The following is a 72089-nucleotide window of genomic DNA, read 5'->3' on the forward strand; positions in this document are numbered from 1 at the left end:
GTTGTTGGGTTCGTTTGTCATTGTAGGGCCTGCCGCAGTGTCGTCCAAGTCTTCATGCTCGTCCGTGTCGCGTGATGAAGAATATGAACTGGCCACCAAGGAAGGAACCTTGGACTTCTTGAATTTCTTCGGTGGAGGAGCTGACCAGTCAAAATCTTCCTTGAAGCCCATTTGCTTTAGATCTTCTTCACCATACAGATGTGATAATATAGCCCAGGTGCGACCGAAGAGTTCATTGAGGTAGTAATGGTTTTTCTTCACTCCATTGTATGTAGCAGTCATGTTGTGAAGAATGGAACCAAACTGACGCTTAACCCATTTGTGGTTTCGATCCACCTTCTGGTGAAGACTAAGAAGCAGCTCACGGTTAGTTATCACACAAGGAGCAGTGGCTTGAGAATTTGACTTGGGTGCATTGGCAGCAGAATCATGAGTGGCAGAGTCATCATTGGTGGAATAAGATGCAGCTTTGCGAAATTGACCGTCCAATGGATAAATACCTTCATCAATAACGGTTGGTGCCTTGCCCTTCTCATCAGCTGAGGAATATGTCTGCTTGAGGACTTCAATCGGGGGCAAGTAGCTGAGGTGATTATGCAAATCAGCTTTGTAGTTGAGTGAAGACCTTGTTCTGCTCATAATCCAAGGAGCATAAGGCTTCAGCTCAAACGGAGAGAGTGCAACATTTGCCAGAGTCCTCATGAAGAAATCATGATAATGGACAGGAATGCCATGTATGATGTTGAACAGCAGATTCTTCATGATGTCAATGACTTCTTCATCATTTGAGTCATGGCCTTTGATTGGACTCATAGTCTTCGTCAAAATGTGATAGACTGTTCTTGGCACATATAGCAATTCCCTCACGAGGAATTTTGTCCTTGGGGCTTGACCGGGCTTCAGAGGCTTCATGAGCACTTGCATGTAGTGAGCAGTAAGCTCAGGTTCTTGGTACAGGAAACGAGCTCCTTCATGTGGTGGACTGATGGGCAGGACGTGAAGCAATTCAGAGGCCGGTGCCTTATAGTGAGTATTTTTGGTCATCCAGTCCAACACCCAAGAGTTCATATCATCAGCATCATCTGTGATGTGCAGGGTTGCGTAGAACTGAAGAATGAGCTCTTCATTCCAATCAACTATGTCTGTGCAGAAATTGAGGAGGCCTGCATCATGAAGCACACTCAGGACAGGTGAGAAGCATGGCAGTGATTCCATGTCCACATGAGGAATATGCTCATGGTCGAAGATTTTGTCCTTATTGAAGAGCAGTGAAGAATAGAAATTGGCCTGGCTGGCAGTCCAGAAGCGCTTTCTTCTAAGATGAGCAGAATCATAGGGATTATAGTCAGTGAAGAATACGTGCTCGCCAAAGAAATCTTCAGCACTAAATTTCTATTTTTTCGAGAAGGGATCCTTTGGCTTGGGCTGAGGAGTATCAGTTAACTGCATCACCACCTCAGGAATCGCAATCTCAGGATCAACAGGCTGAGGAATTTCAGGCTCTTCCTCAGCTGCAGCCTGGGTCTTCAATTCTTCAATAACATTTTTTTCAGCACTAGTGGCTGGAATTTCTTCATGGACAAAGGGGGTTGCATGAGGTTCTTCAGATCCCATTTGTACTTCAGTAGCAATAGGGGACTAAGGAATTTGCCGGAGTGGTGTGAACAGTGGCGAGTTGGGGTGCTGACTTTCCCAAAAGTCATCATTCAGCACGGGTGTGGTACAGCCAATGTCCACATCTTCATCTTCCATTTCTTCAATGCCGGCCTCTTCAGCAGTAAACTGAGGCATGGGCGAGGAAACAACTGGTGTTGAAGGGATTGCATCCACTTCAATTTCTTCATCCAACTGTTCTGACGAAGCAGCAGAGGGAATCTCTTCATCTGATTCACTTGGAATCACATAATCTTCATCAAAAGGAACAAGGTCCTTTGATGGCATTGATGAAATAGGAACAACATCAATGGGATTTGCAAACGAGCTTGTCAAAGGCTTCATCTTCTTCGGAGCTGAAGAATCAGATGAAGTTGATGCCTTCCTTTTCTTCACAGCTGCATGCTCTGCAGCCTTGGTCTTCTTCACATCTGATGCCGATAGAAGGATCGGAGTTGGTTGAATTTCTTAAGGCACAACTGATGCAGTTGCCCTGACCTCTTCATTTTCTTCAGGCGCACCACTAGTGGATGCCCTGGCATTTTCTTCAGCGGCTGGAATGCAGTCATCAGCCCTGGTACTCTCATTTTCTTCAGCAGCCTGATTGTAATCAGCGGTGCTGGCATGTTCTTCAGTAGGCTGTGCAGATGGTTCAGCCTGAGGAATTTCTTGTTGTGTTGGGGCTGCAACATTGGAAGTGAACTTTTCAGACAACTTCACAAACCTGACTTTGGCTCCAAGCCAGTCAGCATAGTAGCGATCAAATTCATCACTTAGTTGCTTGATCTCAGCTTGTAAGGCAACTAGTTGATCAGGGGAAAGCTTCAGAACGTTTTCCTTCAGAAAGCGCTCTTTCTTCACTATCCTGCCTTGTTCATATTTTCATTTTTCTTCTTCAATGAAGGCAGTCAAAACATGACTTTGACCAGGAGTGAGTTTCATCTCCGGAAAAGGTGTGTTTGGGTCCTTGTGCCATAGATCGATGAAATCTAGGATCAACTTCGGATACAGTATCATTGGCACATTGCTGCCTTTGGCTCTAGAGGCCTTGACCTGCCTGTCTCTGATGATTTCAGCAAGTTCTTCATCATCAGCCTCGTCATCATCAAATGGCTCTTGAAAGGCGACCTGCTTCTTGTGAGGACTTGGTCGAGAGCTCGTCCAACAGTGGCCTTTTTCTTCAGTAGTAAAGGACCTATTGAGGAATTTGGGGCAGCAGAGGAACTTGCAGAAGCTCCTGAGGCAATAGAAATGCCTGTAGTCTTTTGGCACGTGGCGAGATGCATAGGTGCAGAGGATTTTGTTGGAGCAGCTGAGGACTTTGTCGGAGGAGCTGAGGATTTTGGAGGAGCATGAGCAGCTTGAGGAATTGGCCGTGAGGGCATTGAAGGATCTAGCCGTGAGGGCATTGCTGAGGAACTTGGCCGTGAGGGCATTGAGGGTGAAGCACTTGGCTTGTGAGCAGGCTTCTTTGCCATTGCCTTCTTTGGCTTGCTTGCAAAAGCCTCAGCAGTGGTAGCAGCAGCAGCAGAATCTTCATTGAATTTCCTCACTACTGCTTTTTCTTGTTTGGCCAATTTGGCCTGGCGCTTGGCCCATTCATCAGGATAGTCCTCACCACGCTTGAGGCTGGTGGGATCAGCTTCTTGGCCAGGTGCCAATGGAGGTCTTGGGCATGGAGGATTAAGAGCAAATTTCTTCATATACTTGAGAGTAACATATCTGTACTCCCCCCATTCCCGTGCCCATCTCCTCTCAATCTTCTGAATGCGCACTTTGCGCTATTGTTTATCTTCCTCAGGGGGTGTGTAGTACCCATCATAAATGTCCTCAGGGATCTCAAAAGCAGTATTGACCTCAGGCCTCTTTCCACCCTTCTATGGCTTCTTACCGTCAGCCATTTTCTTCAGCTGAGGAATTTGAACAATGGAATTCTCTGAAGATGTATGTAACTTTTCTTCAAGGAATGCTACAAATGAGTTAAGTTGATGAGAACCTAGTGATTCAGCAGCGGACATGTGTACCTATGAATAGAGTATAGTTGCGAGGAATTTGGAGAGGTCATATGCGTTCTCAGAAGTTTACAAAAAGAACAAGTTTGAGGAATTTGACGAGATGAGTCTTGAGGAATTTCGCTAAGCGTTCTTTGTCTTAGGTTCCAGAGTTGTATAGATCGAAGATCCACACAATTGAGGAATCTTGAAGAAAATGTAGCTTAGAGAAACAGATCAAGAACAGATGACATGTGAGGTGTTTAGTGTGTGAAGAATTTGAAGAATAAACACCTTTAAAGATTTTGAAGAAAATGTTTGAATCAAAGAGGGCAATAAAAGTAACTTCTAATAACCCCGGACGAAGAACTCGGCGAACTGAGAGGTGTAGATGTGAAGTTCGTCACCTCAGATCTTCCACGCCCTAACTCGGCAGAGGAAGATAGCTACAGCAGCGGCGGAGTGAAGAAATCCGTAGCCGGCGTGAGTACAACGGCGACGAGGTCGAGGCAGTGAAGCTCTTCCTCACCGGCGATGATGAAGTAGCGGCAGCGCTAGGGTTTGAGAAGCTCGAGCGGGAGAGAGATCGAGTGGAGTAAAAGTGAAGTGAGGAAGGAGAGGGTATATATAGACATGGTGAAAAACTGTTCGCCTAAAGAATTTGGACGAACGTGCCCCTGACCCTTCTCATTCGCTTGACATGTGTCACCCACGTACTGAGAGGTGGCGATCGTGTGAGATCGTGGGTGAATAGATAAGTATTATTGTGGGATGCGGAATAGTTTGAGCGGCAAAGCCGAAAATTTAGATTAGATAAGTTTAAAGTTCCATTCGCAAATTCTTCAGCTGATAAGGACACAGTGAAGATTTTGAACGAGATTCAAATAGAACGCACATGAAGAATTTGTGAATAGATTGAGTTGAGTTTAGCATAGAGGGGAAAGGGTCCGATCACATTCACTTAGCATAAAAAGCAACTTGAAGAAATATCAATAAGTGAATGCTGTAGAGGACATAAACTCATATATAGCCAATGAAGAAAAACAACGGAAACAGTGAAGAGAATGCAAAGTTGAAGAATTTGAACAACTGAGGAATTTCAAACTGAAGAAAAACTCAAATTGAAGATTTTCAACTTTTGGTGGTGGCGTGACCCACCATATAAGAATGATGATTTCAGACACCGCGTACAATTATCGTAGGGTTCTGAGAATCAAATTCTTCGTTAATTTCTTCACACTGAGAGTGTTAGTCTTCATTGATTGAAAAAACATTTCTTCATGTGTTGCACATCTAAGTCATCAATTTTGGATAAGTGTTAGGATGAGTGTCCTTTTCAAAGAACATTCGAAGATTTTAAGATATTTAGCTGACACCACAACTTGATAAATCTTTTCTCATCCAAGGGCTTTGTGAAGATATCGGCTACCTGTTCTTCAGTCCGTACATGCTCAATAGAGATGTCGCCCTTCCAAACATGATCACGAAGAAAATGATGACGAATTTGAATGGGCTTAGTCTTCGAGTGCTGAACTGGGTTGTGAGCAATCTTGATGGCACTCTCATTGTCACACTAGAGAGGCACATTCCTCACGTTGACGCTGTAGTCCTTGAGAGTTTGCTTCATCCACAACAATTGAGCACAGCAAGAACCAGCAGCAATGTACTCAGCTTCAGCAGTAGACAGTGATACACAGTTCTGTTTCTTCGAGGACCAACATACTAAGGATCGTCCGAGGAAATTTCATGTGCCAGATGTTGACTTGCGGTCCACACGATCACCAGCATAGTCAGAGTCTAAATATCTAATGAGATCAAAAGCCGAGCCCTTGGGGTACCGTTGAGGATATAGCTACTGGTGTAACCCGCCTGAGATGGGCCGGGTCACGTTGCGACAGCTCTTCATTCAGAAGCCCGAGGATAGGTTAAAGATGGCGGTTTAGTAATAGGTCTAAAGCCCAGAGGTGACTTAAGGCCCGTAGTGATAAACCGCCATTGTGGCATGACTTGTAGTGTAAGGCTAGAATAGTTAAGAGTCCAAGCCGGACATAGTTTATGAGCCGGCCGAAACTCAGAGAGCCGCGGGGCGTTAACCTTTCTATATAAAGGGACGACCCGGCGGCGGTTCAGGACAAGTAAGATCAGATCGATAGCCAGACAGAGCGGTTTAGCTCCTGGTCATCGAAACCCTAAGTAATTCCACCTCAACTGGAGTAGGCTTTTACCTTCAACATAAGGGGCCGAACCAGTATAATCCTTCTGTCCTTTGTCCCATTTAACCCCTTTAAGATTCCTAGCTGCGATGGCTCCACGACTAAGTCCTTGCACGAGGACATCTGCCATGACAATTCCACGACAGTTGGCGCCCACCGTGGGGCCAGCGCATGGTGGATTTGAGTTCTTGAAGGGCAGCTTCGAAGGGCTCAAGGGATACGCTGTGGGCCAGATGACCAAGACTCGTCGCGGCAAGCTCTACATCGACGACGCAGGCTGGGGCCCCGATGCCGGCTCAATTGAGTACGGGTAATGGGTCCCCTTAGGCGGAATCAACGTTTTCATTGGCTAGATTGGCGAGCCGGGCCCTGAGCCGGACACCTGCGCTGACCCCGTCGAGACAGCTCAGCGTGCAAGACCCGCCCGGGCTCTGTCGGCCTTGAAGCGTGCTTTCATGGGATGTGTCCATGGAGAACTTTCTGAAGGATCTGGATCTGGCGAGGAGAAGGCCACCCGCTCTGACGATGAGTCGTCCACAGGTGAGACCGACTCATTATATCAACTTCAAGATGGCAGGCTCAGGGGTTGTTCCGATGGCGACAGTATTCCGAACCCCTTTGAGCCGCCAAGCCGGGTTGGAATCTTCATGGCCGGCACACAACCTGTCCAAAACTCCGCCGCTGGGGCAGGAAGCCCTGTACACTCACCGGCTCAGGTGCAGATGGATCTCACGGACAAGATGACGGCCCTGTTAACCGCTACGATCGTCCCAGCGGATCAAGCTCGACATGATGCGAAGGTGGCACAGTTAAAGCTGGATATAGCAAGGGCCAAGGAAGATCTGGCAGCGGAAGGGATCAGGATGGCTGCAGAGCGGGCGGCTCTCGACACCCAGACTCAGCTGATTCAGGCACAGTCTTTCCGGCTCACGATGGATCAGAACACATCCAATGAAATCATGAGAAGGAGGCATCAAAAGGCTCACTCTCGACTCCCTCCGGTTTACGACCCTCGAAACCTCTTCAACACGCCTGGTGCAGGGCCCAGTGACCCGCCGGAAATCATGGCACCCGGGGCTGGAATGCTGGTTCAGCCGCAAGTGATGGGGCCTCCCCGCGTGAACACTACCCAGCCTCAATACATGCCAATACCACTGGGTCATTATGCCAACCCGTTGGAAAACATGATCGCTGCGGCGGCGCGACTGGCGGCTCTCCCAGTCGAGGGCGACTCTCCGACGGTCGTGGAAACCCGCCGGGTCAGAGAACTTCTTCAGACGGCTCTGGCGCAACAGGAGGCATATTCATATAGCCGGGACAGGACTCATTCAACCCCTCGTACAAACCGGAGCCCGAGTTATAGCAGACACATGGTTTTAGCGACCGGCTCAAGCAACGTCCAGCTCCATGACTTGCCAACTAGCGATGGCCTGGCACATAATGGAGCCTTTAATGCGGTGGATACGGATAGAGCGCGCCATGAAGCTGAACAGGCGGCTCAGCTGACAGCTTACCAGCCCCTCCCGGCTTATCCGACGGCTTCTATCGAGGCGGGCGTACCTACGAGGACCGGGGGTGTCCCTTGTCTGGTGCCTGCTCTCCGTAATGAATGTCTGCCCAAGGATTTCAAAGGACCTAGGAAGGTACCTAATTACACGGCTGATTTACAACCCGGGGCATGGATCGAGAGCTACGAGATGGCTATGGAGTTGCTGGAGGTCAGCGAAGCGGCAATGGCCAAATACTTCACCATGATGTTGGATGGGACTGCCCGCACTTGGTTGAAAGGACTGCCGCCTAATTCCATCGGGTCATGGGCAGAGCTAAAAGCCCGGTTCATCCAAAACTTCAAAGATACATGTAGGCAATCTATGTCAGTTGTGGATTTGACTAACTGCAAGCAGCAAGAGGGCGAGTCTACAACCCATTGGGTTCGCCGGGTCAAAGAGATAATACATTCGTCTGATAAGATGGATGCCGGCTCTGCAGTCTTAATGTTAGAATAAAATTGTCGTTTTGCGCCCCTGAAGATGAAGCTCGGGCGGCTCAAGCGTGATTGCAATGATATGGGTACGCTGATGGCGGCTCTGGTCAAGTACGCCGACTCTGATAGTACCAAGGATCCCGTGTCTGACGATGAAAGGACAGGGAAGGGAAAGAAGAATGGCAACAACAAGGGCCCTCAGCATAACCCGGCGAACCAGGGAGGTAACAAACGTAAGGCTGATGGCAGTATGGAGTTTGTGGCCAACACCAATGCGTAGGGTAACAACCACCAACGTAAGGGGAGACCACCTCCCCGAGCTGGCGGGTCAGGTCCGACGCTGGAGCAATCGTTGAATGAGCCCTGTCGAAGGCATGGCTCTAGGGAGAAGCCGGCCACTCATCTGTGGAAAGACTGCGCAATCATGAAAGCCTTCAAAAATTCCAACGCTTTTAATGGCAACAATGGGCAGGGCGGCGGCTCAGGCGCCGGCGGCTTTCATGGCCCGGGTGGCGGCTCTAATTCAAATTCTCAGAATTTTCAAGGGGGTTTTAATCAGCAATCTGGCTAGGGTAATCAGCAGGAGCAGCAGGGGGGATACCAGACCAATCCAAAGCAGCTCAATGGTGGACAGTATCATGTGTTTACTACCAGTCAGTGCAAGCGAGACCAGATGCTTCATAAGAGGGCTGTAAATGCTGTTGAGCCGGCAGTTCCACGCTATTTAAGATGGTCTGAGCAGCCTATTGTATGGAGTAGGGAAGATCACCCTCCCAGGGTTGATAATCCAGGTCACCTGGCCTTGGTGGTGGCTCCTCAGGTTGGGGGGGGTATAAATTCACTAAAGTGCTCATGGACGGAGGCAGTAGCATCAACATCTTGTATTATGAAACCTTCCGTCGTATGGGGTTGACCGATAAAAACCTCAGCCAATCCAACACTGTTTTCCATGGGGTGGTTCCCGGTAAGTCGGCGTATCCAGTTGGTAAGATCGAGCTGGAAGTAGCCTTTGGAGATGAGTACAACTACAGGGCGGAAAAACTAACTTTTGAGGTGGTTAAAATAAGAAGCCCGTACCATGCTTTATTTGGGCGGCCGGCTTACGCCAAGTTCATGGCACGGCCGTGTTACGTGTATTTGCAGGTCAAGATGCCGGGTCACAATGGGACCATTACGGTTCATGGCAGCCGAAAGATAGCCTTGGAGTGTGAGGAAGGTGACGTTGCTTACGCTGAATCTGTTTGTGCAACAGAGGAGTTGAAGTTTTACAAGGATAATGTTGACCCGGCAGATATGACGTCTTTGAAAAAGCCAACCACGAAGCATGAGCCGGTAATGAAATTTAAGTCGGTCGATGAGACTAGACTTGTTGACTTTGTTCCAGGTGACTCATCTAAGCAGTTCAGCATCAGTGCCAATCTGGATCCGAAATAGGAAGGCGCGCTCATCGAGTTCATCCGTGAGAACAGGGACATCTTTGCATGGAAACCTTCTGACATGCCAGGTGTACCAAGAGAACTCGCTGAGCACACTCTCAATATTGATCCGAAATTTAAGCCAGTCAGGCAATTCCTCCGGTGGTTTAATGAGGAGAGGCGGAAAGCCATTGGTGAGGAGATAGCCCGGCTCTTGGCGGCCGGGTTTATCGTTGAAGTCTTTCATCCAGAATGGTTAGCTAACCCGGTGCTCGTGCTCAAGAAGAATGGCACCTGGCGTATGTGTGTGGACAATACAGATTTAAACAAGGCTTGTCTGGCTGATCCTTTTGCTCTCCCCCGTATTGATCAGATTATTGATGCTACGGCAAGTTGTGAGCGTTTATGTTTTTTGGATGCTTACTTTGGATACCATCAGATCAAAATGGCAGTTAAGGACCAAGAGAAAATGGCGTTCATCACTCCCTTTGGAGCCTTCTGTTATGTGTCTATGCCTTTTGGGCTCAATAGTGCACAAGCGACTTACCAGCGTTGCGTGCAGAATTGTCTTCATAATCAGATTGGGCGCAACATTAATGCTTATGTGGATGATATCGGGGTCAAATCCAGAGAGAAGGAGACCTTAATAGATGATCTGAGAGAGACCTTTGATAATATCCGGGTCTACAAGATGATGCTTAACCCGACCAAGTGTGTTTTTGGTGTTCCTGCAGGCAAGCTCTTGTGATTTCTGGTTTCTCACCGAGGCATTAAAGCTAACCCGGAGAAGATCAAGGCAATCACCTCTCTGGCTAAGCCGACATGCATAAATGACGTCCAGCGTCTGGCGGGTCGCATCGCTGCTTTGAGTCGGTTTATAAGCCGGTTGGGTGAAAAGGCCATGCCATTATATCAGATGATGAAGAAAACAGATGACTTTGTCTGGAATGATGCTGCTAATGCTGCTTTTGAGGATTTGAAAAGACAGCCAGCTGAGCCACCAGTCCTTGCTTCTCCTGTCGATAAGGAGCCTTTATTGTTGTATGTAGCCGCTAACACACGAGCCGTCAGTGTGGCTGTGGTGGTGGAGCGTAAGGAAGCGGGTAAGGAGCATCCGGTTCAGCGGCCGGTTTAATACGTCAGCGAAGTACTCATTGAGTCCAAGCAACGGTATCCACATTGGCAGAAGCTTGTTTATGGGGTGTTAATGGCAAGCCGGAAGCTTAAGCATTATTTCCAGGGTCACCCTATCACTGTGGTTAGTTCTGTTCCCCTAGGAGATATCATCCAAAACAGAGAAGCCACAAGAAGAGTTGCTAAGTGGGCTATAGAACTTGGGCCTCATGGTCTAAAGTACGTACCAGACACTGCTATCAAATCTCAAGCATTGGTGGATTTCATCAACGATTGGACAGAGCTGCAGGTGCCTGAAGAGAAACCGGATAATACATACTGGACTATTCACTTCGATGGATCCAGGCAATTGGAGGGCTCGGGGGCTGGAGTTGTGCTAGCTTCCCCTCGAGGTGACAAGTTTTGTTATGTACTACGGTTGATGTTTCCCTGTACTAACAATGCAGCTGAGTACGAGGCCCTGCTCCATGGTCTTAGGATGGCTAAGGAGATGAGCTTAAGCCGGGTAAGGTGCTTTGGCGACTCAAATTTAGTGGCCCAACAAGTATCAGGCAAGTGGGATTCCAAGGACCCCCTCATGGCGGCTTATCGCCGCAAAGTTGATGCCATTGTTGGACATTTTCAGGCTTACCAAGTAGAGCACATCGATCGCAGAAAGAATGAGGCGACTGATGCATTAAGCCGACTGGGCTCTCAGCGAAAGCCGGTGCCGCCTAATACTTTCTTGGATATTCTGCATAACCCTTCAGTCAAGATGCCTACAGAGGAAGACTTGGCTGTTCCTGACCCAGAAGCACAGTTGGTGGCGGCTCTCCACGTTATCCCAGATTGGACAGTGCCATACTTGGCTTACATGACCCGGGGAGAATTGCCTGAGGATGTAACTTTGGCCAGACAAATAACCCGGCGGTCTAAGTCAATGATACTTATCTATGGCGAGTTGCATCATCGCAGTGTCACTGGAGCTTTTCAGCGTTGTGTTTCCTCTGAGGAAGGTCAAGAAATTTTACGTGAGATTCACGAGGGTGATTGTGGCCATCATGCCAGCTCAAAATCCCTTGTGTCTAAGGCTTTTCGTCATGGTTTTTATTGGCTGACGGCTCATGCTGATGCAGAGGACTTGGTTAGTAAATGTGACGGTTGTCAGAAATTCTCAAGACGGGCTCACGTGCCAGCTCAAGAGTTGAGGATGATTCCAATCACTTGGCCGTTTGCAGTCTGGGGGCTTGATATGGTTGGGCCTTTCAAAAGGTCCAAGGATAAGAAGACCCACCTCTTGGTGGCGGTTGACAAGTTCACAAAGTGGGTAGAGGCAGAGCCAGTTAGTAAGTGTGACGCAGCCACGACGGTCCAGTTCATGAAAAAGGTGATATTTCGCTCTGGTTTTCCACACAGCATTATAACTGACAATGGTACCAATCTATCTAAAGGCGCCATGGAGGAATTTTGTCAACGAGAGCATATTCGGCTTGATGTTTCATCCATGGCTCACCCTCAATCCAATGGTCAAGCTGAGAGAGCCAATCAGGAAATCTTGAAGGGCATCAAGCCCCGGCTTTTGGTCCCTTTGAAACGGACGCCGGGTTGTTGGGTGGAGGAGTTACCCTCTGTATTATGGAGCATCAATACTACTCCTAACAGGTCTACGGGTTACACGCCTTTCTTCATGGTTTACGGAGCTGAGGCGGTCCTCCCTAGCGACATCCGTCATGATTCGCCTCGAGTGGCGGCTTATGTTGAGGCGGATAATGAGCAAGCACGTCAAGATGCTCTTGACTCGTTGGACGAACAACATGACATAGCAGAAGCTCACTCGGCGATTTACCAACAAGACCTGCGCCACTATCACAGCCGCCAGGTTAAGTCCAGGGTCTTTCAGGAAGGTGATTTGGTGCTCCGGCTCATCCAGGATCAAACAGACGCACACAAGTTATCCCCGCCTTGGGAAGGGCCCTTTGTGGTCAGCAAGAACTTGCACAATGGGTCATATTACCTTATCGATGTTCGGGAGCAAAAAGATTCACGTAAGTCAGAGGAGGAGACCCGCCGGCCGTGGAACATAGCTCAGCTTCGGCCTTATTACACTTGAGCCACCGGCTCTCATAATGTACATATTTCTATAGCCATGTATATATTGTGATAAATAATAAAGCAGGACTTCTGTCCTTTTTTCCTCCAAAGGTAAATGTATCATTGTTATTTTCATTATAATATTACATGGTCACTTGGAGGTTGATCCGGCTTATGATCGTATTCGAATCTAGCCATTAAAAATATGATCACTTGGGGGCTTCCTATTCAAACATAGGTCATATTCGAACCAAAGAGAACATAGCTATCGATACCCACTTGATTGGCATATTGTCGAGCTCATTGGGGAGTTTTTCTTGATCATATTTGAATCATAGCTCAACCCCCCTTTAGGAACCGACGTGGATCGTATTCGAATCAGCGTCATTAAACAACTCTCAAGGTCATTTGGGGGCTTCCTGTTCAAACATAGGTTGTATTCGAACCAAAGAGAACATAACTGTCGGTACCCTCTTGATCGGCAACGCCAAAGCCACTGGGGGCTATATGATCGCATTCGAATCTTAGCTTAACCCCTTTGGGACGGTTCTCTGGTCGTATTCAAATCAGAAGCCCCTAAATTTTCGAGATCTTTTGGTTTGCAAACTAGTTATTTGATGACATCAAAAGCATTTAAGGGTGGTTCTCATTCCACCGGCTTAACCTTGATTAATGATGTTGATAGCACATAATAAGCATTATATGTGCTGGTGAACAGGAGTTTAGTTCTCAACCTCATTATTCGGGTTACATAACCCGGAAGTGTACTTGAAGGCTCGCAGGTATGCTGTTATGGTTATCTCGAAGATATAATTGGGAGCCGGTTTTTTATGACGTTGATTCATATTCCGGGTTATATGTAAAATATATGACTCTCCATGCGGTAAGCCGCCTAGAGACTTGTGATTTGTTTTCTATGCAGGACAACTAAAGACAGCTCTTTAAACTTAAGGAAAGCAGATGGTCAAAACATAACCCGGAGGAATATAAAAGGGCAGTTTAAATAGAGTTAAGCTCTACACACGTGCACGATGGCACGACAAAATTAAGTGTTCATCCTACTCTATTACAGGACTCCCCGAGTCCAAAAGGTGAGGCATTGTTTTTGAGACATAACCATGAGCCGCCTAAGAAGTCAAAGGTGCTTGTCAGGTTGAAGCTTCCGGCTCATCCCTCTCCGCTCCTCCGGCTGTTTCCATGACCTGGAAGGTTGATGACTTCCAGTCAATGCCACTCAAGGCTTCAAATCGAGCTTCATCATCAATTAACCCGGACGGGTCAACTTCAGGGGCGAAGGTATGCTTACGAGTCGGAGGAATCAGGCTGACTGCTTCATAACGAGGTGTTGGGATCCTCTGATTCTCCGCGTCATAACCCGGTTGATATTTAGTAAGGTATGTGTCATTACCAATCAAAGTGGCCACCGGGCGTACACTCTTCACACAAGCGGCAAAGTCTTTCTGGTCAAAGGGAGTGCCATCTTCCTTCAAGCTAGGATACCCAAGGGCGATGTCGGCCGGGTCTAGCTCCGGTAGAAACGCCTTGGCCCGGCTTGGAGTGGCTATGGCTCCGGCTCTTGCAGAAGCTCGTCTTAACTCTTGGAAGCATTGAGGAAGCACGGCAAGCCGCCTGAGTACATCTGCCAGATGAGTGGGAACTTCGTTTGACAGAGCCACAACGGCTAAGGCACGTTGTGACCCGGTGTACAGTTGTTCTACCAAGGTATAAACCGCCTTCAGCTTGGTCAGTACGTTCTGATTGAGATTGGAACTTCTTGGACCTGCATTACAAAGTTAGGTGAGCTGATGGCAATTGCGATACTTATGGCAAATGAACGATGTAAACTAGTTAGAAGCTTGTAGAGTAACTTACCAAAGATTGCGGAGACCATCTGAGATACATGGCATTTTAAGCCGGATAGTTCGGCGGTTCTTTCAGTAAGAGCGGCCTCCGCTTGTTCGGCCCGGCTGAGCAAAGCAGTTTTCTCATCCACCTAGGCTTTTCTTTCTGCTTCAAACTTTTTCTTCAGTTTCTCTTGTGCAGATACACTGAATTCAAATTTGGAATTGGCCTTTTGGGTCTCACTTTCCTGAGTCTTCAGGCGGTTCTTTAGATCAGAGATTTCCGATTCAAATTTCTTATAGGCGGCCTATACAAATTCCGGGTTACAGTTAGTGTGATTATAATACAACAGAAAGTCCCAAGCACTTTGCAAGCAAAGACACTTGGCACTTGGGGGCTAATGTATGCTGAAAAGCTCTATTTACAGTGCCGGTTCATGAAAATAAGTCCCAAGCACTTTGCAGGCAAAGGTACTTGGCACTTGGGGGCTAATGCATAAGGTTGCTCAACTACTTGATTAAAATTATGCTGTTTAAACCGGCCCTTGAGTGTTTAAACCGGCCCTTGAGTGTTACCAGGTAAGCCGTTTTTCTTGCAGTGATCATTAAGCCGGTATTAAGTCTACATGGCATGGTAAGGATGACTATGGAATAAGCAAGAGAGTCATACCTCAGACTTTTGCTATATTTTCTTCACCATATCAATTTCCAGGTCCCGGCTGTTGTGGACTTGATTAATATAGCCAGAGACAATATCTCCAATGCTCAGATTAGCATAATCAGTGATGTCCAGCCTGGCCCTGCGGCGTTCTAGAAATTCTTCCTTGGCAGAGCACCTAGCCAACACGGTGGGTCTTCCCGGTTCAACAAACTCGGTCTGGGTTATTACAACGTCCGGGTCATCTGGACGAGCCGGGCTGGGTATTTCCGGGTTGTCAGAACCTTCCATAACTTGTTCATCAGATGGGGCAGTGGTGGTTTCAGGAGCTGGTGCAGACGGCGACTCATGAGCAGAAGCATCAGGTTCAGTCAGGACCGGCTCTTCGGCCGGCTTATTTTTCTTCGCCCTCTTGCTGGGCTTTACTTGTACACAGAAAGTCAAAGGGTTAGTGCAAAAACATGAGCAGGATAAACACAAAATAAGCTGATCATCATTACCCGGGTGCGGTTTTGAAAGCCGGCAAGCTAGACTGCATGGAGTCGCCGGAGGAAGGTAAAGTTCCCTGATAGTTTGAATCAGAAGAATTGAGTGGCTGACGGGTGACGCCCGCCAAAGGATGAAAAGGATATAAGTCGGAGATAACCTCCGTCCGGCGCTTCCTTGATGCTTCGGGTAAGCCGGAGGAAAGGTCTGCATCCTTGCTGGTCCGGGTTTGCCTCTGGCTCTCATAAATCTATTGCTTCAAAAGAAATTGAGGATCTTGATAAGCTAAAGGATGTGAAAATCTTACTTTCCGGGTTACTCTTTGGACTTTCCGTCTCGGCAAAGGCTCGGAGTCGGAGGAAATTATAGTTACCTCTTCATTGACTTCATGACTCATTCCGGTGTCCTCCTGCTGATAATCCGTGTCAATAAGATGGTTAAAAAAGGAGGCTAAAGAGTCAAGAGCTACCTCTGACGTGGAGGTGTCTTCTAGACGGAGCAAGTCCGATGCGCTAGGTTTATTCCCCTTCTTACGGGGAGCGGCTTTCCTAGCGGCTTTCTTAACTTTTCTGGCTTTCTTGGCGGCTTCGTGGTCATACTTGACCTTCCAGAATTTATCATTAGCCTATAAAATACAACGAAGGATAGTGAGTTAAGACAAAATCGTTAAAATGGAAGGAGAAGTATTCAGGTCAATGGTTTACCGCTGGAGCCGGGTTAGTCTTGCAGAAAGGGCTTAAGCCCACTCTCCCACAATCTGCCAGGCTCTCGTTCAGAAGCGACTTGGTTGTATCATCAATGGCGTCCTCAGGTAAGTCGTCTGGACTGTGTCGAAGAGGATCATCCTTTTGGCCCGTGTAATCACACATCAAGCTGGGGCGGCGGCTTAAAGGAATCACCCGCCAGGCGACCCAGACCCGGACCAGATCAATACCATTTAAGCCGTTTCCTAGAAGAGCTTTGATTTTGTTGATGGTGGGGGTAAGTGGTTGACGTTCAGCTTGAGATAATTTGTTTGGCAAGGGGTGATTTGACTCCAGACGCAGGGCGCGAAAGCCAGGCAGAGGGTTCTCGTCAGCCGGAGAAGTGTCCTGGCAGTAGAACCATGTCTGGTTCCAATCTTTCAGGTGGCTTGGCGGCTCAGCATAAGGGAACAGACAATCTCTCCGTCGTTGGATTGAAATTCCACTGAGTTCCAAGCTAGGCCCGTTGGCGCATTCATTCTGGCGGTTCAGGTAAAATAACTCCCTAAAGAGCAGCAAGCTGGGTTCTTCTCTGAGGTACACCTCACAGAACACTTGGAAGTTGCAGATGTTTGACACGGAATTGGGTCCGATGTCTTGAGGTTGCAGATCAAAGAAGTGCAGAACATCTCTGAAGAATTTTGAGCCGGGAGGAGCAAAGCCCCGGTTCATGTGATCAGTGAATATGACAACTTCCCCATCCTTGAGTTGAGGCCTCTCTTCTGACGGGTCAGGAGCACGATAGGACATGACCTCTTTCTTTGGTAGATAACCCGTTTTCACGAAATCAGCTAAGATGATGTCGGTGATGTTGGATCTAACCCAGTTGCACGTAATGGGCGCCTTGGGAGCCTTGGGCGGCATTGTGAAGGATGGAAGCCTATTACAAAATAAAATTTCCGGTTCAAATTTAAGCCGGAGGAAAATTTCGGTTCAGTATTTAAGGTGGCGGCTTATGAAGGGGCCTAATGATATATGGCCAATTGTGTCGGGTTATTTAAGCCGCTATCGATATCGTGAGCAATTAAGCTATTTGACTCTTTTTAAGCCGGTGATATGAGCCGCCATAGCTAACAGATGCAATTTTTGCCTAAGTGTTGCACAAACAAGTTTCACAGGTTGCAGTAATTATTTTGGATCAAACGGTCGTCCAGAAAGGAAATTTTTATAGACCTAAAAACTGGCACAGAGAAGTTCATAAGTTCTAAGGAGATCTTTTTGCAAGCAAAAGGGATCTGCTAGTACTGGAAATGGGTGCGAAACCACTACGGCGGGAGTTCTGTACTGTTTTTTGAATCAAAGGAAGTCGCGGTGGAAGAACTGTAAAATAACTGAGATGAACTACGAAGAACAGGGAGGAACGCAGAACCCTAATGCGGATCTGATGGTTGAGAAGAAGAGGACTTACAGTTGCAGGTTCACTGCGGAGAGTCGCCGCCGTTCTCTGGACTAGCTCTGGTTGATGCAGCGGTCGAGGCTGAGGAAGACGGGAGGCGCGGCGGCGGCGGCGGAGCTCGGGCTCTGAGCTGTTGAGAGGAGGAAGACGATGGAAAGGGAGGAGTGAGAGAGGACCCGGTCGGGCCTATTTATAAGGGACGGCTGTTAAGTGGGCGCGAGAAACGAGGAGGCTAAAGACATGATTATCCAGCTGCAGAGGCGCCTCGATTTTCGGGATAGTTATTAAGATAAGGATCCATTGAGATACGTTGGACGGAACGTGCATTAATGGCGGATGACGTCACGGCGGGTTACCAAGAATCCAGAAGATGATGTCATGGCGGGTTATAACCTTTGTGCAAACAGAAGCCGGAAGATTTTCTCTTAAGGTATTGAAGATTGGCATGAACCGGTTCAAATCAATCTGGGGCCTAATGTTGAGGATATAGCTACTGGTGTAACCCGCCCGAGATGGGCCGGGTCACGTTGCGACAACTCTTCATTCAGAAGCCCAAGGACAGGTTAAAGATGGCGGTTTAGTAATAGGTCTAAAGCCCAGAGGCGACTTAAGGCCCATAGTGATAAACCGCCGTTGTGGCATGACTTGTAGTGTAAGGCAAGAATAGTTAAGAGTCCAAGCCGGACACAGTTTATGAGCCGGCCGAAACTCTAAGAGCCGCGAGGCGTTAACCTTTCTATACAAAGGGATGACCCGGCGGCGGTTCAGGACAAGTAAGATCAGATCCATAGCCAGACAGAGCGGTTTAGCTCCTGGTCATCGAAACCCCAAGTAATTCCACCTCAACTGGAGTAGGCTTTTACCTTCAACGTAAGGGGCCGAACCAGTATAATCCTCGTGTCCTTTGTCCCGTTTAACCCCTTTAAGCTTCCTAGTTGGGATGGCTCCACGACTAAGTCCTTGCACGAGGACATCTGCCGTGACAATTCCACGACAGGTACCATAATCCATGTGTTGGTGTGTGAGCTAGATATCGAAGAATATGTTTCACAGCCTTATGGTGTGATTCCTTCGGTGTAGCATGAAATCGGTCACACATGCAAACACTGAGCATAATATCTGGCCTAGATGCACATAAATACAATAAGGAGCTAATCATGGACCTTTTGATCAAAATCAATACCATTTTCATCAGTGCATAGATGGCCATTTGTGGGCATAGGGATTTTGACGCCTTTGCAATCTTGCATGCCGAATTTCCTCAGTACATCCTTGAGGTATTTCTCTTGAGATATGAATATACCATTGTGCTGTTGACGAATTTGAAGACCTAAAAAGAATTTCAACTCTCCCATCATAGACATTTGATATTCTTCACTCATCATATAGGCAAATTCATTACTATAACGTTGGTCAGTACCGCCAAAGATAATATCATCAACATATATTTGGCACACAAACAATTCACCATCATAAGATTTAGTGAAAAGAGTTGGATCAAGTGAACCGGGTTTGAAGCCTTTCTTCATGAGGAATTCCTTAAAAGTATCATACCACGCCCGTGGGGCCTGCTTGAGGCCATATAGGGCCTTATTGAGTCTGAAGACTTTGTTAGGATGCTTTGGATCTTCAAAACCTGGAGGTTGAGCAACATATACTTCTTCCTCAAGCTTACCATTGAGGAATGCACTTTTCACATCCATTTGATATAAAGTGATATCATGATGGTTAGCATAAGCAAGTAATATGCGAATAGCCTCAAGTCTAGCAACAGGTGCAAAAGTTTCATCGAAATCAATTCCTTCAACCTGTGTGTAGCCTTGAACTACAAGTCGTGCCGTATTCCTCACCACAAGGCCATTTTCATCTTGCTTGTTACGGTAGATCCACTTTGTGCCAATGATATTGTGCTTGCACGGATCTGGACGATTAACCAGTTCCCAGACGTTGTTGAGCTTGAACCGATGTAATTCATCTTGCATAGCTTGAATCCACTCAGGCTCCAGGAATGCTTCATCTACCTTAGTGGGCTCTGTGATAGAGACAAAAGCAAAGTGCCCACAAAAGTTAGACAAATGAGAAGCTCTTGAGCGTGTGTGAGGACCTGGAATGTTGATGTCGCTGATGATTTTCTCAATTTGCACTTCGTTTGCAATGCGAGGATGAGCAGGTTGTCGTTGAGGAATTTGATCAGCATTTTCTCCAGGACCATTTTCCTCAGCACCATTTTCTTCAGGTGCACCAGCTTGACGTTCTTCACGTTCCGGAATGAATTCTTCAGCAGATTCTTCAGTAGGAATGACATCCTCAGTAGCCTTGAACTTGATAGATTCTTCAGGTGCTGGTTCATCTATCACAGAAGGTAGGTGCTCTCTTTGCGATCCATTAGTTTCATCAAACCACACATCTACAATTTCAACAACTTTGTGAAGAACGTTGTTGAAGACTCTGTAGGTGTGCGAGTCCTTTCCGTACCCAAGCATAAAACTCTCATGTGCTTTCGGTGCGAATTTAGAATTGTGATGAGGATCTCTAATCCAACATTTAGCACCGGAGACTTTGAAATAACTCACATTGGGTTTCTTGTCAGTGAGGAGTTCATAGGCAGTCTTTTTGAAGAATTTTTGAAGATATACCCTGTTGATGATGTGGCACGCAGTGTCAATTGCTTCAATCCAGAAACGACGAGGCGTCTTGTACTCATCAAGCATAGTGCAAGCCATCTCAACAAGAGTTATGTTCTTGCGCTCCACGACGCCATTCTGCTAAGGAGTATAAGGAGCAGATAACTCATGAGTAATACCAAGTTCATCAAGATAGTCATCAAGACCAGAATTCTTGAACTCAGTTCCATTGTCACTTCTGATGTGCTTGATCTTCACACCAAAGTTGGTTGAAGCCCTCGAGGAAAATTGTTTGAAGACTTCCCGCACTTCATGTTTGTAAGTAACAATATGCACCCATGTGTAGCGAGAGTAATCATCAACAATAACAAAGCCATATGGAGATGCATCATTTGTAACAATAGAATAATGGTTAGGACCAAAGAGATCCATATGAAGCAATTAAAATGGTTGAGTAGTAGTCATGATAGTTTTCACTGGAAGCTTGGCCTTTGTCATCTTTCCAGCTTCACAGGCTCCGCACAAGTGATCCTTGAGGAATTTGACATTCTCAATGCCAATGACATGCTTCTTCTTCGCGAGTGTGTGCAAATTCCTCATGCCAGCATGACCAAGTCATCGATGCCATAGCCAGCCTTCTGAAGCTTTTGCAAGTAGGCATACGGCTGGTTGTAGTCCTGTAGAAAAATCAACAATATACAAGTCTCCTCTCCTAAAGCCATCGAAGACTTTGGAATTGTCAGCTTCCATGATCACAACTCAATGATATTTGCCAAAGACAACAACCATATCAAGATCACAAAGCATTGAGACAGACATGAGGTTGTATCCTAAGGACTCGACGAGCATGAATTTGTCAATGTGCCGATCCTTTGAGATAGCAACCTTACCTAGACCCAATACTTGACTTTTGCCTTTGTCAGCGAAGATGATATGCTTCAGATATGATGGAGATAAGGGAGCATCCATCAATAGATTCTTGTCAGCAGTCATGTGATTTGTACATCCACTATCGAGGACCCACTCGTTGGCTTTGGGTTGATCATCCTACAGATGAATTAGTGCAGCTTACGAACTCATATACTTCATCAGTGAAGAATATGACATCAATTTCATCAAGCAATAGAACAGATAAAGCAATATGAGGACGTGAGAAATGAAAGTTCATTTCTTCATGATTAGCCTGCGTCCTTTCAGGCAATTTTCAGGTCTCCAGCAAATTCTTCAGACGCTTAAGCACGTCTGGAGACCTGACCCTGCATAAGAGATTAGTTCTTTTTCTTCACCATCCACATCTGAAGGGGTGGCAAAGAGTTCATCACTCTGTGAGCTCCATATGAAAAAGGTGGCATAGAAGCCAGTCCAGTTTGTTTCACATAAGAGGAATTAGGGTAAGCATATGAATAAGCAGAGAAATTCTTCGAGGACTCATGAACATAATGGTTAGAAGAATAATGCTCATATTCATAGCCCTTAGCTCTTCCCTGCGAAACACAGGGGTTAGCACGATGATGATCATATGAGGACTTTGATCCTTTTGAGGAATTTGATCCACGTGAGGAATTTGGTCCATATGAGGACTTGGGTCCATATGAAGAATTTGATATGGGGTTCCTATTCTTCACTGGTGGTGTCATGATGACATTCACTTGAAGACTTTCAAGGCACCTTTTGGGAACCCAGATTTTCTTCATAGGGGAACCGTTCCTGCAGTTAGTGCCAACATATCTAGCAAATACTTCACCATTCTGATTTTTGAACAATTTATAGTTGGAGTCAAATGACTCATCAGAAGAATGAGGAGATTCACATGTAAAGCCAGATAAATTGGATGGATCAACTGGAGGTCCCTTTGCAGCATTGAGTTTCCTCTCAAAGGCAATACCCTCTTTCCTAGGGTTCCTGTTGAGGATCTGCTTTTTAAGCACATCACAAAGAGTCTGATGCCCTTTGAGGCTTTTGTACATGCCTGTCGTGTACAATTCCTTCAGCCATGCATCATCGATGATACTAGCAATGTCCTCAGATGAGGAATTAGTGATAGCAGAGACAGATGAGGAATTTGTAGCATTAGATGCATTTGAACATTCAGGTGAAAAATTAGCAGATTCACGTTTAATGCACTTTAAACATGGAGGAATAAATTCTTCCTGAGTAGCGCTGATATGTTGAGCAAGTAATGAATCGCGCTCTTTCTGAAGATCTACATAACTCACTCTTAGCTTTTCAAGATCTTGCTTCCTTTGAAGAAATTCATAGGAAAGCTTCTCATGATCTGATAAGAGAGTGTTATGATGACCTTGAAGGTTGTCAAACCTAGACTGAAGTCTCTGAAGATTTTCAGTCAAAGTTTTAGTTCTATCCATTTCTTCACCCAACATATCATCACTTTTGTCTAGCATGTTTTGAACCTTTTCAAAAGCCTTTTGTTGTTTCACAGCAATCTTAGCAAGTTTAGAGTAGTTGGGTTTGAGGTTTTCATCAGATTCATCCTCACTAGATTCAGAGGAGGGGTATTTGAGTACCTTGGCACCCTTTGCCATGAAGTAATAGGTGGGAGCGTAGTCATCATTGCCTTCATCAGCCTTGTTGGTGGCGCCATTTTCTTCAGAGTTGAAGATAGACTTGCTGACGAATTCAGTAGCGAGAGCTAGGCTCGCCACACCAGACTCAGACTCCTCAGATGCCTCCTCTTCCTCATGTTCCTCATATTCAACATCAGAATCCATTTCCTTGCCAATGAATGCCCGAGCCTTCTTGGAGCTGTTCTTCTTGTGAGATGAAGACTTTGAGGATTTTGATGATGAAGACTTTGATGATTTCTTCTTTTTCTTCGCATCATCAGAACTATAATCCTTGTACTTCTTCTTCTTTGATTCCTTTTCCCACTGAGGACAATCTTGAATGTAGTGACCAGGTTTCTTGCATTTGTGTCATAACCTCTTCTTGTAGTCACTGGTTGAGGAATCATTACTCCTTGAGGATTTTCCAAAGCGACCACGTCTTGAGAACTTCTGAAATTTCTTCACGAGTAGTGCTAGTTCCTGGCTCAGTTCCTCAGGATCACCAAGGCTGCTACCAGAGTCTTCATCTTCAGACTCAGAGACTGCCTTGGCCTTCAGAGCACGTGATCTGCCATAGCTCGAACCATAGAGATCTCTCTTCTCAGCAAGCTGGAACTCATGAGTGTTTAGCCTCTCGAGGATATCAGCGGGATCAAGTGACTTGTAATCAGTACATTCTTGTATCATTAGTGCTAGAGTATCAAATGAAGAATCAAGCGATCCCAGCAATTTCTTCACCACCTCATGGTCGGTGATGTCAGTGGCACCAAGTGCTTGAAGCTCATTTGAGATGTTAGTGAGGCGATCGAAGGTTTGCTGAACATTTTCATTGTCGAGTCTTTTGAAGCGGTTGAAGAGATTGCGAAGAACGTCAACACGAGAGTCACGTTGAGTTCAGACTCCTTCATTCACTTTGGCCAGCCTATCCCAGATAAGCTTAGAAGTTTCCAAAGCACTCACCCTTCCATACTGCCCTTTGCTCAGATGGCCACATATGATATTCTTCGCTTGAGAATCGAGTTGCTTGAATCTCTTCACATCAGCAGCGTTCAGAGAAGGTGTGACTGAGGGAACACCATTTTCCACAACATACCAGAGATCATTATCAATTGCCTCAAGATGCATTTGCATCTTATTCTTCCAGTAGGGGTAGTCTGTCCCATCAAAGGTAGGACACCCAGCAGAGACCTTGATCATACCTGCGGTCGACATAACTAAAACTCTAGGCGGTTAAACCAAAATCAATCATAACAAGGGAGTACCTTGCTCTAATATCAATTGAAAGTGCGTTATATCGACTAGAGGGGGGGTGAATAGGCAATTTTTATGAATTCATCACTGAGGGATTTCAGGGTGAGGAAATTCCTAAATGAAGAACAACTTGCAGCGGAATAAGTACTCAAAAGTAAACATAACAGAACAAAAGCATAGTCATCATGTGGAAATGAAGACAAGCACAGAGTACAGAAAGCGTAAACACAGGATAACACAGGATGAAGACAAACAGACTGAAGAAATTGAACTGAGGAAATTGAGAAAGTCTTTAGTCAAAGTCTTCAAACACAGATATGAACAAGCACACAACATAGAAATGAGGAAATAAAAGAGTTGAGGAAATAGAACCAGTAGGCTTGGTGGAGACAATGATTTGGTCGACCAGTTCCAACTGTTGTGATAGTTGTACGTCTGGTTGGAGCCGCTAGGTATTTAAACCTGAGGACACACAGTCCCGGACACACAGTCCTCACCGTAATCTCCTTGAGCTAAGGTCACACAGACCTCGCCCAATCACTCGTGGTAAGTCTTGAGGTGACTTCCAAACCTTCACAAACTCAGTCACTCGGCGATCCACAATTCCTCTTGGATGCTCTAGACCATGACGCCTAACCGTCTGGAAGATGCATAGTCTTCAAAGGTAACAAGCGTCGGATCCACGCAGGATCAATCTCTTCAGTGATGCTCGATCACTTAGGGTTTATAGTTGTTTGGGTTTGGGTTTGGGTTTTCCTCACTTGATGATTTTCGCTCAAAGTCCTCGGAGGATGGGATGCTCTCAAATGACAAGTGTCAGTTTCTCTCGGAGCAGCCAACCAGCTAGTGGTTGTAGGGGCGGCTATTTATAGCCTAGGGAGCAACCCGACATGATAAGGCATAAATGCCCTTCAATGATATGACCGTTAGGTGGGTAGATATTTTGGGACAGCTGGCGCATAACACAGCAACGGTTAGAAATTTGACTCTCAAATTCCTCGGGGCTATCATGTTCCTCACTGTGTAGGCAATCCACACTGGTGAATTCCTAACTCCTCAGTCAGAACAAATTCCTCAGAGACCAGGAGAACTTCGTCTCTGTCACTGAAGAATATGACTGAACTGTATGAGATTTCCAATGGCTTCACTCGAAGGGATTGGTAGGTGTAGGATTTGGAGTTGAGCATCACATGGAAATTTTTCCTTAGTATTTCCTCGACCCCCTTTAATAGTATGGTGTTTCCTATGACTCAAGAAAGAGAAAATGAAACTACGGAAACATAAGTCTTCACGCTTCATGTTCCTCGAATGAATTCAAGTCTTCATGGTCTCACCAATTTATTCACTTTCGAAGTCTTCAGAAAGTCTTCAGAAATCCAAAGTCTTCAGTCGAAGAACTTCATTTTTAGGGGTCGACTTTCTCTATAAATATCAAACTCCTCATGGACTTATAGACCTGTGTACATTTACAAACATATCAGTCCCTTAACCTATAAGTCTTCAATACACCAAAATCACTAAGGGGCACTAGATGCACTTACATGGAGGTGATGAAGAAGCAGTTACGACTCCGCGGCCAGCAACCCTTCATGTAGTAGAGAGCAGTGCCCCAGACTTGTGTGTGCATCTTTCTTCTTTTTTGGGGGTGATAATATTGCTTCTTCTTTTGCTCCTGTGTTTCTTCTTTTGCTTCGGGTGTTTCGCCGCACGTGTCACGTTCTTTGCGAGGCATGAATAGAACAATATTAACAATGAGATGAATAGCAAATTAGATCATTTTTTATCACCATATGGCACTGGGCTGCCGTGTTTCGTGCTCCTGCGTCGTACTACTCCAGTGGAAAACTTGAGTATACCGCACGGTTCTTTGCACCTCCTCGGGTCATTGGCACATTTATACGAGCAGTCAAATCACAAGGCCCCGCCTTCCAGCAGTATTGAGCCATAAAATCACAAAGGCCCTCGCCTCTCTTGAAACCGACCAACCTAGACCGCCCCGCCCTCTAGCCTTTAAAAAATGTATACTTTTGTACAGTAATAGTATCGATGGATTGCGCCATGGAGCAAAACTAACAAGATAAAATTAAAGAAAAAAGGTGGTACATATAGAGAGCGCTCGTCGCCAAATTATGCATATAGTACTAGTAAAAAAGCTAGTACGTGCTTAAATGGGGTGCTAAATTATATTAAAGAAATTAGCATACCTATTTAATTCTTGGGTTCTTATTATTTATGTCACTAGTTGTGTATCACTACTCAGTTTTGCCATTAGAAGTTACAACTACTCAAAAATGCCATCGATCCGTGAGATGCCTGCTCAAAATGCAATTAGATATCTCAAAAATGACATCATTAAGTTAGATGTTTGCTCAAAATGCCATTAGACATTGTTATTTTCACGTCAAACCCATTGACCATGTTATATGACAAAAATAAGCCGATTCTCACAATGATAAGTGTGGTCCCGCTTGTCAGGACTAACCAAGCAAATAATTTTATAGGAAAATAAGAACGATGTTGGGATCAAGTAGGCCCCACATTTTATTTTACTATAGTGAGATAGAGGAAGAGCTGGCATGTTGGTCCATCGGTATTTATGTCATTATAACATGGCCAAAGAGATTTGAGTCACAATAATGGTGTCCAGCACAACACAACCCTCAAATAAAACTAAGCACCCTGAAATTCATTGACAACTATGTCGGCGTCCTGAGAACGGGGGTCCCCAGACTTGCCTGCCTTCGACCCACGGCGTGGCTCCACCCGCGGCCCAATACGGCTCGTCTTCATCAGCGAACACTCAAGACCCTCGCGAGTGGCCAAGCCTCACGAGGCGGACGACACAAGACCTCCTCAGGGGCGGCCTCACCAAGCTGGCTAGCGAGGGGCGGAGAGATCAAGGCAAGGGGAACCTCGTGTGGTTCCCGTGACATAAGCCGTGACGACCAAGGCCAGGCGGGCGCCAGCACACGCAGTGTCCTCATTTCCTCTTTGGTGCTAAGGAGGCAAGCACAGGCGAGGAGTACCGAGGCATCAGGAAAAAGTTTCCATATCGGTGCAACGAGGCCAGGACCACCAGGACGGCAGGAAGGAGGTCACCGTGGAGCCCAAAACGGCGTCACCACCAGAGCCTTTAGCAGGCGAAGACCACCTTTAGTCAGGATAACTTGTACTAGTTGTCCCCCTGCAAATTGGCCGTTGTGGCATCCCTTCCCGCTCAATATTGAGAAGAGGACCAGGGCCTCTACAAATAGGACTAGCCACCACAGTGGGGGGAAACACACCTTGAACTTATCGTCAACCACCACCAAGCACAAAAACACCTCTCCTCACGAGGCTGTTCTTCCCTTGTACTGCTCATCCTCAGCCCAAGAGGCAATCCACCACCACACACTGGAGTAGGGTATTACACCACATCGGTGGCCCGAACCGGTATAAATCTTGTGTCTCTTGTGTTGCGGGTTTGTTGAGCTAGGCTTTGAGATCGCGGTGAGGGTGAGGGCGTGATTAGATAGGGAGAGATCTTCGTGCGCACCCCAGTGTCCGAACCTTGAGGGTTTTGCCGGAACCCGAAATCCAACATTTGGCGCGCCAGGTAGGGGTGTGCCGAAGTTTTCCTTCCGCTGATCTGCGTCTCATCACTTCGTCGCATCCATGGCGGACGCTCGTCGGGCCTGTGCTGAGCGCAGGGCCGCCCTCGCCGCCCACGTCACTCAGACGGCTCCTGTTGGCGGGCCTCCCCGTCGTTCTCCTTCGCCCGCCGCCAACGCCGCCACCGGCCCGGCGGGGAACGAGCAGCAAGCATCCTCGCTACACCCCTCGGTGTGGCGGGACGGCCACACCGCCACTCCATCGCTGACACCGGCCGGTTCATCATCTCAGGCTCGTTGCGCTCCCACGGCCGCGTAGGCCACATTGCTCATGGCACGCGAGCTCCTGCGCTACTGCCCCGTCGACGACCTCTACGAGGACTGGCTGGACCTTATCGTCGAGCTCGTCGGCTCCGCGGGGGGCTCCCCTGTGTCGTCCATCTCGCTGCGTCGCCCTCCGCCGGCTGCCTCCACCACCTCTGCCCCAAGGCGGCGTCCTAGCGCCAAGACGCGCGCCCCCCCGGCGCGACCCACCGCGTCGGGCGCCCGCACGAGAAGAAGGAAGCTGCCAGGAAGTTCCTCGGCCGCAAGAGAACGCTCCCGTGCTCCCTGCGCCACCACGAAAATACCGCGTGCCGCCAGCAGCAGGGGCGCGCGGACACCAAGGGCAAGCTCTGCATCAGCGATGGGTCCCGGTAACCACGGCAGGCTGCCGCGCCTTCACCCCCGAGCTGCGTAGCGTCACCTGGCTGGGGAAGTTCAAGCCGGACCTGCCTCCTCGCTATGACGGCACCCCCGACCCCGTGGAGTTCTTGTAGCTCTACGAGCTGAGCATCGATGTGGCCAACAGCGACGAGAAAGTCATGGCGAACTGGTTCTCCATGGCTCTCAAAGACGGTGCCCGCTTGTGGCTCCTAAACCTGCAGCCAGGCTCGATTTCCTCCTGAGACGAGATGCGCAACCGCTTCGTCACCAACTTCCAGGGCACTCGCGACCACCCTCCAGCCACGGGTGAACTGCACCACATCAAGCAGCAGACAGGAGGGACCCTACAGAAGTACATCCAGCGCTTCAACAACGTTCACCTCAAGATCCCCAAAGTGACGGACGAGGCCATCATCTCGGCGTTTTCTGATGGCATCCGCGAAGTCAAGATGAAGGAGGAGCTCGCCATCCACGAGGAGTTATGCACGTCTCTGGAGCTGTTCAACCTGGCGACCAAGTGCACAAGAGTTGAGGAGGGATGCCTTTCCCTCCTCGAGCTCCCAGTTGCCGACCCGGAGGAGAAGAAAGCCAAGGCCAAGGACGTGAAGCGCAAGGGAGTGACCGTACTCACGGCGGAGCCGGACACGAAGCGCGGCCGGGACCAGCCCGAATCATGCAAAAACAGCCGGCCGTTCTGCGCCTTCCACAACATGCATAGCCACAACACCAATGACTGTCAAGAGCTCAGGGCCATCCGTGATGGACGCTTCGGTCGATGCCCCGAGCGCATTGACCGGGGCTATGGCCGAGGAGGGGGATGTGGCGGAAGACGCTGGGACGACCATAGCCCCCACCAGGAGTGGCGGGACCAGCCTCGTGAGGGGGCCTGGAGGGATCAGCCTCGCGAGGATCGCCCTCAGGGCAATGCTGGCCTCCCTCCGCTGCCGCCATCGCCAAGAAGGAACGATGACCACCATCAAGACGAGGGGGCTGGGGGCTTCCAAGAACCACGTGCAATCACTTGCATCTTGAGCGGAGCTCAAGCCCCAACCTCTCAGCGCATCTTCAAGCTGTTTGCTCACGAGGTAAATGCAGTCCTCCGCAGGCTCGAGGCCACACGCCCGCTCAGATGGTCCAAGTGCGCCATCACCTTCAGCTCGGCAGACCAACTCAAGTGCGCGGCCACCGCTGGCGCCCTCCTGATGCTCTACTCGCTTGTCATCAGCAACGTACAAGTCACCAAGACCCTCATCAACGGTGGCGCAGGGCTTAATGTCCTGTCAGTTGAGACGTTTGACAGCCTTCAAGTGCCCTACGATCAGCTTTAGCCTACCAAGCCCTTCTCAGGAGTAACCGACGGTTCCACCACCCCGATAGGGCAGGTCCGCCTCCCTGTCACCTTCGGACAGCACGACAACTACCGCACCGAGCTCATCAACTTTGATGTTTCCCACATCCGCCTACCATACAATGCCATCCTCGGGTATCCGGCCCTCGCCAAGTTCATGGCAGTGACCCACCACGGCTACAACGTCCTCAAGATGCCAGGAAGCGGCGGGATCATCACGGTCCCTTGTGAAGAAAGAGACGCGGTGTGCTCCCTCGAGCGCACCTTCCAAGCCGCAGCGATCGAAGACCCCGACAGCAAGGCCGAGTACCCTCCTGAGGCCATCCCCGAGAAGAAGAAACAGCTACTCCGCGTTGGGCCTCAGGGGAGCAGCGCCTCGAGCGGTGCCACGGCAGGATCAGCGCCCGCGCCTATGGCGTCCCCTTCCCTTGCATAGGAAGTCGTGCCCGGCGCCTTCCTCGGGCAGGGCTCGGGGGCTCTCTTCTGGAGAGCCTCAGACCTCGCCAACATCACGAGGGAGGTGCTCGGGCACCACATGGAGGCGTTCTTCGTGGCACGTTTTCCTCAGGAGGACACCGGGCGAGGAGCGCCCAACGCTCAGGAGTTCATTGCCAAGACCACTCAAGAGCTATAGGATGCAAGGGCCATGCGCAGCGATTGCCGCTCACCTAGCACAGCTCCCTATCCAGGCTAGGATGCCGGGCTGCGTGTCTGCATCGACATCCCAGGGCTCAACAGGGCCGCATCTCAGGAGCTCTTCTGGCCTTCGCGCGTGGGACGTTGCGAGGGCCCACCTCACAACTACGTTCGCATGCCATTCGGCTTGCCGAGCATGGCGTCCGCCCTCTAGCGCAACCTGCAGAGCATCCTGGCGGCTTAGGAGGCCAGGCATCACGCAGTCCTGACGGAGATGGAGATGGTCCTCAAGGAACCGCCGAGACCCCCAGGGCCTCCCGAGGCTCAGGGCCCCAGCGGCTCATGAGGAGCAACTCCCTCGCCACGCATCTTCAGCTGCCCCAATATTCCTTCAACAACGAAACCAGGTGACATTTTCCAAGTTTATTTAGCTGGGAGCGCCCTCAGGGCCGCATCATTCCCAGGCCGCGTGGGTCCGTCCCTGCGGCATGTATCCCTCTTTTATGTCTTTAGCTTACTCTGCTGGGGGCGCCCTCAGGCTGCATCATCCCCAAGCTGCTCGGGTCTGACCCAGTGGCCTGTATCGTCCTTGGATTTACTTAAGCTAATTTGCTTTTCATGCGTAATCTATCTATGGTTATCATCTACCTGATTGTCACCCACCACGGGAACTGCTCATGCTGGCACAACGCTTGCTCGGGTCCATCCTTGCAATGTCGACAAATCTGAGCGGTCGAGCTCTGACCCACGGCACACCCCGCGCGCGTCACCTCATCAGGCCCTAAGTGCCTTCATCCACTTACGGAGCGACCAGTGGCCGACCGGCAATTATAATGGCAATATGCGCCCTCCTCACGTTGACTTGCAGGAACCTCCTGAGGACAACAACGGGCGGTGCCGCGGGCTCCCTCTTCTCCCATGCGATTTGCTTGCGCGTTAAAAGGGGGCTCCTGAGCATCGCGACTCAGGAGCTCCTACTGGCTCTCCAGCCATCACCCCCTGGCCTTGACCACGGCATCGCGGCCTGGCATACCAGCGGTGGATGAGCTCGCTCGAGGGCCGGGACCTGAGGACGTAGAGCACGAAGGAGAGCGTGGAGAAGAGGAAGCTCGCACGGGCCTAACCTAGCTGCGCTACGACCACCGGCGCACGAGCCTGGCGCGTCGCAAGGAACTGACTCTGGACTGCCAAGATAAGTTTCGCGCTCGGGTCAACCAATCGCTACGGCACAGGATTCTCATTTGTTACAGCCCTGTTATGGCAATGTTACCTCCCTTTCTTACCTCTCAGTGTCCGCTTGCGCGCTAAAGGGGACCTCCTGAGCATCGCGCCTCAGGAGCTCTTATTGGACCTCAGGCCGCTCACCTCCTGGCCTTGGCCACGACATCGCGACCTGGCATACCAGCGACGGCTGCAGCCTGCCTGGGGACCAGGACCTGTCAGCATAGAGCACCAAGCCGTTGCGAGGTTGGAAAGGGGAGACCTAGCCAAAACAGGACACGCGCTCGCACAAGTTCATAATAAGGATAATATCAACAAAAGACGCTATAGACCCTTTACACGCCCCCGCGGGGTTCTTCTCGATTCCTCATAGGGAATAGAAGAAAGCAACTTTCAGGAGCCCCATCTACACGCGCCAGCGCAACCAACACCATCATCAGCAGCGGGCCACGGGAAGCCGGCGCCAACCCTGTCAAAATCAGCCACGGTGGCAGCCGGACGCTGCAGCCTTGCTCCGGGTGGGGCGAGGGCTTGGGGGCACGTAGTTGTTGTCGCTCGTCTCCAGAGTCTCGTAGGGCTTGGGAGAGTCGCTGGACTTCCAAGCGCCACTGCTGCCGCTGGAGGAGCCGCTGGCGAGGCGGACGACAGGCCATGCCCTTGCTGCGGCGCCGTCCTGACGGCCCTTTCCAGGGCAGCACTCCAAGCGACGACCTTCCATGTCGAAAACCTTGAAGGACAATGTGGAGGTGCCGTCGTACTTGAAGTGGATCGTGAGGGCGCCCTTTGTATGGCAAACCCGGGCGACCTCACCCTAGCCTCGGGTCATGCCAGAGTAAATGGCCATGGGTAGCCTAACCGACTGCCCCTGGCTCTTCCAAAAAATTATCAGGCCTTTGGGCCTTCAAGCATTTAGAGCATTGGGCCGCCTTCCCGGGCCGGCTACTTCTGAAGCCGACTCTCAGAAGGCGACCCAGCCTCAGCAACCTCCCCCCAAGATAACCATGGGATGGCCGACTCCCCAGAGTCGGCCATGAAGAACGCCGACTCCCCGGAGTCGGCCACAAAGGGCACCGACTTCGAGAAACCAGCCAAGACCGCAACCACCAATACTACACCCACATAACGGTGACAAGACAGGGTGTGGCCACAGTGCGGCCCACTACCCCCGAAGCCCGAAGCAGGCATGGCCACAGGACGCCGTACGGGACGGCCGTCTCCCGTCCGGCTCGGCACTGTAGCCATGCTGGCCTCAACGTCACACATGACAGACGCCAGTACAGCCCACGGGCGGCAGGCCTCTTTAGCCAGAGAGAGGCGCGAAGGCGGCCCGGCCTCCCCTAGTCGGTCGAGGGCGTAGCCGGCCCCCAGAAGCCGGCTACCCCCTCCCTTGAAGCGTGTGCCACATTAAGGAGACAAGATGAGGTAAGGCTACAGTGAGAGCCCTTGAGGCGGCACACTGTAGCCACGCTTACCTCGACGGAGCCCTCGTCATCAGGGGCGAGGCTACAGTAAGCAGACACCGACAAGACCCTAGGCGGTGGGGCCGGCCTGTCGACCAAGAGGCTGGCAGCCGGCGGGACCCACTAGTCGGCGGGCACCAACGGCCGGCGGAGAAGCCGGCGAGCGTAGACACTGACGGCTGGGACCAGCACCCAGCCGGATTACAATTGTACCCCGGGGGGTAGGCCTATATAACCCCCCCCCCCCCGGGACACCCATGCAAAGGGTTGGCTTCTTAGAATTATACACACACACCATAGAGAGAGGGAAGCAAGAGCTAGCCTTGCTCTTCTTCTCCCTCGAACCGAGCAGCTCAAGAGCATTTGTAGCTACCCTTTCTGATCTAGTGATCATGCGGAGACCCTGCAGAGCAGGACTAGGGGTGTTATCTCCTCGGAGAGCCCCAAACCTGGGTAAGATTCCCCGGCGTGCACGTCTTCGCCTCATCTCGTTTCCAGGCACCGACGACGTCTTACTGGCACCCACTATGATAAGCCATCCATTGGCATATGTCGCACCTACCACCCGACATTTTGCGCCCACTGTGGGGCCAGGTGCACTCGCGTCCGGAGACCTGTTCTGGACGGGAACCCTCTTCCTCCCCCGCGAGCGCAGCCAGCCTGCTGCACCCGATGGCGTTTTCCTGGACGTGCTGCAAGGCGTTGACGACGCCTGCGCGGCGAGCTGCCTCGCCGATCTTCTCGGCAAGACTCGCATCTCCGACGTGCCCGCGTCCGACGCGGGCATGGACTACCCTGAGAGCCTTGACCAGCTTCACGTCTCTAGCGAGCCCGCTGCAGATGTGGAGTCGGTCGGCTCCACCGACCCGATGCTCGTCGACTCCGACAGGGCATCGCTCGACGCCTACCCCTCCTGTCGGGTGGTAGGTGCGACATATGCCAACGGGTGGCTTATCATTGTGGGTGCCAATAAGACGTCGTCGGTGCCTGGAAACGGGATGAGGCGAAGACCTGCACGCCGGCGAATCTTACCCAGGTTCGGGGCTCTCCGAGGAGATAACGCCCCTAGTCCTGCTCTGCGGGGTCTCCGCATCATCACTAGATTGGATAGAGTAGCTACAATCGCTCCTAGAGCTGTTGGGTTCAAGGGAGAAGAAGAACAAGGCTAGCTCTTGCTTCCCTCTCTATATGGTGTCTGTGTAATGCTAAGAAGCCAACCCTTTGCATGGGTGCCCCGGGGGGTTTATATAGGCCTACCCCCGGGGGTACAATTGTAATCCGACTGGGTGCTGGTCCCAGCCGTCAGTGTCTACGCTCGCCGGTTTCTTCGCTGGCTGTTGGGGCCCGCCGAGTAGTGGGTCCCGCCGGCTGCCGGCCTCTTGGTCGGTAGGCCGGCCCCACCGCCTAGGATCTTGTCGGCGGCTGCTTACTGTAGCCTCGCCCCTGATGACGAGGGCTTCGTTGGGGTAAGTGTGGCTACAGTGGGCCGCCTCGAGGGCTCTCACTGTAGCCTTACCTCGTCTTGTCGCCTTAATGTGGCACATGCTTCGAGGGAGGGGGTAGCCAACCTCTGGGGGCTGGCTACGCCCTTGGCCGACTGGGGGAGGCCGGGCCGCCTCCGCGCCTCTCTCTGGCTGAAGGGGCCCGCCGCCCCTGGGCCGTACCGGCGTCTGTCGTGGGTGACGTCGAGGCCTGCATGGCTATAGTGCCGAGCCGGACGGGGGATGGCCGTCCCGTATGGCGTCCTGTGGCCATGCCTGCCTCGGGCTTCGGGGGTAGTGGGCCGCACTGTGGCCACACCCCATCTTATCACTGTTATGCGGTGTAGCTTTGGTGGTTGAGGTCTTGGCCGGCCTCTTGGAGTCGCCATTCTTCGGAGCCGGCTTCGAGGAAGTCGGCATCCTTTACGGCCGGCTTCCTGGAGTCGGCCACCCCGTGGTTATCCTGGGGGGGAGGTTTCTGAGGCTGGGTCGCCTTCCATGAGTCGGCTTCAGAGGTAGCCGTCCAGGGAAGGTGGTCGAATGCTTGGAGTGCTTGAAGGCCCAAAGGCCTGATAATTTTTTGGAAGAGCCAGGGCCAGTCGGTTAGGCTACCCGTGGCCATTTACTCCGACAGTAGTCCCCGAAGCTGATTGGGCTTCGAGGTTGGGTAGGAGTTGAGAAGCTTGGTCAGCTTCCTATCTCGACAAGTCGGCAGCTGGGAGCCGACTTTGGTTGGGTGCGCCGCCTTGGTCAAAAGCTCCGGAGTCGGAGGGCGGGAGCTTGCCAGTGGATGCAATGGGCCGCGGGCCGGCCACTTGCCATCTGCGAACCACGTGGCCTCTCTCGACCGGAAAGTCTGCCAACCCATGCGCACGACGGGACGTAGCCGCAGGGCGGGGGCCCGCCACGTCCACGCCCGGGCCCAGGCGCAGATTCTCTGCAGCCCGAAACCGCCCGCATGTCTCCTTGCGGCAGTTTCGGCATGCCTTTAGGGCGTAATAATCACGAGGCGTGGGGGAGTGGGTGCAGTTAATCCCACGTCCCACCCCATGTCCGGCCTCCCTGGCTTCAACTCGCGAGGCTATAAGTAGGGGGAGAGGGAGAGCGGCAGGCTCTCGCACGCTCCTCCCCCTTCCACCATCTTCTTTCTCTTGCCGTTTCTTGCAACAGCGCCTCGCCGCTGCGCTCTTCCACTACTCGTTCCTCCGCCGCCGCGCTTGTTTTCACCATGCCTCCCGCTACGGAGCAATATGGCGGGGATTGGGACGGCTCCAACGTCCACGAGGATCACGTCGAATTCCTCCGCAAGACGCGGCGACTGCCTAGCGCGAACAAGGTGGAGGTCTGTCTCGCGCCGGCAAAGGAGCTTACGCCGGAGCCGCGGGAGGGCGAGCGGGTGGTCTTCCGCTTGCATTTCTTGCGCGGAATCGGCCTGCCCGTGAGCGCCTTCTTCCGTTCTTGGCTCGAGTTCTACCAGCTCCAGCCGCACCACCTCACCCCGAATGCGGTGGTGCTGCTGTCTGCCTTCGTCACCCTATGCGAAGGCTACCTCGGCGTCCTCCCCACCCTCGAGCTCTGGGGGGAGTTCTTCCAGTCCAAGCTGGGCACGCGCTCGCGGGGCGTGCCGGCTCAGACTGGCGCCTTCATCGCGGGGCGGAGGGTGGCTGCCGACAACCCCTTCCCCATCATCACACTGATCCAGTCGGTGAAGCTATGGCAAAAGTCGTATTTCTACGTCAGGAACATCACCCCGCAGGGCGACTACGTCAACCTGCCAGCTTACGTAGCCGGCCCACCGAAGGGCAGGTGGCCCCAGTGGTCCTACCGGGCCGTGACTCTGACTCCGGCTGGATCTGCAGCCGTCGCCCGAGTGCGAGCGATGACCCAGTCGGAGGGCTTGACGGGGCCCGACCTGCTCGCCGCCTTCGTCACGCACCAGGTACTTCCGCTCCAGAGCCGCCCTCATCTGATCTGTCAGATGAGCGGCCAGCTCGATCCGAGCCGGATGTGCACCAAGGACATGCCGCACGCGGAGGTTGCCTATATGGTGAACTACCTCGCGAACTGCAAACTCTCCGAAGAGTGGCAGTTCGGCAAGGAGCCATATAGCCGAGCCAATCCGCCGCCCACGGTATGTTCTCCTTGTCTCTTCTTTTTTCTCTTAGCTTTGTCGCCGAGTTCCTTTGGCCGACTCTGACTAGTCGGCTTGTCTTGGACAGAGTCCTCTCCTTCGGCCTGCCAGCGGGTCGGATGCGGAGCGCCGATTCGTCCCCGACCACACGCAGCACGACCTGGAGGACCCCGACTTGGGGACGGCCGCTATGGACGACAACATCGAGCCGGGTGGTGGCCAAGCCAGCGGCGAAGCAGGCGGCTCCGGGCATGGAGTCACCTTCGACGACTGGCCGGACGACGATGAGGCCGAAGTCGTCCCGCGCTGCCGGCCGGCCTCTGGACGCGGCGCGGGTTCCTCCGCTGCACCGCCTGCTCAGGGCGGCGGGCAAAAGCGTCGCGCTGCCCAGGGTTTGTTCGGCAGTCGGACGAAGAAACCCAGGGGCAGGGCGGCGGCGACCAGGCGAGAGGAGGCGGCCGCGAAAGCGGCTCGCTTCCGCAAGACGGTGAAGCAAGCACAGACGGTGCCGGCGTAAGTTCGAACTCTTTTGTATACTCTTTTTTCTTTCTTTTCTCTAGTGGTTCCTGAATCTTTGTCTTTTTCTCCAAACAACCAGAGCTCCATTGTCGCTTGAGCGGGCGGCTGCCGCCTCCGTCGTCGAGTCGCCGAGGGGGTCTGGGAGCACCACTTGCCGCGTGGACACCTGTGCCGACCTTCAGGAGGCGACAGAACGGAACTCGCGGGAGGCGCGGGAGGCGGCCGTCACCCAGGCACCGCAGGAGGAGGAGGCGGCGAAGGCGTGCGACGACGCCGCGGCCAAGGCCCAAGCGGAGGCTGCATCTGCGGCGACGGCGGAGGGGGCCTTGTTGGTCACCCCACTGCGCGTCATAGCGCGTGGGGCCCCGGAACCCTCGCCAGAAGGAGCAGGCGGCGACCAGCCAGGGCTGGAGAGGGACGATGATGTTGTCATCCTGCAGAGGGCGCTGGTGCCGACCCCGCCGACTGGGGCGGCTCAAGGCGGCCGGCCTGATCTGCCGCCTGCGCAGTCGGCGGGGGGCGAGCCGGCCGCGAGGACTGAGCTGGCGCGCGGGGAAGGCTGCGTCAGAGCCACAGAAGGCCGCGTCGGAGCCGCAGCCGGCCGCGGGCTCCAGCTCGTCGGCCCAGGATGTGGAGGTGGCCAGTGCTACCTCGGGGTGGACGCTGGGCGAAGGGACGGCCGTGATGAACGTGGCCGCGCAGGATGTCCGGACCCGGCTCCAGGCTCAGGCTACGGCGCTGAGGCAGTACACCGACGAGTTCCTTGCGACGCGGGCGGCCATCCTGGTTAGTCTTCTTATCTTGCTTCTTCTTGGCCTTTATTTCTTCCGTGGGGGCGCGTCAGCGCACCCACTGGGTGTAGTCCCCGAGTTCCGAGTTGGCTGCTGAGCAGGCGGCTTGGAACTTCTTAGTGGATTTGGCTTTGCTATTCTTGTTCTTACTTCGATCTTCTGTCTATCTTGCAGGACTACCACAATCTTTGTGCGGCCGCCTTCAACTCCCAGGCTCGGGAGCTGACCCAGAAGACCGCCGACCTTACTGAGAGCCGGGGTACATGCTTTGTTCTTTATATCACGTGGGGGTGCGTCAGCGCACCCACTGGGTGTAGTCCCCGAGATTCGGGCCGACTGCTGAGCAGTCGGGTCGGATCTTCCTTGACGACTTCCTCTTACTGTTCTTTCTTTTTCTTCCGTCTCTGCAGCGGCCAACGCCGGTCTGAGGGCACAGCTGGGAGAGTCTCAGACTGCCCTTCATGCCAAGGATGCCGAGCTCGCCGCCTTGGTGCAGGAACGCGACCGCCTGGCCAAGAAGTTGGCCGACCAGGAGGAAGGCCACAAGGCGGTGCTGAAGGCGGTGCAGGACCGCGAAGCCGCCCTCCAGGCCGAGTACGAGACGGAGGCGGCTGGCTGGGCTGAAGCAAGGCAAACTCTGATCTCTGGCTATGGTCAATCGAAGATCTGGTTGACGGTAAGCCGCCTACTTCTTCGTCCTTTCTTGCCGTCTGCAGCTTTTGGCTCGTTTTCTGACTTGGTGTTCTTCTCTTCTTTTCTTCTTCTTTCTTGCACAGAATATTTCCCTGGCTATTCTACCGCCGCCAACCAGATCATCGAGGCCCGCCGCCAAGCGCAAAGGCAGGCTGGCTTCGAGATTTTGCCAACCGCCGGCCGTTCGCTGGAGGAGCAGCTCTTGGCGATCTAGGCCCGCATCCAGCCAGCTCACCGACTGCTCCACCGGCTTCATCGTGCCAGGGCGCAAGTATTGGCCGCCCTCTGGCCCGGCCAAGTGGTTCCTCGCACCCCCAGTCGAACTGCCGACTGGCTGGAGGTGGCAGTCGGCCGCTTCGAAGTCTGGAAGGCCTCGGCGGCTCGGTCCGGTGCCAGGCGGGCGCTGGAGTTCGTCAAGGCCTGGTATCCCGGCCGGAGCCTGGATCAGCTGGCTACCTGGCGGCAGCAAGCCGACACGGAGCTGGAGCCGGCGCGGCAGGCTATCATCCGGCGGGCTTCAGCGATCGCCGACTACACCGACACCAGCGTCTTCGCCCCCGAGGTAGATGACAACGGTGTTGCCCAGCCGGAGGAGTGGTTCGGGCTGAACCTGGCAGACGGTGAAGACTCGGTGGGGGAGATCGACTCCAGCCACGAGGGCGAAGAGGAGGAGGAGGAGGGTGAAGACGCCGAGCCGGCTGGTGGAGCAACCGACCAGCCTCAGCCTGACTGCGCCTCCAGCACCACATCGTGCGCGAGTGCGTCGCCTGCCACTGGTGGTGACCAAGCCGAGACCCGCTAGGCGGCCACTCCTTCAGCCAGCGACGCCGTCTCCACCGACCAGCCTGGCTCCCGCACCGCGCCCTAGTCTAGTCTGCCATCTTTTGTTTTCCTGTCTTGTCACTTTTGGAACAATATTTTGTTAAGTCTGCACAATTCCACCCACTAGGGGTGTATTCGAACTTATGTCCGTAGCCAGCCTGTTGGGGGCTTTATATGTATATATAACTTATGCATGCATTTGGCTTTTCCTCGTACTTTGCTTTTCATCCTTCTGCTGTTTCCTTTGCCGCCCTTCCTTGGTTGCCGCCTCCCTAGTCCAACAGTTGCTCTGCAATCTGTAGCTGGAGGAGTGCTTGGCCAATTGGGGGGGGGGAGTACTCTAGCTTTGCTGGACTAAAGCTAAGTGTTTAGGAAGCCGGCCAGCCGGCTGTTCTGACAGTCGGCAAGCGTGGTTGGAGGCCGTCTTTTTGCTATATAAGTTCGTTGGTCCTTAGCCGTTTTTCGTGTGGGCATCCTTTCTGCCTTGCCTCTTGCTAGTCGGACAGTCGGTTCTTCGAGCTGCGACTTTCAGCAAGAGAGGACTCGGGAGCCGGCACACTACTTGTTTGACTTCAGGTAGAACTTTTAATATAGCTAAAGGCGGCGAGTCCCCGGGCCGACTAGTCGAACCCGGTGCCCAACAAGAAATCAAATGTAATAATACATTCATGGGTATGACACTTGTAATTCATAGATAAACAAAGGCAGTCCCCGAGTACTGTTCGGGGGGCCTGTTGGTTTGTACTTAATACAAAAGGGTAGCATGATACATACTGCTTTCAACTGTATAATCTTCTCAGGAGGTTTGCGTTCCATGGTCGCTCCGACTCCTTGCCGGAGTCATCTCTCTTGCGTGCTCTTGCTTTTTGCGCGTCGATCAGGTAGTAGGACTCGTTGCCTAGTGCCTTGCTGATGACGAAGGGGCCTTCCCAAGGGGCCGAGAGCTTGTGCTGGCCAGCTGTTCGCTGGATCAGCCGGAGCACAAGGTCGCCCTCTTGGAAGGATCTTGGCTTGACCTTACAGTTGTGGTAGCAGCGCAGCCCTTGCTGGTAGATGGTGGACCGGCTGAGTGCTAATAGCCGACCTTCTTCCAGTAGGTCGACGTCGTCTTCTCTTGCTTCCTTGGCCTCCTCCTCCGTGTACATGGTGATCCGAGGCGAGTCGAAGTCGATGTCTGTTGGGATGACAGCCTCGGCACCATACACGAGGAAAAATGGAGTAAAGCCGGTTGACTTGTTGGGTGTAGTGCGCAGACTCCATAGGACAGCCGGCAGCTCATCGAGCCAGCAGCCGGCCGATCCCTCCAGTGGTACAACCAGTCGGGGTTTGATGCCGGAGAGGATGAGTCCATTTGCTCGCTCGACCTAGCCGTTTGACTGCGGGTGGGAAACAGACGCTAAGTCCAGTCGGGTGCCCTGCGTCATGCAGAAACGTGCCAGTGCTCCTTTGGCAAAGTTCGTGCCGTTGTCGGTGATGATGCTGTGCGGCATGCCATACCGAGTAGTGATGTCAGTGATGAATGTCACGGCAGTCGGCCTGTTCAGCTTCTTGATCGGCTTTGCTTCGATCCACTTTGTGAACTTGTCCACAGTGACAAGTAGATGCGTCAAGCCGCCGCGGGCTGTCTTGAAAGGGCCCACCATGTCCAGTCCCCAGACGGCAAAAGGCCAGGTGAGGGGAATGGTCTTGAGTGCAGAAGCCGGCAGGTGTTGCTTGGAACTAAAACTTGGCATCCTCTGCAGCCCTTGACTATTTCTTTAGAATCCTCCGAGGCAGTCGGCCAGAAGAAACCATGGCGGAAAGCCTTGGCCACAAGTGATCTTGAGGCTGCGTGGTGGCCGCATTCGCCTCTTTGGATATCCTTGAGGATTGCCACTCCTTTTTCTGGCTCGACACAACGCTGGAAGACTCCAATGACGCTGCGCTTCACAAGCTCTCTGTTGATTATTGCATATGCTGCGGCTCGTCGTTGCACTAGTCTTGCTGAGATCTCATCAGCCGGCAGCTCTCTGCTGACTAGGAACTTGAGGATGGGCTGCGCCCATGATGGAGCTGTGACTTCTTCTTCTGTTAGTGTAGCCACCATGACTCGGGTGGGTGGGTTGGGTAGCGTGGAATTAGAGTCGGCCACCGCTTCTTGTGTCGTTGCAGTCCCTGGGCCGACTGCTGCAATCCCTGGGCCGGGTTCTGAAGTCCCCGGGCCGGGTGCGACTACGGCAGTCCCCGGGCCAGTTGTCGAAGTCCCCGTGCCGCCTGCGGGGTTCCTCTAGTCGGATCCGGCTGCATCTGGCGCAGGCGGTACGAAGATGGAGTCCGATACTGGAGACGGTTTGATGGACGGCTTGAGGAGGCGCTGGAGGGAGACGCCAGTCGGTATGGTTTGTCGGGTGGAGCCGATCCGTGCTAGGGCATCTGCTTGGTCGTTGTCGGCCCTTGGCACGTGAAGGAACTCGCACCCTTCAAAGTATCCGCTGATCTGCTAGACGAGGAATCGATAGCTCGCCATGTTCACGTCCTTGGCATCCCAGTCGCCAGACGACTGCTGGACCACCAAGTCTGAGTCGCCGTAACACAGGATCCGGCGTATGCCGAGCTCTTTGGCTAGCTGGAGCCCATGTACGAGCGCCTCGTACTCGGCCACGTTGTTGGAGGCGGCGAAGTGGATCTGCAGTGTGTACTTGAGCTTGTCGCCTTTGGGAGAGGTGAGGACGATGCCGGCTCCCAAGCCGGTGCACATCTTGGACCCGTCAAAGTGCATCCGCCAATGGGTAGAGTCGGGAGCCGGCGGTAGGTACTGGGTCTCGACCCAGTCGACGAGGAAGTCGGCCAACGCTCGGGACTTGATGGCGGTGCGGGGTTGGTAGAAGATCGTGTAGGGCGGCAGTGCAATAGTCCATTTAGCCACCCGGCCGGATGCATCCCGGCTTCCTATGATCTCGGCGAGCGGGGCGGTGCACACGACCGTGATGGGGTGTTCTTGGAAGTAGGGCTTCAGTTTCTTGGCGACGAAGTATACCCCATAGCACATCTTCTGGTAGTGCGGGTAGTTCTGCTTTGAGCTGGATAGCACTTCGCTTAGGTAGTACACCGGCCTCTGGACTAGCTGGGCTCGGCCTTCTTCCGAGCGCTGGACCACAACAACAGTACTGACTACTCGGCTAGTCGCAGCAATGTAGAGGACCATGGGCTCCTTTTCAGTCGGCGCTGCCAGGACAGGCGGAGTGGTCAGCATTTTCTTCAACTCATGGAAGGCTTGGTCGGCTTGGTCATTCCACTCGAAGTTAGTGGACTTCTTCATGAGTCGGTACAGAGGAAGAGCCTTCTCTCCTAGTCGGCTGATAAAACGATTCAGGGAGGCCAAGAAGCCGGTGAACTTCTGCACATCTCGCAGTTTGGTGGGAATCTCCATCCTCTCGATGGCCTTGATCTTGACGGGGTTGCACTTGATGCCGCGTTCGGAGACCAGGAAGCCTAGCAGCTTGCCGGCTGGTACTCCGAACACGCACTTCTCGGGGTTGAGTTTGATTTGGAATCGGCGCAAGTTGGTGAATGTTTCTTTGAGATCTTCCAGCAGGGTGCTGCGCTTCTCTGTCTTCACCACAATGTCGTCTACATAGACGTTGGCATTTCTGCCAAGTTGTTTCAAGAGGCATTTCTGCATGCAACGCTGAAAAGTGGCGCTGGCATTTCTCAAGCCGAACGTCATAGTCAGGTAGCAGAAAGCTCCAAATGGTGTGATGAAGGCAGTCTTCAGGCAGTCTGCTGGGTCCAACTTGATCTGATGGTACCCTGAATAGGCGTCCAAAAAACTCAACAGCTCGCATCCGGCTGTGGAGTCTATCACTTGGTTAATCCGTGGCAGAGCAAACGGATCCTTTGGGCAGGCCTTATTCAGGCTGGTGTAGTCTATACACATACGCCACTTGTTATTCTTCTTCAGAACCAGAACTGGATTGGCAAGCCACTCTGGAAATAACACTTCCATGATAAAGCCAGCAGCAAGGAGCCGGGCTATCTCTTCTCCCACGATTCTTCGCTTCTCTTCTGACAGTCGGCGGAGGGGTTGCTTGACCGGCTTCGCGTCGGCGCGGACATGTAATTTGTGCTTGGCGAAATCCTTCGGGACACCCGGCATGTCCTTTGGGGACCATGCAAAAATGTCTCGATTCTCACGGAGGAAGTCGACGACCTCGCCTTCCTATTTACTGTCCAAGTTCGCCCCAATGACAGCGAACCTCTCCGGGTTCTCCGAGTCCAGAGGTATCTTCTTCGTCTCTTTGGCAGGCTGGATGGAGCCCTGCGCATCACTATCTTTGGGGTTGGGGGACAGGGCCGGCTGCTTGCCGGCCATGGCCACAACCCGCTCCAGCATCTTCTTCTCTTCTGCCACCACGAGGGACTCGGCCAGCCGGCTACTGGCCATGGCACACTCGATGGACTTCTTGTAATCGCCGGCTACCGTGATGATCCCCTTTGAGCTCGACATCTTCATCTTCAGGTAGGCGTAGTGGGGCACAGCCATAAATTTGGCCAGAGCAGGTCGGCTAAGCAGAGCATGATAGGGGCTCTCCAAATCCACTACCTCGAACCAGATCGCTTCCCGGCGAAAATGATTTTTGTCTTCGAAGAGAACATCCATTTTAATCTTGCCGATTGGGGAGCAAGACAAGCCGGGGACGATACCATGGAACATGGTCCGGCTCGGCATAAGCTGCTTCGCCTTGATGTTCAGCTTCTCCATGGTATCGCGGTACAGTATGTTGATACTGCTTCCGCCATTTATCAGGACACGGGAGAATCGGGCAGCTCGCCTCTCCATCGCGAGGGTGACATCCAAGACCATTGCATAGGAGCCAGGAGAGGGCATCACCTCTGGGTGGTCGGCCTGGCTCCAGCTGATTGGCTTCTCTGACTAGTGCATGAACTCGGGGGCGCTAGAGGTGACTGCATTAATATCTTGATGTTGTCGGTGCCGACTACGCTTGTTGTCGGCTTGACTGGTGAAGACGACGTAGGCGGCGTGCTCTTCAGGGAATTAGTCTTGGATGGCGCCGACCGCCGGCCGAGCCGCCGGCTACTGGGGGGCTGGAGGCGGCGGACCGGGAGGCGGAGGCGGCAACAACACCTCGCCCTTGGTGATTCGCGTGAGCCAGCGGCATTTTCGGGTCGTGTGGTTAGACAGCTTCGCGCCGCTGTGGAACTTGCAGGGGGCGTCAAGAGCCTGCTCGTAAGAGAAAGTCGGCTGCCAAGCCGGGCTGCCGCCCTTCTTCTTGGGAACGGGCCGTTCTTCGGGCTGCTCATCTTCAACGGTGGCCACCTGCCGACTGGTGGTAGTCGGCATGGGGGCCTTGCGCTTGTGATCATTGTGGTAGGGGCGCCGATTGGGCTTGCTAGCCGGCGTCTTGGGAGCCGGGGCAATCACCTTCCCCGAGGCGTCTACTCGAAGCTCGGTCTTCATCGAGGAGTCGGCCGTGGCGTACTTGTCCGCGATGACCAGCAACTCGTCGAGGGTAGCCAACTCGTCGCAGAGGAGTTGGTGCTTGAGGAGGGTGCCCTCTCGGCACCCGTCGGTGAAGTACTCGATGGCCTGAACCTCGTGCACCCCCTCGCAGGAGTTGCGGAGCTCGGCCCGCCGCGTGAGGTAGTCGCGGGTCGACTCGTTGGGCCCTTGGACGCAGAGGGAGAGCTGGCGAGGCTTGGGAGGCCGCTTGTAGGTGCTGGTGAAGTTGCGGATGAAGACTTCCGTGAAGTCCAGCCAACTATTGATGCTGTAGGGCTTGAGGCTGTTGAGCCATGTGCGTGCCGTGCCTTGCAGCATGAGGGGGACATACTTCACGGTGACACGCCGATTGCTGTTGGCTATGCTGACAGCCGTGGAGTAGTCGATGAGCCAATCTTCCGGCTTTACTGAGCCGTTGTACTTGGGCGTGTCTCTGGGGAGCGAGAACCCTTTGGGGAAGGGCTCGTCGCGGATGCGGGGACCAAAGCATGGCGGGCCGACATCGTCCTCTTCTTCTAACGCCAAGGATCGAGCAAGGCGGTCGATCCGGTGGCGGGCGTCGTTCTCGCTGACTCCTTCTCGGCGGCCGAGTCGCGTGCGTGATAGGCGGCGGAGTGAGACGTCTTTCTCTTCGAGGCGGGGGGGAGGCAAATCTCCTTGGTGTTCTACCGCTCGAGGGCGGCCTTCCGCGTCGCGCTCGATGGTGATGCGAGTCCGGCTGCGGCTGGCAGCCGGCTCCTTGTCTTTCTTCTGGCGTTCGCTGCTCGCAGTCGGTGAGCGGGACGTCGCGGTGTGCTCCCGGCGTGGGGGATGACTATCAGCACGGGCGCCGGCTTTGTGCCGTTCCGCAGCCGCGTCGATCAGCTGCTAGATCTGTCTTGTCATGTAGGGGAGCTCATCGGCTCCCAGCCCATTGAGCTCTTCTGCAGCTGCCTGAGTGGCTCGCAGATTCTCGAGCGGGGTGGCGTAGACGGGGCGATCTGACCCCAGCATGCTGGTGACGGCCACGCCGCGCTTCTGGACAAAGCCGACTCAGCTCGGACCGCTAGGCAGCGGCGTACCGAAGGCGGCGCGGTCGACTTCACGCTGGTGGGCCTCGGTGAGGCGTCTCATGGAGGCTATCTTCTGGCCTTCCGCGATGAGGGCGAGGCGGCGTGCCTCCAGGGTCTCGGCGTCGGCATCGGCCCGGATGGGGACGGAGAGGTCATGCATCGCCGCTTGCAGGGCGTCGTGGGCGTTCTCGCCAGACTTGGCGACGTGGCTGATTACCAACACCTCAGTGACAGCGCTGCTGCCGCTGTCAGCTCGAGGGGGAGGATCGTCGAAGACCACCACGTCAGAGGGGTAAGCGTCGAGCGATGCCGTGTCGGAGTCGACGAGCATCGGGTCAGTGGAGCCGACCGACTCCACATCCACAGCAGGCTCGCTGGAGACGTGAAGCTGGTCGAGGAGGCTGACGAGGCGGCTCTCGGGGTAGTCCGTGCCTGCGTCGGACGCAGGCTCGTCGGAGATGCGAGTCTCGCCGAAAAGATCGGCGAGGCGGCTCGCTGCGCAAGCGTCGTTGACGCCTTGCAGCGTCTCGAGGCAAGCGCCATCGGGCGCAGCAGGCTGGCTGCGCTCGCGGGGGAGGAAGAGGGTTCCCGTCCAGAACAGGTCTCCGGACGACAGTGCACCTGGCCCCAAGGTGGGCGCCAAATGTCGGGTGGTAGGTGCGACATATGCCAACGGGTGGCTTATCATTGTGGGTGCCAATAAGACGTCGCCGGTGCCTGGAAACGGGATGAGGCGAAGACATGCACGCCGGCGAATCTTACCCAGGTTCGGGGCTCTCCGAGGAGATAACGCCCCTAGTCCTCCTCTACGGGGTCTCCGCATGATCACTAGATCGGAAAGAGTAGCTACAATCGCTCCTAGAGCTGTTGGGTTCAAGGGAGAAGAAGAACAAGGCTAGCTCTTGCTTCCCTCTCTATATGGTGTATGTGTAATGCTAAGAAGCCAACCCTTTGCATGGGTGCCCCGGGGGGTTTATATAGGCCTACCCCCCGGGGGTACAATTGTAATCCGGCTAGGCGCTGGTCCCAGCCGTCAGTGTTTACGCTCGCCAGCTTCTTCGCCGGCTGTTGGGGCCCGCCGACTAGTGGGTCCCGCCGGCTGCCGGCCTCTTGGTCGACAGGCCGGCCCCACCGCCTAGGATCTTGTCAGCGGCTGCTTACTGTAGCCTCGCCCCTGATGATGAGGGCTTCGTTGAGGTAAGTGTGGCTACAGTGGGCCGCCTCGAGGGCCCTCACTGTAGCCTTACCTCGTCTTGTCGCCTTAATGTGGCACATGCTTCGAGGGAGGGGGTAGCCGACCTCTGGGGGCCGGCTACGCCCTTGGCCGACTGGGGGAGGCTGGGCCACCTCCGCGCCTCTCTCTGGCTGAAGGGGCCCGCCACCAGTGGGCCGTACCGGCGTCTGCCGTGGGTGACGTCGAGGCCTGCATGGCTACAGTGCCGAGCCGGACGGGGGATGGCCGTCCCGTACGGCGTCCTGTGGCCATGCCTGCCTCGGGCTTCGGGGGTAGTGGGCTGCACTGTGGCCACACCCCGTCTTATCACCGTTATGCGGCGTAGCTTTGGTGGTTGTGGTCTTGGCCGGCCTCTTGGAGTCGGCGTTCTTCGGGGCCGGCTTCGAGGAAGTCGGCATCCTTTACGGCCGGCTTCCTGGAGTCGGCCACCCCGTGGTTATCCTGGGGGGGGGGGGAAGTTGCTGAGGCTGGGTCGCCTTCCGTGAGTCGGCTTCAGAGGTAGCCGACAGGGAAGGTGGTCCAATGCTTGGAGTTCTTGAAGGCCCAAAGGCCTGATAATTTTTTGGAAGAGCCAGGGGCAGTCGGTTAGGCTACCCGTGGCCATTTGCTCGGACACCTCCAACGTGGTGGTCTTCGACGACCCTCTCCCTCGAGCTGACAGTGGCAGCAGCGCTGTCACCGAAGTGTTGGTCATCAGCCACGTCGCTAACTCGGGCGAGAATGCCCACGACGCCCTGCAAGCGGCAATGCACGACCTCTCCATCCCCATCCCGGCCGACACCGACGCCGAGACCCTGGAGGCACGCCGCCTCGCCCTCATCGTGGAAGGCCAGAAGATAGCCTCCATGAGACGTCTCACCGAGGCCCACCAACGCAATGTCGACCGTGCTGCCTTCGGTACGCCACCGCCTAGCGGGCCGAGCCGAGCCGGCTTCGTCCAGAAGCGCGGCGCGGCTATTGCTAGCATGCTGGGGGCAGATCGCCCCGTCTATGCCACCCCGCTTGAGAATCTGCGAGCCGCTCAGGCGGCCGCTGAAGAGCTAAATGGGCTGGGAGCCGACGAACTCCCCTACATGACAAGACGGATCCAGCAGCTGATCAACGCGGTTGCAGAACGACATGAAGCTGGCGCCCGCGCCGATAGTCATCCCCCGCGCCGAGAGCATGCTGCAACGTCCCGCTCGCCGACTGCGAGCGGCGCCCGCCAGAAGAAAGACAAGGAGCCGGCTGCTAGCCGCAGCCGGACTCATATCACCATCGAGCGCGATGCGGAAGGCCGCCCTCGAGTGGTGGAGCACCAAGGAAACGTGCCTCCTCCCCCGCCTCGAAGAGAGAGACGTCTCACCCCGCCACCCATCACGCACCCGACTCTACCCATTGGCGGATGCACTTTGACGGGTCCAAGATGCGCACCGGCTTGGGAGCCGGCATCGTCCTCACCTCTCCCAAAGGCGACAAGCACAAGTACACGCTGCAGATCCACTTCGCCGCCTCCAACAACGTGGCCGAGTACGAGGCGCTCGTACATGGGCTCCGGCTAGCCAAAGAGCTCGGTATACGCCGGATCCTGTGTTACGGCGACTCAGACTTGCTGGTCCAGCAGTCGTCTAGCGACTGGGACGCCAAGGACTCGAACATGCCGAGCTATCGATTCCTCGTCCAGCAGATCAGCGGGTACTTCGAAGGGTGCGAGTTCCTTCACGTGCCAAGGGCCGAGAACGACCAAGCAGATGCCCTAGCACGGGTCGGCTCCACCCGACAAGACATACCGACTGGCGTCTCCCTCCAGCGCCTCCTCAAGCCGTCCATCAAGCCGTCTCCAGAGTCGGACTCTATATTCGTACCGCATGTGCCAGATGCAGCCGGATCCGACTGGAGGAACCCCGCAGGCGGCACGGGGACTTCGACAACTGGTCCGAGGACTGCCGTAGTCGCACCCGGGCCGGGGACTTCAGAACCCGGCCCGGGGACTGCAGCAGTCAGCCCGGGGACTGCAGCAACGCAAGAAGCGGTGGCCGACTCCAACTCCACGCCACCTAACCCACCTACCCGAGTCATGGTGGCTACGCTAACAGAAGAAGAAGTCATAGCTCCATCTTGGGCCCAGCCCATCCTCAGATTCCTAGTCAGCAGAGAGCTGCCGGCTGATGAGATCTCAGCAAGACTAGTGCAACGATGAGCCGGAGCATATCCAATAATCAACAGAGAGCTTGTCAAGCGCGGCGTCACTGGAGTCTTCCAGCGCTGTGTCAAGCCAGAAAAAGGAGTGGCAATCCTCAAGGATATCCACCAAGGCGAATGCGGCCACCATGCAGCCTCAAGATCACTTGTGGCCAAGGCTTTCCGCCACGGCTTCTTCTGGCCGACCGCCTTGCAAGATGCCAAAGAGATAGTCAAGAGCTGCAGAGGATGCCAAGTTTTCAGTTCCAAGTAATACCTGCCGGCTTCTGCACTCAAGACCATTCCCCTCACCTGGCCTTTTGCCGTCTGGGACTGGACATGGTGGGCCCTTTCAAGACAGCCCGCGGCGGCCTGACACACCTGCTCGTCGCCGTGGACAAGTTCACCAAGTGGATCAAAGCGAAGCCGATCAAGAAGTTGAACGGGCCGACTGCCGTGACATTCATCACTGACATCACTACTCGGTACGGTGTGCCGCACGGCATCATCACCGACAATGGCATGAACTTTGCCAAAGGAGCACTGGCACATTTCTGCGTGACGCAGGTCATACGACTGGACTTAGCGTCCGTTGCCCACCCGCAGTCAAACGGTCAGGTCGAGCGAGCAAATGGACTCATCCTCTCTGGCATCAAGCCCCGACTGGTTGTGCCACTGGAGCGGTTGGCCGGCTGCTGGCTTGATGAGCTGCTGGCTGTCCTCTGGAGTCTGTGCACTACACCCAACAAGTCAACCGGCTTCACTCTGTTCTTCCTTGTATATGGTGCCGAGGCTGTCATCCCAACCGACATCGAGTTCGACTCGCCTCGGATCACCATGTACACGGAGGCGAAGGCCAAGGAAGCAAGAGAAGATGGCGTCGACCTACTAGAAGAAGGCCGGCTGTTAGCACTCAGCCGGTCCGCCATCTACCAGCAAGGGTTGCGCCGCTACCACAACCGAAAGGTCAAGCCAAGATCCTTCCAAGAGGGCGACCTTGTGCTTCGGCTGATCCAGCGAACAGCCGGCCAGCACAAGCTCTCGGCCCCTTGGGAAGGCCCCTTCGTCGTCAGCAAGGCACTCGACAACGACTCCTACTACTTGATCGACGCGCAAAAACCAAGAGCACGCAAAAGAGATGACTCCAGCAAGGAGTCGAAGCGACCATGGAACGCGAACCTCCTGAGAAGATTTTACAGTTGAAAGCAGTATGTATCATGCTACCCTTTTGTATTAAGTACAAAACAACAGGCTCCCCAAGGAGCACTCGGGGACTGCCTTTATTTATCTATGAATGACAAATGTCATATCCATGAATGTATTATTACATTTGATTTCTTGTCTGGCACCGGGTTCGACTAGTCGGCCCGGGGACTGGCCGCCTTGAGCTATATTAAAAGTTCTACCTGAAGTCAGACAAGTAGTGTGCCGGCTGCCGAGTCCTCTCTTGTTGAAAGTCACAGCTCGAAGATTCGACTGTCCGACTAGCAAGAGCCAAGGCAGAAAGGATGCCCACACGAAAAACGGCTAAGGACTAACGAACTTATATAGCAAAAAGACGGCCTCCAACCATGCTTGCCAGCTGTCAGAATAGCCGGCTGACCGGCTTCCTAAACACTTAGCTCTAATCCAACAAAGCTGGAGTACTTGCCCTCCCAATTGGCCAAGCACTTCTCCAGCTACAGATTGCAGAGCAACTGTCCGACTGGGGAGGCGGCAACCAAGGGAGGGCGGCAAAGGAAACAGCAGAAGGATGAAAAGCAAAGAACGAGGAAAAGTCAAACGCCTGCATAAGTCGTATATACATATAAAACCCCCAACAGGCCGGCAATAGACATAAGTTCGAATACACCCCCAGTGGGTGGAATTGTGCAGACTTAACAGAATGTTGTTCCAAAAGTGACAAGACAGGAAAACAAAAGATGGCAGACTAGACTAAGGCGCGGTGCGGGAGCCAGGCTGGTCGGTGGAGATTGCGTCGCCGGCTGAAGGAGTGGCCGGCTGGCGGGTCTCGGCTTGGTCACCACCGGTGGTAGGCGGCGCACCCGCGCGTAACATGGTGCTGGAGGCGCGGTCAGGCTAAGGCCGGTCGGCCGCTCCACCATCCGGCTCGGCGTCTTCACCCTCCTCCTCCTCCTCGCCCTCGTCGCTGGAGTCGATCTCCTCCGCCGAGTCTTCACCGTCTACCGGGTTCAGCCCGAACCACTCCTCCGGCTGGGCGACACCATTGTCATCTACCTCAGGGGCGAAGATGCTGGTGTCGGTGTAGTCGGCGATCGCCGAAGCCCGCCGGATGATAGCCGGCCGCGCCGGCTCCAGCTCCGTGTCGGCTTCCTCCCGCCAGGTAGCCAGCTGGTCCAGACTCAGGCCGGGGTACCAGGCCTTGACGAACTCCAGCGCCCGCCTGGCGCCGGACCGAGCTGCCGAGGCCTTCCAGGCTTCGAAGCGACCGACCGCCACCTCCAGCCAGTCGGCAGTCCGACCGGGGGTGCGGGGAACCACTACGTCGGGCCAGAGGGTGGCCAATACTTGCGCCTCGGCACGCTGAAGCCGGCAGAGCAGTCGGTGAGCCGGCTGGAGATGGGCCTGGATCGCCAAGAGCTGCTCCTCTAGCGAACGTCCAGCGCTTGGCGAAATCTCGAAGCCATCCTGCCTTCGCGCTTGGCGGCGGTCCTCGATGATCTGGCTGGCGGCGGTAGAGTAGCCAAGGAAGTACTCTGTGCAAGAAAGAAAGAGATAAGAGAAAACACCAAGTCCGAAAATGAGCCAAAAGCGGCAGACAGCAAGAAAGGACGAAGAAGTAGGCGGCTTACCGTCAACCAGATCTTCGATCTGACCATAGCAAGTGATCAGAGTCTACCTTGCTTCAGCCCAGCCAGCCGCTTCTGTCTCGTACTCGGCCTGGAGGGCGGCTTCGCGGTCCTGCACCGCATTCAGAGCCGCCTTGTGGCCCTCCTCCTGGTCGGCCAACTTCTTGGCCAGGCGGTCGCGTTCCTGCACCAAGGCGGCAAGCTCGGCCTCCTTGGCACGAAGGGCGGTCTGAGACTCTCCCAGCTGTGCCCTCAGACCGGCGTTGGCCGCTGTAGAGACGGCAGAAAAAGAAGAAATAGTAAGAGGAAGTCGTCAAGGAAGATCCGACCCGACTGCTCAGCACTCGGCCAGAATCTCGAGGACTACACCAAGTGGGTGCGCTGACGCGCCCCCACGTGAGATAAAGAACAAAGCACTTACCCCGGCTCTCAGTTAGGTCAGCGGTCTTCTGGGTCAGCTCCCGAGCCTGGGAGTTGAAGGCGGCCGCACGAAGATTGTGGTAGTCCTGCAAGATAGGCAGAAGATCAAGGTAAGAACAAGAATAGCAAAGCCAAATCCACTAAGAAGTTCCAAGCCGCCTGCTCAGCAGCCGACTCGGAACTCGGGGACTACACCGAGTGGGTGCGCTGACGCGCCCCCATGGAAGATACCAAGATCAAGAAGAAGCAAGATAAGAAGACTAACCCGGATAGCCGCCCGCGTCGCAAGGAATTCGTCGGTGTACTGCCTCAGCCCCATAGCCTGGGCCAGGAGCCGGGTCCGGACGTCCTGCGCGGCCATGTTCATCACGGCCGACCCTCCGCCCGGCGTCCACCCCGAGGTGGCGCTGGCCGCCTCCGCATCCTGGGCCGACGAGCTGGAGCCCGCGGCCAGCTGCAGCTCCGACGCAGCCTTCCCCGCGCGCCGGCTCGGTGGCATCCGGACTGCCAGCTCAGTCCTCGCGGCCGGCTCGCCCCCCACCGACTATGCAGGCGGCAGATCAGGCCGGCCGCCTTGAGCCGCCCTAGTCGGCAGGGTCGGCACCGGCACCCTCTCCGGGATGACGACGTCGACATCCCTCTCGCGCCCCGGCTGGTCGCCGCTGGCTTCTTCTAGCGGGGGCTCCAGGGCCCCAGGCGCTGCGACGCGCAGTGGGGTGACCAACAAGGCCCCCTCCGCCATCGCCACAGCCGCAGCCTCCGCTTGGGCCTTGGCTGCAGCGTCGGCGCGCGCCTTCGCCGCCTCCTCCTCCTGCGCCGCCTGGGCGGCGGCCGCCTTCCGTGCCTCCGCCTCCCGCTCCTCCCGCACCTTCCGCGCGTTCTGCTCCGTCGCCGCCTGAAGGTCGGCACGGGGGTCCACGTGGCGAGTGGTGCTCCCAGATCCCCTTGGCGACTCAACGACGGAGGCGGCAACCGCCCGCTCGAGCGACAACGGAGCTCTGTTTGTTTGAAGAAAAAGACAAGGATTCAGGAACCACCAGAGAAAAGAAAAAAGAGTACACGAAGGAGTTTGAACTTACGCCGACACCGTCTGCGGTTGCTTCACCATCTTGCGGAAGCGAGCCGCCTTCGCGGCGGCCTCCTCCCGCCTGGTCGCCGCTGCCCCGCCCCTGGCTTCTTCGTCCAACTGCCGAACAAACCCTGCGCAGCACGACGCTTTTGCCCGCCGTCCCGAGCAGGCGGTGCAGCGGAGGAACCTGCGCCGCGGCCAGACGCCGGCTGACGGCACGGGACGACTTCGGCCTCGTCGTCGTCCGGCCAGTCGTCGAAGCCGACTCCATGCCCAGAGCCGCCTGCTTCGCCACCGGCTTGGCCACCACCCGGCTCGGTGTTGTCGCCCATAGCGGCCGCCCCCAAGTCGGGGTCCTCCAGATCGTGCTCCGTCCGGTCGGGGGCGAATCGGCGCTCCGCGTCCGACCCGCCTGCAGGCCGAAGAAGAGGGCTCTATCGAAAACAAGCCGACTAGTTAGAGTCGGCCAAAAGGAACTCGGCAACAAAACTGAGAGAAGAAGAAGAGACAAGGAGAACATACCGTAGGCGGCGGATTGGCTCGGCAATATGGCTGCTTGCCGAACTGCCACTCTTCGGAGACTTTGCAGTTCGCAAGGTAGTTCACCATATAGGCCACCTCGTCGTGTGGCATGTCCTTGGTACACATCCGGCTCGGATCGAGCTGGCCACTCATCTGACAGATCAGATGAGGGTGGCTCTGGAGCGGGAGTACCCGGCGTGTGACGAAGGCGGCCAGCAGGTCGGACCTGACAAGCCCTCCGACTGGGTCATCGCTCGCACTCGGGCGACGGCTGCGGTTCTAGCCGGCGTCAGCTTGACGGCCCGGTAGGACCACTGGGGCCGCCTGCCCGCCGGTGGGCCGGTTACGTAAGCCGGCAGGTTGACGTAGTCGCCCTGCGGGGCGACGTTCCTGGCGTAGAAGTATGACTTTTGCCATAACTTCACCGACTGATTCAGCGTGATGACGGGGAAGGGGTTGTCGGCAGCCACCCTCCGCATCGCGATGAAGGCGGCAGTCTGAGCCAGCATGCCCTGCATGCGTGTGCCCAGCTTGGACTGGAAGAACTCCCCCCAGAGCTCGAGGGTAGGGAGGACGCCGAGGTAGCCTTCGCACAGGGTGACGAAGGCAGACAGCAGCACCACTGCGTTCGGGGTGAGGTGGTGCGGCTGGAGCTGGTAGAACTCGAGCCAAGAGCGGAAGAAGGCGCTCACGGGCAGGCCGATGCCGCGCAAGAAATGCGAGCGGAAGACCACCCGCTCGCCCTCCCGCGGCTCTGGCGGAATCTCCTTCGCCCGCACGAGACGGACCTCCACCTTGTCTGCGCCGGGCAGCCGCCGCGTCTTGTGGAGGAATTCGACGTGATCCTCGTGGACGTTGGAGCCGTCCCAATCCCCGCCATACTGCTCCTTGGCGGGAGGCATGGCGAAAACGAGCGCAGGCGGCGGAGGAACGAGTAGTGGAAGAGTGCGGCGGCGAGGCGCTGTTGCAAGAAACGGCAGGAGGAAGAAAATGCCAGAAAGAGGAGGAGCGTGCGAGAGCCTGCCGCTCTCCCCCTCCCCCTACTTATAGCTTTGCAAGGTGAAGCCGGGGAGGCTGGATGTGGGGTGAGACGTGGGATTAACTGCACCCACTCCCCCCACGCCTCGCGGTTATTGTGCCCTAAAGGCGTGCCGAAACTGCCGCAGGGAGACGTGCGGGCGGTTCGGGCTGCAGAGAATCCACGCCTGGGCCTCGGCATGGGCGTGGCGGGCCCCCGCCCTACGGTAACGTCCCATCGCACGCGTGGGCTGGCAGGCTTTTTAGCCTAGAGAGGCCACGTGGTTCGCAGGAGGCAAGTGGCTGGCCCGCGGCCCGGTGTACGCACTGGCGAGCTCCCGCCCTCCGACTCCGAAATTTTTGGCCAAGACGAGGCTTCTAACCAAAGCCGGCTCCCAGCTGCCGGCTTGTCAAGATAGGAAGTTGAACGAGCTTCTCGACTCCTACCCAACCTTGAAGCCCAATCAGCTTCGGGGACTACTGTCGGAGTAAATGGCCACGGGTAGCCTAACCGACTGCCCCTGGCTCTTCCAAAAAATTATCAGGCCTTTGGGCCTTCAAGCATTTCAAGCATTGGGCCGCCTTCCCGGGCCGACTACTTCTGAAGCCGACTCTCAGAAGGCGACCCAGCCTCAGCAACCTCCCCCCAAGATAACCATGGGATGGCCGACTCCCCAGAGTCGGCCATGAAGAACACCGACTCCCCGGAGTCGGCCACGAAGAGCGCCGACTCCGAGAAACTGGCCAAGACCACAACCACCAATACTACACCCACATAACGGTGACAAGACGGGGTGTGGCCACAGTGCGGCCCACTACCCCCGAAGCCCGAGGCAGGCATGGCCACAGGACGCCGTACGGGACGGCCGTCTCCCGTCCGGCTCGGCACTGTAGCCATGCTGGCCTCAACGTCACCCACGACAGACGCCAGTACAGCCCACAGGCGGCGGGCCCCTTTAGCCAGAGAGAGGCACGAAGGCGGCCCGGCCTCCCCCAGTCGGCCGAGGGCGTAGCCGGCCCCCAGAAGCCGGCTACCCCCTCCCTCGGAGCATGTGCCACATTAAGGAGACAAGACGAGGTAAGGCTACAGTGAGAGCCCTTGAGGCGGCACACTGTAGCCATGCTTACCTCGACGGAGCCCTCGTCATCAGGGGCGAGGCTACAGTAAGCAGCCGCCGACAAGACCCTAGGCGGTGGGGCCGGCCTGTCGATCAAGAAGCCGGCAGCCGGTGGGACCCACCAGTCGGCGGGCCCCAACGGCCGGCGGAGAAGCCGGCGAGCGTAGACACTGACAGCTGGGACCAGCGCCTAGCCGGATTACAATTGTACCCCCGGGGGGTAGGCCTATATAAACCCCCCGGGACACCCATGCAAAGGGTTGGCTTCTTAGCATTATACACACACACCATAGAGAGAGGGAAGCAAGAGCTACCCTTGCTCTTCTTGTCCCTCGAACCGATAAGCTCTAGGAGCATTTGTAGCTACACTTTCTGATCTAGTGATCATGCGGAGACCCCGCAGAGCAGGACTAGGGGTGTTATCTCCTAGGAGAGCCCCGAACCTGGGTAAGATTCGCCGGCGTGCATGTCTTCGGCTCATCCCGTTTCCAAGCACCGGCGGCATCTTACTGGCACCCACTATGATAAGCCATCCATTGGCATATGTCGCACCTACCACCCGACAGGTCATGAAGATCTTGCCCGTGGAAATAGCTTCAACTTCCACTCCAGTCGCCGGAGCGTCGCAGTCGGCGTGCTGCAGCCAAAGCTCGAGAGGCCCCCTCGGCGGCATCTCCGCGGAGAAGAACTGGGGGAAGCAGATCCAAGTGTGCGGAGGCATCGCCGCCCACATCACGAGTTCGTGTGAGGAGTCCGCGGCGTGGGCTCCTAGGGCGACGGTGTGTGTTATCATGGCGCGGCGACCATGGCCGCGGCGCGGGCGCCGCCGCTTGCCGCCTCTTCCTCCTAAGCCCTCAGCCTGGGCGTACAGAGGTAGCGGATACCCAGGAGGTGGCCGCTCACACCAAGGCCTCGTCACCTCAGGGCTCACGACTACATCGCAGCGGTGAATCAGCCTCTTCTTCGATGGAAGTGGCTTGGGCTCGTCACGGGGAGTTTTTCCCTTCTCCACGGCAGAGAACCTTCGGATTGGCGCCATTGGTATCGCTACTAGCAATGGAGCAAGGGAGAAGGAGCAGGCGGAACGGGAAGAGATGGGCGATGGGGGCTCCTCCCCCCTCCTCATTTATAGCAGAAGAAGGCTAATCGACGATCCCCATGATCACATGTAATGATGTTTTTTCCTTGCATGCAGCAGGGGCTCGTCAAGTCGGGCAGTTGCCGAGGCAATGTGGGGAAGCCGAGACGCCCACGTCCAATCAATCACCACGCATCAAGCGGGGCCGCAGGCTATTGGGGCCTGCGGTTCTCCGCACTTGCCCTATGGCTTCGCCTCGATGCCAAGTCCGAGCGCGCCTTGGGCCCGGGGGCTACTGTTGGCGTCCTGGGAATGGGGGTCCCCAGACTTGCCTGCCTGCGGCCCACGGCGTGGCTCCACCCGCGGCCCAGTACGACCCATCTTCATCAGTGAACACTCAAGACCCTCGCGAAGGGCCAAGCCTCACGAGGCGGACGACGCAAGACCTCCTCGGGGTCGGCCTCACGAGGCTGACTCGCAAGGGGCGGAGAGATCAAGCCAAGGGGATCCTCGTGAGGTTCCCGTGACATAAGCCGTGAAGAACAAGGCTAGGCGGGCGCCAGCGCGCACAATGTCCTCGTTTCCTCTTTGGTGCTAAGGAGGCAAGCACAGGCGAGGAGTTCCAAGGCATCAGGCAAAGGTTTCCATATCGGTGCAACAAGACCAAGACCAGCAGGCCGGCAGGACGGAGGTCACCGTGGAGCCCAAGACGGCGTCACCACTAGAGCCTTTGGCAGGCGAAGACCACCTTTAGTCAGGATAACTTGTACTAGTTGTCCCCCTTCAAATTGGTCATTGTGGCATCCCTTCCCGCTCAATATTTGGGAAGAGGACCAGGGCCTCTACAAATAGGACTAGCCACCACAGTAGGGGGCAACACACCTTGAACTTATCCTCAACCACCACCAAGCACAAGAACACCTCTCCTCACGAGGCTGTTCTTCCCTTGTACTGCTCATCCTCAACCCAAGAGGCAATCCACCACCACACACTGGAGTAGGGTATTACACCACATCGGTGGCCCGAACCAGTATAAATCTTGTGTCTCTTGTGTTCCGGGTTCATCGAGCTAGGCTTTGAGATCGCGGTGAGGGTGAGGGCGTGATTAGATAGGGAGAGATCTCCGTGTGCACCCCAGTGTTCGAACCTCGAGGGTTTTGCCAGAACCCAAAATCCGACAAACTAAACTGCTGGATATATGATGTTGGCCATATATATTGTACGTATATAATGTGAAGAAACAACTGGTAGTACTATGCCAACTAAAAGATGAACTATAATAAATACTAGTATGTACGTATTGAAGAGTTAAAGTAACGAGAAGGAACATAACATAGTTCTGCTGGGGGCTCAGCACAACACACCCCTCAAATAAAACTAAGCCCACCTGAAATTAAAGTAAGAAACTAATCCGGTAGACAATGCATTAGAGCCACCATGAGCAATGACACTGCCACCTTACTCGGACTCCTCGTCCACGTGCTCGACTTCGTCCTTGTCCCTCTTCGTCTTGGGCGATACTTCTTTGCTGGACCGCACACTTACCTCTTGCTCTTCATCCAACCCTTGTAGATATTGAAACAAAGGTAGCCATCCATTGCAGCGTAGTGGATGTGGTCTATATCTAGTACATTCCACTCCCATGCATGATGAAACTTGAACGGAGGTTTCTTCAGTGTACCGTACGAAGGATGAACCATGGCTCCTTCCAGGGTCAGCATTGAAGGCTGATCACGGGAGGGCACCTGCCCTTTCTTCTGGAGGTCGAAGGGGTTGCCTACAATGAGGCCTATCCAATCCAGGACATCCCCGACGTTCCTAAAGTCTACAGTAACAAATTTTACTCGGCTGCCCTTGAGGAAGTTCTTAAATTCCTCGCACTCAACATCGGCATGGCATATGTGGTAGACCAAGCATAGGTCATGCACGCAAACCTGGATCACGGCGGGCTTCTTCTTCTCTGCTTCCTTTAGATTATTTTCGCTTTCTAGGACTGTGGTGTTCTCAACATCTAGCCCAGCGACCCACTCATCCTTTGAGTTTTTGAACATGCGTCTGAAGCGAGCAATTCATCCTTTCACCGTCGCGGAAGAACCGGTGTAGATGACGCCGAACTCATCACCGGTGATGGTTCTAACCTTGTACTCACCGCTGATCATGGAGATTTGGGACGCCATGGATTTGGGAGGAGGGTTTGGATTAGTGGAACTGCCGTAATGTGAATGGACGGGACGACTAGGAGCGAACTGCCATAATGTTAAAGGATGTCCGGGGACGAGTAGGAGCAAACTGCCAGCGGTTTTTGTAAAAATGCTGAGTGGGGCGTGCGAACGGCAGGGTAGTGGCTTGCCTGGTGTATAAATGGATTCATGCACAATACTAAGGGGGTCCAATTAGATGTCATGTCTACTCGACGCTCAATTAAATGGCTTTCGATGTCATGTCAAGCGTCGGGAAAATTACAGGTGATACGAGGCTTTCCATTCTCCCATGATACGGGCTTCCGAGAGCCCTTGGATCTGAGATCGAACGGTTGCATGGCGTGATTCTAGAACTATGGGTGAATATCCTATCCTGGAGGGTTATTCTGCAAATTTTCAGCAACTTAGCATGCGACCGTTTGATCTCAGTTCCAAGGGCTGCCAGCAGCCTGTATCATGGTCACTCCTACCACGACCGTCGCCTCGCTCGCGCGGTCGCGCCCTTGCAGATTTAACATAGTGCGTTAGGCTATCTGATGTTGGCATGTCATACATAGTCATCACTTAGTCACTCATACAACAAGGTTAGCTATAAGGTTGGCTATAAGAGTATTTTTTTTACTTCTCCCTATCTCTTTCTTCGTAGTATTTATCGCATTTGCCAAGGAGTGACCTCTTCCCATGAAATGGTAGTATCAAGTCATTAAAAGCATGCACACCCCACATCTCTTATTGGTTGATATGTCAAGAAACAAGAAACGATGTACTCCCTCCTTTCCAGTTTATCGGGTTTATCTCAACTTTTTGTTTTTTCCAATTTATAGGGCTCATCTTCATCTCATTTTTAGTTTCCGAGACGCATTAAATCTTTGCATGTAAGAATTAAAAAGGAACACACCAATGCATGTAATGTTTCTACTTATCTAGTGGCCAAGCATGCATGCACTACAATTAATCCAATTTAATGCATGAGTTTAAATGGGGTAGTTTTGTAAAGTACGAGATGCATTCCTCCACTCACAAATGCCTTGATTGATGAGATTTCATATTTGAGCCTTATAAACCGGAAAAGAGGGAGTAGAAGTTAATGCACCGCGGCTAAGTGTTTTGGGATTATTTGGTTTCCGTAAGATGACTTGCACACCTAGACGGAGGGAGTAATTAACTTGCCACATCAGACTTTATGCCTATGTGGCAGGCTTAGCACCTGTACGAGAAAGTACGATAGTGGGCTATAAGCCCGCTTACATGGCATTTTTGCATATGTGGAGGAAAGAGGCAAGGAAAAAGTGTAGGACTGGGCTCTCATGCAAGAGCCAGCCTCTACATGGTGGAGCATTGGGAGAGAGGCACCTGTATACCATGGAGGTGGTCAGGAATCGGGAGACTCACGCCGGTTGTAGCGCCGTAGTTAAAACGATAAAATGACAAGTCAAATCACGGGGCCCCACCTGTCCAGCAGTAACTCGCTGTCAAATCACACAGCCCTACGTTTGCAGCAGCCTACTCCCTCATCATCTCGCGGCTCTGTCGAACCGACTAGGCGGAATTGCCCGCCTACCGCGCGGGAAAAGCCCCTCCCTCGACTTTTAAATAGTACAATATACTAATATTGTATCCATGGATTGCACCATGGAGCAAAGCCTCAAGAAAACGGCGATACACATGTACAGAGTATACAGCACGCCCGTCGTGTTCGCGTGGCACCCCAGATGGTCGGTCGGTCTGGCACGCCGCTCTCCGAATGGAACGCGCGTCATATTGCGTTTGCACACACATGTGGTACCGCAATTGAGAACCAAGCATAGGCACAATCCCTGGCCCCGCAAGTCGGGTGAGTTATAATAAAAGAGAGAGACGAGTGATAGTACTAGAGAAGTGTTGTATAGACGTCGGTGCCTGGACGATCCCTGCATGACACGGAAGATCAATTCGTCCATGCATGTGACGAGACTCCAGTAGACACGCCTGGATTGGCTATCGTCTACATATCGTGCAGGCTGTCTTGTACAGTTCTGTGTTGGAAATATGCCCTAGAGGCAATAATAAAATGGTTATTATTATATTTCCTTGTTCATGATAATTGTCTATTGTTCATGCTATAATTGTGTTATTCGGAAATCGTAATACATGTGTGAATACATAGACCACAACATGTCCCTAGTGAGCCTCTAGTTGACTAGCTCGTTGATCAACAGATAGTCATGGTTTCCTGACTATGGACATTGGATGTCATTGATAACGGGATCACATCATTAGGAGAATGATGTGATGGACAAGACCCAATCCTAAGCATAGCACAAGATCGTGTAGTTCGTTTGCTAGAGCTTTTCCAAATGTCAAGTATCATTTCCTTAGACCATGAGATTGTGCAACTCCCGGATACCATAGGAGTGCTTTGGGTGTGCCAAACGTCGCAACGTAACTGGGTGGCTATAAAGGTGCACTACGGGTATCTCCGAAAGTGTCTGTTTGGTTGGCATGAATCGAGACTGGGATTTGTCACTCCGAATGACGGAGAGGTATCTCTAGGCCCACTCGGTAATGCATCATCATAATGAGCTCAATGTGACCAAGTGTTTGGTCACAGGATCATGCATTACGGTACGAGTAAAGTGACTTGCCGGTAACGAGATTGAACAAGGTATTGGGATACCGACGATCGAATCTCGGGCAAGTAACGTACCGATTGACAAAGGGAATTGTATACGGGATTGATTGAATCCTCGATATCGTGGTTCATCCGATGAGATCGTCGTGGAACATGTGGGAGCGAACATGGGTATCCAGATCCCGCTGTTGGTTATTGACCGGAGAGTCGTCTCGGTCATGTCTGCATGTCTCCCGAACCGGTAGGGTCTACACACTTAAGGTTCGGTGATGCTAGGATTGTAGAGATATTAGTATGCGGAAATCCAAAAGTTGTTCGGAGTCCCAGATGAGATCCTGGACGTCATGAGGAGTTCTGGAATGGTCCGGAGGTAAAGATTTATATATGGGAAGTCTTGTTTTGGTCACCCGAAAGGTTTCGCGCATTATCGGTATTGTACCGGGAGTGCCGAAAGGGGTCCGGGGGTCCACCAAGGGGGTTCACCTGCCCCGGGGGGCCACATGGGCTGTAGGGGTGTGCGCCTTGGCCTATATGGGCCAAGGGAACCAGCCCCAAGAGGCCCATGCGCCAAGAGATAAGGGAAAGGGAGAGTCCTAAAGGGGGAAGGCACCTCCTAGGTGCCTTGGGGAGGATGGACTCCTCCCTAGCCGCACCCTTCCTTGGAGGAAGGTCCAAGGCTGCGCCCCCCTCTCCCTAGCCCCTGTATATATGTGGGGAGGTGGAGGGCAGCCATACCCTAAGCCCTGGCGCCTCCCTCTCCCTCCCGTGACACATCTCCCTCCTCCCGCGGCGCTTGGCGAAGCCCTGTTGGAATCCCGCTACTTCCACCACCACGCCGTCGTGCTACTGGATCTCCATCAACCTCTCCTCCCCCCTTGCTGGATCAAGAAGGAGGAGACGTCATTGCTCCGTACGTGTATTGAACGCGGAGGTGCTGTCCGTTCGGCGCTAGGATCATCGGTGATTTGGATCACGATGAGTACGACTCCATCAACCCCGTTCTCTTGAACGCTTTCACGCGTGATCTACAAGGGTATGTAGATCCACTCGTCCCTCATTGCTAGATGACTCCATAGATTGATCTTGGTGATGCGTAGAAAATTTTAATATTATGCTACGTTACCCAAAAGTGGCATCATGAGCCAGGTCTATGCGTAGTTTCTATGCACGAGTAGAACACAAACTTGTTGTTGGTCTAGATGTTGTCGAATTTCTTGCCACTACTAGTCTTATCTTGTTTCGGCGGCATCGTGGGATGAAGCGGCCCGGACCGACCTTACACGTACACTTACGTGAGACAGGTTCCACCGAGTGACATGCACTAGTTGAATAAGGTGGCTAGCGGGTGTCTGTCTCTCCCATTTTTGTCGGATCGGATTCGATGAAAAGGGTCCTTATGAAGGGTAAATAGAAATTGTCATATCACGTTGTGTTTTTACGTAGGTAAGAAACGTTCTTGCTAGAAACCTATAGAAGCCACATAAAAATATGCAACAACAATTAGAGGACGTCTAACTTGTTTTTGCAGCATATGCCTTGTGATGTGATATGGCCAAAAGGATGTGATGAATGAAATATATGTGATGTATGAGATTGATCATGTTCTTGTAATAGGAATCACGACTTGCATGTCAATGAGTATGACAACCGGCATGAGCCATAGGAGTTGTCTTTATTTTTGTATGACCTGCGTGTCATTGAATAACGCCATACAAATTACTTTACTTTATTGCTAAACACGTTAGCCATAGAAGTAGAAGTAATCGTTGGCGTGACAACTTCATGAAGACACGATGATGGAGATCATGGTGTCATGCCGGTGAAGAAGATGATCATGGCGCCCCGAAGATGGAGATCAAAGGAGCAATATGATACTGGCCATATCATGTCACTATTTGATTGCATGTGATGTTTATCATATTTTGCTTCTTATTTTCTTAGTACGACGGTAGTAAGTAAGATGATCCCTTATAATAATTTCAAGAAAGTGTTCCCACTAACTGTGCGCCGTTGCGAAAGTCCGTTGTTCCGAAGCACCACGTGATGATCGGGTGTGATAGATTCTAATGTTCACATACAACGGGTGTAAGACAGATTTACACATGCAAAACACTTAGGTTAACTTGACGAGCCTAGCATGTGCAGACATGGCCTCGGAACACAAGAGACCGAAAGGTCGAACATGAGTCGTATAGAAGATACGATCAACATGAAGATGTTCACCGATGTTGACTATTCCGTCTCACGTGATGATCGGACACGGCCTAGTTGACTCGGATCATGTTTCACTTAGATGACTAGAGGGATGTCTATCTGAGTGGGAGTTCATTGAATAATTTGATTAGATGAACTTAATTATCATGAACTTAGTCTAAAATCTTTACAATATGTCTTGTAGATAAAATGGCCCACGCTAATGTTTCCCTCAACTTCAACGCGTTCCTAGAGAAAACCAAACTGAAAGATGATGGCAGCAACTATACGGACTGGGTCCGGAACCTGAGGATCATCCTCATAGCTGCCAAGAAAGATTATGTCCTAGAAGCACCGCTAGGTGACGCACCCATCCCAGAGAACCAAGACGTTATGAACGCTTGGCAGCAGCGTGCTGATGGTTACTCCCTCGTTCAGTGCGGCATGCTTTACAGCTTAGAACCGGGGCTCCAAAAGCGTTTTGAGCAACACGGAGCATATGAGATGTTCGAAGAGCTGAATATGGTTTTCCAAGCTCATGCCCGGGTCGAGAGATATGAAGTCTCTGACAAGTTCTTCAGTTGTAAGATGGAGGAAAATAGTTCTGTCAGTGAACACATACTCAAAATGTCTGGGTTACACAACCGCTTGACTCAGCTAGGAGTTAATCTCCTGGATGATGCGGTCATTGACAGAATCCTTCAGTCGCTTCCACCGAGCTACAAGAGCTTTGTGATGAACTTCAATATGCAGGGGATGGAAAAGACCATTCCTGAGGTATATTCAATGCTGAAATCAGCGGAGGTGGTGATCAAAAAGGAACATCAAGTGTTGATGGTGAATAAAACCACTAAGTTCAAGAAAGGCAAGGGTAAGAAGAACTTCAAGAAGGACGGCAAAGGAGTTGCCGCGCCCGGTAAGCCAGTTGCCGGGAAGAAGTCAAAGAATGGACCCAAGCCGGAGACTGAGTGCTTTTATTGCAAGGGAACGGGTCACTGGAAGCGGAACTGTCCCAAATACTTAGCGGAAAAGAAGGCCGGTAACATCAAAGGTATATGTGATATACATGTTATTGATGTTTACCTTACCAGCGCTCGTAGTAGCTCCTGGGTATTTGATACCGGTGCAGTTGCTCACATTTGTAACTCAAAACAGGAGCCGCGGAATAAGCGAAGACTGGCGAAGGACGAGGTGACGATGCGCATCGGGAATGGTTCGAAGGTCGATGTGATCGCCATTGGCACGCTACCTCTGCATCTACCTTCGGGATTAGTTTTAAACCTCAGTAATTGTTATTTAGTACCAGCTTTAAGCATGAACATTGTATCTGGATCTCATTTAATGCGAGATGGCTACTCATTTAATTCCAAGAAAATGGTTCTTCTATTTATATGAGAGAAATGTTCTATGGTCATGCCCCGCTGGTCAATGGTTTATTCTTAATAAATCTCGAACGTGATGTTACACATGTTCATAGTGTGGATGCTAAAAGGTGTAAGGTTGATAATGATAGTCCCACATACTTGTGGCACTGCCGCCTTGGTCATATTGGTGTCAAGCGTATGAAGAAGCTCCATGCAGATGGACTTTTGGAGTCTCTTGATTATGAATCATTTGACACGTGCGAACCATGCCTCTTGGGCAAGATGACCAAGACTCCGTTCTTCGGAACAATGGAGCGAGCAACCAGCTTATTGGAAATCATACATACTGATGTATGCGGTCCAATGAGTGTTGAAGCTCGCGGTGGCTATCGTTATGTTCTCACCCTCACCGATGACTTGAGTAGATATGGGTATGTCTACTTGATGAAACACAAGTCTGAGACCTTTGAAAGGTTCAAGGAATTTCAGAATGAGGTTGAGAATCAACGTAACAGAAAAATAAAATTCTTACGATCAGATCGTGGAGGAGAATATTTAAGTCACGAATTTGGCACGCACCTAAGGAACTGTGGAATTGTTTCACAATTGATGCCGCCCGGAACACCTCAGCGTAATGGTGTGTCCGAACATCGTAATCGTACTCTGTTGGACATGGTGTGATATATGATGTCTCTTACCGACTTACCGCTATCATTCTGGGGTTATGCTTTAGAGACTCCTGCATTCACTTTAAATAGGGCACCATCTAAGTCCGTTGAGACGACACCGTATGAACTACGGTTTGGCAAGAAACCTAAGTTGTCGTTTCTGAAAGTTTGGGGATGCGATGCTTATGTCAAGAAACTTCAACCTGAAAAGCTCGAACCCAAATCGGAAAAATGCATCTTCATAGGATACCCTAAGGAAACTATTGGGTATACCTTCTACCTCAGATCCGAAGGCAAGGTCTGTGTTGCCAAGAATGGATGCTTTCTGGAGAAGGAGTTTCTCTCGAAAGAAGTGAGTGGGAGGAAAGTGGAACTTGATGAGGTGATAGTCACCCCTTCCGAACCGGAAAGTAGCGCAGCGTGGGAAGATGTTCCTATGGTGCCTGCACCGACTGGGGAGGAAGTTAATGATGATGATCATGAAGCTTCAGATCAAGTTACTGCTGAACTTCGTAGGTCCACAAGGACACGTTCCGCACCAGAGTGGTACGACAACCCTGTCATGGAAATCATGTTGTTAGACAACGGTGAACCTTCGAACTATGAAGAAGCGATGGCGGGCCCGGATTCCGACAAATGGCTTGAAGCCATGAAATCCGAGATAGGATCCATGTATTATAACAAAGTATGGACTTTGGTTGACTTGCCCGACGATCGGCAAGCCATAGAAAATAAATGGATCTTCAAGAAGAAGACTAACGCGGATGGTAATGTGACCATCTATAAGGCTCGGCTTGTCGCTAAAGGTTATCAACAAGTTCAAGGAATTGACTACGACGAGACTTTCTCTCTCGTAGCGATCCTGAAGTCCGTCCGAATCATGTTAGCAATTGCCGCATTCTATGATTATGAGATATGGCAAATGGACGTCAAAACGGCATTCCTTAACGGCTTCCTTAAGGAAGAACTGTATATGATGCAGCCGAAAGGTTTTGTCGATCCTGAGAATGCTGACAAGGTATGCAAGCTCCAGCGCTCCATCTATGGGCTGGTGCAAGCATCTCGGAGTTGGAACATTCGCTTCGATGAGGTAATCAAAGCGTTTGGGTTTATACAGACTTGGGGAGAAGCCTGTATTTACAAGAAAGTGCTTGGGATCTCTGTAGCATTTCTCATATTATATGTAGATGACATATTGCTGATGGGAAATGATGTAGAACTCTTGGAAAGCATAAAGGCCTACTTGAATAAGTGTTTCAATGAAGGACCTTGGAGAAGCTGCTTATATATCAGGCATCAAGATCTATAGAGATAGATCGAGACGCCTCATAGGTCTTTCACAAAGTACATACCTTGACAAAATATTGAAGAAGTTCAATATGGATCAGTCCCAGGAAGGGTTCTTGCTTGTATTACAAGGTATGAGATTGAGCATAGCTCAATGCCCGACCTCGGCAGAAGATAGAGAAAAGATGAGTGTCATCCCCTATGCCTCGGCCATAGGTTCGATTATGTATGCCATGCTGTGTACCAGACCTGATGTGAACCTTACCATAAGTTTGGTGGGGAGGTACCAAAGTGATCCCGGTATGGAACACTGGACAGCGGTCAAGAACATCCTGAAGTACTTAAGAAGGACTAAGGATATGTTTCTCGTTTATGGAAGTGACGAAGAGCTCGTCGTAAAGGGTTACGTCGATGCTAGCTTCGACACAGATCCGGATGACTCCAAGTCACAAACCGGATACGTGTATATTTTGAATGGTGGGGCAGTCAGCTGCTGCAGTTGCAAGCAGAGCGTCGTGGCGGCATCTACATGTGAAGCGGAGTACATAGCTGCTTCCGAAGAAGTGCAGGAAGGAGTCTGGATGAAGGAGTTCATCACCGACCTAGGAGTTGTTCCAAGTGCGTCGGGCCCGATGACTCTCTTCTGTGACAACACTAGAGCTATTGCCATTGCCAAGGAGCCCAGGTTTCACAAGAAGACCAAGCACATCAAGCGTCGTTTCAACTCCATACGGAATTATATTCAAGATGGAGACCTAGATATTTGTAAAGTGCATACGGATCTGAATGTGGCAGATCCGTTGACTAAACCTCTCCCTAGAGCAAAACATGATCAACACCAGAACTCTATGGGTGTTCGATTCATCACAATGTAACTAGAATATTGACTCTAGTGCAAGTGGGAGACTGTTGGAAATATGCCCTAGGGGCAATAATAAAATGGTTATTATTATATTTCCTTGTTCATGATAATTGTCTATTGTTCATGCTATAATTGTGTTATTCGGAAATCGTAATACATGTGTGAATACATAGACCACAACATGTCCCTAGTGAGCCTCTAGTTGACTAGCTCGTTGATCAACAGATAGTCATGGTTTCCTGACTATGGACATTGGATGTCATTGATAACGGGATCACATCATTAGGAGAATGATGTGATGGACAAGACCCAATCCTAAGCATAGCACAAGATCGTGTAGTTCGTTTGCTAGAGCTTTTCCAAATGTCAAGTATCATTTCCTTAGACCATGAGATTGTGCAACTCCCGGATACCATAGGAGTGCTTTGGGTGTGCCAAACGTCACAACGTAACTGGGTGGCTATAAAGGTGCACTACGGGTATCTCCGAAAGTGTCTGTTTGGTTGGCATGAATCGAGACTGGGATTTGTCACTCCGAATGACAGAGAGGTATCTCTAGGCCCACTCGGTAATGCATCATCATAATGAGCTCAATGTGACCAAGTGTTTGGTCACAGGATCATGCATTACGGTACGAGTAAAGTGACTTGCCGGTAACGAGATTGAACAAGGTATTGGGATACCGACGATCGAATCTCGGGCAAGTAACGTACCGATTGACAAAGGGAATTGTATACGGGATTGATTGAATCCTCGATATCGTGGTTCATCCGATGAGATCGTCGTGGAACATGTGGGAGCGAACATGGGTATCCAGATCCCGCTGTTGGTTATTGACCGGAGAGTCGTCTCGGTCATGTCTGCATGTCTCCCGAACCGGTAGGGTCTACACACTTAAGGTTCGGTGATGCTAGGATTGTAGAGATATTAGTATGCGGAAATCCAAAAGTTGTTCGGAGTCCCAGATGAGATCCTGGACGTCACGAGGAGTTCTGGAATGGTCCGGAGGTAAAGATTTATATATGGGAAGTCTTGTTTTGGTCACCCGAAAGGTTTCGCGCATTATCGGTATTGTACCGGGAGTGCCGAAAGGGGTCCGGGGGTCCACCAAGGGGGTTCACCTGCCCCGGGGGGCCACATGGGCTGTAGGGGTGTGCGCCTTGGCCTATATGGGCCAAGGGAACCAGCCCCAAGAGGCCCCTGCGCCAAGAGATAAGGGAAAGGGAGAGTCCTAAAGGGGGAAGGCACCTCCTAGGTGCCTTGGGGAGGATGGACTCCTCCCTAGCCGCACCCTTCCTTGGAGGAAGGTCCAAGGCTGCGCCCCCCTCTCCCTAGCCCCTGTATATATGTGGGGAGGTGGAGGGCAGCCATACCCTAAGCCCTGGCGCCTCCCTCTCCCTCCCGTGACACATCTCCCTCCTCCCGCGGCGCTTGGCGAAGCCCTGTTGGAATCCCGCTACTTCCACCACCACGCCGTCGTGCTACTGGATCTCCATCAACCTCTCCTCCCCCCTTGCTGGATCAAGAAGGAGGAGACGTCATTGCTCCGTACGTGTATTGAACGCGGAGGTGCTGTCCGTTCGGCGCTAGGATCATCGGTGATTTGGATCACGACGAGTACGACTCCATCAACCCCATTCTCTTGAACTCTTCCACACGCGATCTACAAGGGTATGTAGATCCACTCCTCCCTCGTTGCTAGATAAATCCATAGATTGATCTTGGTGATGCGTAGAAAATTTTAAAATTAGGCTACGTTACCAAACAGTCTGTAGTTCTGACGAGAAATCTAAAAAAAGGTTTCTTGTCATCTCGCAATATTAGGTGCCATGTGCTTCGGATCACTGCGTGGGTTAAACAATGACAACCGCGTTCCTCCAAGGGGCTGGTCATTGGGGGCACATGCACGAAGACTACTCGGCTGCCATCTAGGTCAACCCGGCTATGTTAATTAGGACATCTATCGATGGACCCCTTTTCTACGAGTTTATCTTTAATTTGAGCTTTGATCCTCGTCTAGTTTATCCGTCGGGATTCATGTTGTCTCCTTTGGGCAGTGAGGTTATGGTTTCTTGTCATGTGGCATTTTTTTCTTCATGTTATATCTTATAATCCTGTGCTTCAGATCAAAATGACGACAACTGCACCTTCGGGGCACGTGCATGAAGACTTCTCAACAGTCATTGACGAGGTCAAGCCAGCTTCGGTAGACAAAATAAAACTAGTACTCCACTATATAGGGAGGAGCCTCCGCACTTGCTTGCTAGTGTTGCTCTCTTCACACTATCTCGTCCTCTCCAGATCTAAACACGACAGCGGTGGCCACACTCTCTCTCTCTGCTCACCGCTGGTCACAGATCCAGCCGGATCCTCTCCGCCGGTGAAGGTGAGAAGGTGCACCGTTCATGCGGTCGTCCTCCGCGACGGCTCTTACCCACTGCCGGTGCGTCCCGATCAGCGTGCCTTGCTGTTCTCTCCCAAGCACAACTGGCTAGGGAGGGCCTCCGGCCCCTTCTTCCTCGCTGACGTAGTGTGGGCAGATCTGGCCTCCCGCCGCCCACCTAGCGACATCCCGGCGACCCTCGGGTATAACTTCCTTCGATACCGGCCTTGCTCTACTTCCCGAGCTCCTGACGTCGCTGCATTTGTATCTTTTACTATTTCCCAGGCCCCCTCGTAGATAGGATCGATCGGCTGTTCGAAAGCCACCTAAATTTTGACTGTTAAGAGGTAAAAGTAGTTCATGCACTCGAATCTAGTACTACTTGGTTCAAACAAGTAAGAAAGGGGGTGGGGGTGGGGGAAGATCTGTTACCTGAATCTAGGACTTGGTCGAAAGAGGAAATAATGGGGGTGAAAAGTAGGAGAGACTGGCTATCCAACTGGTCTCTTGGTCTAATAGGGAAATAAAGGGAAACACAGTACAAACTCAATATAAACCCGATCTATTGGTTGAAAAAGGAAAGAAAGTGGGGACTGGGGGACAAGTCAATAGAGTAAGTCCAGCACTAGATTTGCTAGCCTCACACAATATAAGGTGGCTATACCGAACAAAAATGGGACCAACCCAGATATCATGTTCTGATGTTTGTTGCCCCGAGCTACTCTTATGTAATGCCACTGGTAAAATGTGGCAGTTGCACTGTTAAAAGTAAGGACACGTTAAGCCAATGTTGTTTTCAATGTAATGCCCCCAGTAATATGAATCAATGGCACTTTTTTCATGTCCTGCTAAATTTCCCATTAAGATAGTTGCTTCTTTTTGTTAGAAATGCAACTGTCCTGGTCCGCCTACTCTCCCATGCCCAAATTCCGACTCTGTAGCAGCTGTTAACGTAATGTTGCTGGTAAAATGAAGCAATGGTACCATTAAAGTAATGTCATATTTAATGGTTGTCATAGTTAATCCTAATGCCCACACTAATATCTAGCAATGCTGCTTCTTTAGAAATTGCTACTGTCCTTGTAGGATTGCCATTCAGATAAGCAACATGCTTCTTTTC

The sequence above is a fragment of the Triticum aestivum genome, chromosome 5B (assembly GCF_018294505.1).
Source record: "Triticum aestivum cultivar Chinese Spring chromosome 5B, IWGSC CS RefSeq v2.1, whole genome shotgun sequence".
Classification (NCBI taxonomy): domain Eukaryota; kingdom Viridiplantae; phylum Streptophyta; class Magnoliopsida; order Poales; family Poaceae; genus Triticum; species Triticum aestivum.